Raw genomic sequence first — 72,089 nt, 5'->3', positions numbered from 1 at the left:
CCTCAGTTGGGAACTATCTAAGGGAGTGCAGTTAGATGCTTTACCGCTGAGATGTACCCCATTTGTTAGAAAACAATCTAATTGGGTGAAAAAATTTACAACAACAGACAATTTTTATAACGAGGTATATCTCCTAATCATGAGCACTCCCTCTCTCAGAACACACTTAAGAAGTACCTGATCTTAAGGGGGCACCAGGATTTGAACCTGGGACCTCTTGATATGCAGGTAGATGCTTTACCGCTGAGTTGTACCCCATTTGTTAGGAAACAATCTAATTGGGTGAAAAAATTTACAACAACAGAGAATTTTAATAACAAGGTACATCTCCTAATAATGAACACTCCCTCTCTCAGAACACACTTAAAAAGTACCTAATGTTAAGGGGGCACCAGGATTTGAACCTGGGACCTCTTGATCTGCAGTCAAATGCTCTACCACTGAGCTATACCCCCGCTGTCAGTTATATTCAAATAATGAGAAATACCGTCTCATAAGGGACATTTTAGATGAATAGTTATAGCACATAATACAGAAGATTCCCTCAAAACACACTTATAGAGTACTTGATTTCAAGAGGGCAGCAGGATTTGAACTGACCTCTTGATCTGCAGTCAAATGCCCTACCAATGAGCAATACCCCCTCAGTTGGGAACTATCTAAGGGAGAGAAAAAAAATCGAATAAGGGACTTTTTAGGTTAAGATGTATGTCGCCTAATAATGAACACTCCCTCTCTCAAAACACACTTATAAAGTATTTGATTTGAAGGGGGCAGCAGGATTTGAACATGGGACCTCTTGATATGCAGTTAGATGCTTTACCGCTGAGTTGTACCCCATTTATTGGGAAACAATCTAATTGGGTGAAAAAATGTACAACAAGAGACAATTTTAATAACGAGGTACGTCTCCTAATCATGAGCACTCCCTCTCTCAGAACACACTTAAGAAGTACCTGATCTTAAGGGGGCACCAGGATTTGAACCTGGGACCTCTTGATATGCAGTTAGATGCTTTACCGCTGAGTTGTACCCCATTTGTTAGGAAACAATCTAATTGGGTGAAAGAATTTACAACAACAGAGAATTTTAATAACAAGGTACATCTCCTAATAATGAACACTCCCTCTCTCAGAACACACTTAAAAAGTACCTAATGTTAAGGGGGCACCAGGATTTGAACCTGGGACCTCTTGATCTGCAGTCAAAAGCTCTACCACTGAGCTATACCCCCTCTGTCTGTTATATTCTAATAATGAGAAATACCCTCTCATAAGGGACATTTTAGATGAATAGTTACAGCACACAATACAGAAGATTCCCTCAAAACACACTTATAGAGTACTTGATTTCAAGAGGGCAGCAGGATTTGAACTGACCTCTTGATCTGCAGTCAAATGCCCTACCAATGAGCAATACCCCCTCAGTTGGGAACTATCTAAGGGAGAGAACAAAAATGGAATAAGGGACTTTTTAGGTTAAGATGTATGTCGCCTAATAATGAACACTCCCTCTCTCAAAACACACTTATAAAGTATTTGATTTGAAGGGGGCAGCAGGATTTGAACCAGGGACCTCTTGATATGCAGTTAGATGCTTTACCGCTGAGTTGTACCCCATTTGTTAGGAAACAATCTAATTGGGTGAAAAAATTTACAACAACAGAGAATTTTAATAACAAGGTACATCTCCTAATAATGAACACTCCCTCTCTCAGAACACACTTAAAAAGTACCTAATGTTAAGGGGGCACCAGGATTTGAACCTGGGATCCCTTGATCTGCAGTCAAATGCTCTACCACTGAACTATACCCCCTCTGTCAATTATATTCAAATAATGAGAAATACCGTCTCATAAGGGACATTTTAGATGAATAGTTACAGCACATAATACAGAAAACTCCCTCAAAACACACTTATAGAGTACTTGATTTCAAGTGGGCAGCAGGATTTGAACTAAGACCTTTTGATCTGCAGACAAATTACCTTCCACTGAGCAATACCCCCTCAGTTGGGAACTATCTAAGGGAGAGAAAAAAAATCTAATAAGAGACTTTTTAGGTTAAGATGTATGTCGCCTAATAATGAACACTCCCTCTCTCAAAACACACTTATAAAGTATTTGATTTGAAGGGGGCAGCAGGATTTGAACATGGGACCTCTTGATATGCAGTTAGATGCTTTACCGCTGAGTTGTACCCCATTTGTTAGGAAACAATCTAATTGGGTGAAAAATGTACAACAGACAATTTTAATAACGAGGTACATCTCCTAATAATGAACACTCCCTCTCTCAGAACACACTTAAAAAGTACCTAATGTTACGGGGGCACCAGGATTTGAACCTGGGACCTCTTGATCTGCAGTCAAATGCTCTACCACTGAGCTATACCCCCTCTGTCAGTTATATTCAAATAATGAGAAATACCGTCTCATAAGGGACATTTTAGATGAATAGTTACAGCACATAATACAGAAGATTCCCTCAAAACACACTTATAGAGTACTTGATTTCAAGAGGGCAGCAGGATTTGAACTGACCTCTTGATCTGCAGTCAAATGCCCTACCAATGAGCAATACCCCCTCAGTTGGGAACTATCTAAGGGAGTGCAGTTAGATGCTTTACCGCTGAGATGTACCCCATTTGTTAGAAAACAATCTAATTGGGTGAAAAAATGTACAACAACAGACAATTTTTATAACGAGGTATATCTCCTAATCATGAGCACTCCCTCTCTCAGAACACACTTAAGAAGTACCTGATCTTAAGGGGGCACCAGGATTTGAACCTGGGACCTCTTGATATGCAGTTAGATGCTTTACCGCTGAGTTGTACCCCATTTGTTAGGAAACAATCTAATTGGGTGAAAAAATTTACAACAACAGACAATTTTAATAACAAGGTACATCTCCTAATAATGAACACTCCCTCTCTCAGAACACACTTAAAAAGTACCTAATGTTAAGGGGGCACCAGGATTTGAACATGGGACCTCTTAATCTGCAGTCAAATGCTCTACCACTGAGCTATACCCCCTCTGTCAGTTATATTCAAATAATGAGAAATACCGTCTCATAAGGGACATTTTAGATGAATAGTTACAGCACATAATACAGAAGATTCCCTCAAAACACACTTATAGGGTACTTGATTTCAAGAGGGCAGCAGGATTTGAACTGACCTCTTGATCTGCAGTCAAATGCCCTACCAATGAGCAATACCCCCTCAGTTGGGAACTATCTAAGGGAGTGCAGTTAGATGCTTTACCGCTGAGATGTACCCCATTTGTTAGAAAACAATCTAATTGGGTGAAAAAATGTACAACAACAGACAATTTTTATAACGAGGTATATCTCCTAATCATGAGCACTCCCTCTCTCAGAACACACTTAAGAAGTACCTGATCTTAAGGGGGCACCAGGATTTGAACCTGGGACCTCTTGATATGCAGTTAGATGCTTTACCGCTGAGTTGTACCCCATTTGTTAGGAAACAATCTAATTGGGTGAAAAAATTTACAACAACAGAGAATTTTAATAACAAGGTACATCTCCTAATAATGAACACTCCCTCTCTCAGAACACACTTAAAAAGTACCTAATGGTAAGGGGGCACCAGGATTTGAACCTGGGACCTCTTGATCTGCAGTCAAATGCTCTACCACTGAGCTATACCCCCTCTGTCAGTTATATTCAAATAATGAGAAATACCGTCTCATAAGGGACATTTTAGATGAATAGTTACAGCACATAATACAGAAGATTCCCTCAAAACACACTTATAGAGTACTTGATTTCAAGAGGGCAGCAGGATTTGAACTGACCTCTTGATCTGCAGTCAAATGCCCTACCAATGAGCAATACCCCCTCAGTTGGGAACTATCTAAGGGAGAGAAAAAAAATCGAATAAGGGACTTTTTAGGTTAAGATGTATGTCGCCTAATAATGAACACTCCCTCTCTCAAAACACACTTATAAAGTATTTGATTTGAAGGGGGCAGCAGGATTTGAACATGGGACCTCTTGATATGCAGTTAGATGCTTTACCGCTGAGTTGTACCCCATTTATTGGGAAACAATCTAATTGGGTGAAAAAATGTACAACAAGAGACAATTTTAATAACGAGGTACGTCTCCTAATCATGAGCACTCCCTCTCTCAGAACACACTTAAGAAGTACCTGATCTTAAGGGGGCACCAGGATTTGAACCTGGGACCTCTTGATATGCAGTTAGATGCTTTACCGCTGAGTTGTACCCCATTTGTTAGGAAACAATCTAATTGGGTGAAAGAATTTACAACAACAGAGAATTTTAATAACAAGGTACATCTCCTAATAATGAACACTCCCTCTCTCAGAACACACTTAAAAAGTACCTAATGTTAAGGGGGCACCAGGATTTGAACCTGGGACCTCTTGATCTGCAGTCAAATGCTCTACCACTGCGCTATACACCCTCTGTCAGTTATATTCTAATAATGAGAAATACCCTCTCATATGGGACATTTTAGATGAATAGTTACAGCACATAATACAGAAGATTCCCTCAAAACACACTTATAGAGTACTTGATTTCAAGAGGGCAGCAGGATTTGAACTGACCTCTTGATCTGCAGTCAAATGCCCTACCAATGAGCAATACCCCTTCAGTTGGGAACTATCTAAGGGAGAGAACAAAAATGGAATAAGGGACTTTTTAGGTTAAGATGTATGTCGCCTAATAATGAACACTCCCTCTCTCAAAACACACTTATAAAGTATTTGATTTGAAGGGGGCAGCAGGATTTGAACATGGGACCTCTTGATATGCAGTTAGATGCTTTACCGCTGAGTTGTACCCCATTTGTTAGGAAACAATCTAATTGGGTGAAAAAATGTACAACAAGAGACAATTTTAATAACGAGGTACGTCTCCTAATCATGAGCACTCCCTCTCTCAGAACACACTTAAGAAGTACCTGATCTTAAGGGGGCACCAGGATTTGAACCTGGGACCTCTTGATATGCAGTTAGATGCTTTACCGCTGAGTTGTACCCCATTTGTTAGGAAACAATCTAATTGGGTGAAAAAATGTACAACAACAGACAATTTTAATAACGAGGTACATCTCCTAATAATGAACACTCCCTCTCTCAGAACACACTTAAAAAGTTCCTAATTTTAAGGGGGCACCCGGATTTGAACCTGGGACCTCTTGATCTGCAGTCAAATGCTCTACCACTGAGCTATACCACCTCTGTCAGTTATATTCTAATAATGAGAAATACCCTCTCATAAGGGACATTTTAGATGAATAGTTACAGCACATAATACAGAAGATTCCCTCAAAACACACTTATAGAGTACTTGATTTCAAGAGGGCAGCAGGATTTGAACTGACCTCTTGATCTGCAGTCAAATGCCCTACCAATGAGCAATACCCCCTCAGTTGGGAACTATCTAAGGGAGAGAACAAAAATGGAATAAGGGACTTTTTAGGTTAAGATGTATGTCGCCTAATAATGAACACTCCCTCTCTCAAAACACACTTAAAAGTATTTGATTTGAAGGGGGCAGCAGGATTTGAACATGGGACCTCTTGATATGCAGTTAGATGCTTTACCGCTGAGTTGTACCCCATTTGTTAGGAAACAATCTAATTGGGTGAAAAAATGTACAACAAGAGACAATTTTAATAACGAGGTACGTCTCCTAATCATGAGCACTCCCTCTCTCAGAACACACTTAAGAAGTACCTGATCTTAAGGGGGCACCAGGATTTGAACCTGGGACCTCTTGATATGCAGTTAGATGCTTTACCGCTGAGTTGTACCCCATTTGTTAGGAAACAATCTAATTGGGTGAAAAAATTTACAACAACAGACAATTTTAATAACGAGGTACATCTCCTAATAATGAACACTCCCTCTCTCAGAACACACTTAAAAAGTTCCTAATTTTAAGGGGGCACCCGGATTTGAACCTGGGACCTCTTGATCTGCAGTCAAATGCTCTACCACTGAGCTATACCACCTCTGTCAGTTATATTCTAATAATGAGAATTCCTCTCATAAGGGACATTTTAGATGAATAGTTACAGCACATAATACAGGAGATTCCCTCAAAACACACTTATAGAGTACTTGATTTCAAGAGGGCAGCAGGATTTGAACTGACCTCTTGATCTGCAGTCAAATGCCCTACCAATGAGCAATACCCCCTCAGTTGCGAACTATCTAAGGGAGAGAACAAAAATCGAATAAGGGACTTTTTAGGTTAAGATGTATGTCACCTAATAATGAACACTCCCTCTCTCAAAACACACTTATAAAGTATTTGATTTGAAGGGGGCAGCAGGATTTGAACATGGGACCTCTTGATATGCAGTTAGATGCTTTACCGCTGAGTTGTACCCCATTTGTTAGGAAACAATCTAATTGGGTGAAAAAATTTACAACAAGAGACAATTTTAATAACGAGGTACGTCTCCTAATCATGAGCACTCCCTCTCTCAGAACACACTTAAGAAGTACCTGATCTTAAGGGGGTACCAGGATTTGAACCTGGGACCTCTTGATATGCAGTTAGATGCTTTACCGCTGAGTTGTACCCCATTTGTTAGGAAACATTCTAATTGGGTGAAAAAATTTACAACAACAGACAATTTTAATAACGAGGTACATCTCCTAATAATGAACACTCCCTCTCTCAGAACACACTTAAAAAGTACCTAATGTTAAGGGGGCACCAGGATTTGAACCTGGGACCTCTTGATCTGCAGTCAAATGCTGTACCACTGAGCTATACCCCCTCTGTCTGCTATATTCTAATAATGAGAAATACCCTCTCATAAGGGACATTTTAGATGAATAGTTACAGCACACAATACAGAAGATTCCCTCAAAACACACTTATAGAGTACTTGATTTCAAGAGGGCAGCAGGATTTGAACTGACCTCTTGATCTGCAGTCAAATGCCCTACCAATGAGCAATACCCCCTCAGTTGGGAACTATCTAAGGAGAGAACAAAAATCGAATAAGGGACTTTTTAGGTTAAGATGTATGTCGCCTAATAATGAACACTCCCTCTCTCAAAACACACTTATAAAGTATTTGATTTGAAGGGGGCAGCAGGATTTGAACATGGGACCTCTTGATATGCAGTTAGATGCTTTACCGCTGAGTTGTACCCCATTTGTTAGGAAACAATCTAATTGGGTGAAAAAATTTACAACAAGAGACAATTTTAATAACGAGGTACGTCTCCTAATCATGAGCACTCCCTCTCTCAGAACACACTTAAGAAGTACCTGATCTTAAGGGGGCACCAGGATTTGAACCTGGGACCTCTTGATATGCAGTTAGATGCTTTACCGCTGAGTTGTACCCCATTTGTTAGGAAACAATCTAATTGGGTGAAAAAATGTACAACAACAGATAATTTTAATAACAAGGTACATCTCCTAATAATGAACACTCCCTCTCTCAGAACACACTTAAAAAGTACCTAATGTTAAGGGGGCACCAGGATTTGAACATGGGACCTCTTGATATGCAGTTAGATGCTTTACCGCTGAGTTGTACCCCATTTATTAGGAAACAATCTAATTGGGTGAAAAAATGTACAACAACAGACAATTTTAATAACGAGGTACGTCTACTAATCATGAGCACTCCCTCTCTCAGAACACACTTAAGAAGTACCTGATCTTAAGGGGGCACCAGGATTTGAACCTGGGACCTCTTGATATGCAGTCAAATGCTCTACCACTGAGCTATACCCCCTCCGTCAGTTATATTCTAATAATGAGAAATACCCTCTCATAAGGGACATTTTAGATGAATAGTTAGAGCACATAATACAGAAGATTCCCTCAAAACACACTTATAGAGTACTTGATTTCAAGAGGGCAGCAGGATTTGAACTGACCTCTTGATCTGCAGTCAAATGCCCTACCAATGAGCAATACCCCCTCAGTTGGGAACTATCTAAGGGAGAGAACAAAAATCGAATAAGGGACTTTTTAGGTTAAGATGTATGTCGCCTAATAATGAACACTCCCTCTCTCAAAACACACTTATAAAGTATTTGATTTGAAGGGGGCAGCAGGATTTGAACATGGGACCTCTTGATATGCAGTTAGATGCTTTACCGCTGAGTTGTACCCCATTTGTTAGGAAACAATCTAATTGGGTGAAAAAATTTACAACAAGAGACAATTTTAACAACGAGGTACGTCTCCTAATCATGAGCACTCCCTCTCTCAGAACACACTTAAGAAGTACCTGATCTTAAGGGGGCACCCGGATTTGAACCTGGGACCTCTTGATCTGCAGTCAAATGCTCTACCACTGAGCTATACCACCTCTGTCATTTGTTAGGAAACAATCTAATTGGGTGAAAAAATTTACAACAACAGAGAATTTTAATAACAAGGTACATCTCCTAATAATGAACACTCCCTCTCTCAGAACACACTTAAAAAGTACCTAATGTTAAGGGGGCACCAGGATTTGAACCTGGGACCTCTTGATCTGCAGTCAAATGCTCTACCACTGAACTATACCCCCTCTGTCAGTTATATTCAAATAATGAGAAATACCGTCTCATAAGGGACATTTTAGATGAATAGTTACAGCACATAATACAGAAAACTCCCTCAAAACACACTTATAGAGTACTTGATTTCAAGTGGGCAGCAGGATTTGAACTAAGACCTTTTGATCTGCAGACAAATTACCTTCCACTGAGCAATAGCCCTCAGTTGGGAACTATCTAAGGGAGAGAGAAAAAATCTAATAAGAGACTTTTTAGGTTAAGATGTATGTCGCCTAATAATGAACACTCCCTCTCTCAAAACACACTTATAAAGTATTTAATTTGAAGGGGGCAGCAGGATTTGAACATGGGACCTCTTGATATGCAGTTAGATGCTTTACCGCTGAGTTATATCCCATTTGTTAGGAAACAATCTAATTGGGTGAAAAAATTTACAACAAGAGACAATTTTAATAACGAGGTACGTCTCCTAATCATGAGCACTCCCTCTCTCAGAACACACTTAAGAAGTACCTGATCTTAAGGGGGCACCAGGATTTGAACCTGGGACCTCTTGATATGCAGTTAGATGCTTTACCGCTGAGTTGTACCCCATTTGTTAGGAAACAATCTAATTGGGTGAAAAAATTTACAACAACAGACAATTTTAATAACGAGGTACATCTCCTAATAATGAACACTCCCTCTCTCAGAACACACTTAAAAAGTTCCTAATTTTAAGGGGGCACCCGGATTTGAACCTGGGACCTCTTGATCTGCAGTCAAATGCTCTACCACTGAGCTATACCACCTCTGTCAGTTATATTCTAATAATGAGAATTCCTCTCATAAGGGACATTTTAGATGAATAGTTACAGCACATAATACAGAAGATTCCCTCAAAACACACTTATAGAGTACTTGATTTCAAGAGGGCAGCAGGATTTGAACTGACCTCTTGATCTGCAGTCAAATGCCCTACCAATGAGCAATACCCCCTCAGTTGCGAACTATCTAAGGGAGAGAACAAAAATCGAATAAGGGACTTTTTAGGTTAAGATGTATGTCACCTAATAATGAACACTCCCTCTCTCAAAACACACTTATAAAGTATTTGATTTGAAGGGGGCAGCAGGATTTGAACATGGGACCTCTTGATATGCAGTTAGATGCTTTACCGCTGAGTTGTACCCCATTTGTTAGGAAACAATCTAATTGGGTGAAAAAATTTACAACAAGAGACAATTTTAATAACGAGGTACGTCTCCTAATCATGAGCACTCCCTCTCTCAGAACACACTTAAGAAGTACCTGATCTTAAGGGGGCACCAGGAATTGAACCTGGGACCTCTTGATATGCAGTTAGATGCTTTACCGCTGAGTTGTACCCCATTTGTTAGGAAACAATCTAATTGGGTGAAAAAATTTACAACAACAGACAATTTTAATAACGAGGTACATCTCCTAATAATGAACACTCCCTCTCTCAGAACACACTTAAAAAGTACCTAATGTTAAGGGGGCACCAGGATTTGAACCTGGGACCTCTTGATCTGCAGTCAAATGCTCTACCACTGAGCTATACCCCCTCTGTCTGTTATATTCTAATAATGAGAAATACCCTCTCATAAGGGACATTTTAGATGAATAGTTACAGCACACAATACAGAAGATTCCCTCAAAACACACTTATAGAGTACTTGATTTCAAGAGGGCAGCAGGATTTGAACTGACCTCTTGATCTGCAGTCAAATGCCCTACCAATGAGCAATACCCCCTCAGTTGGGAACTATCTAAGGGAGAGAACAAAAATCGAATAAGGGACTTTTTAGGTTAAGATGTATGTCGCCTAATAATGAACACTCCCTCTCTCAAAACACACTTATAAAGTATTTGATTTGAAGGGGGCAGCAGGATTTGAACATGGGACCTCTTGATATGCAGTTAGATGCTTTACCGCTGAGTTGTACCCCATTTGTTAGGAAACAATCTAATTGGGTGAAAAAATTTACAACAAGAGACAATTTTAATAACGAGGTACGTCTCCTAATCATGAGCACTCCCTCTCTCAGAACACACTTAAGAAGTACCTGATCTTAAGGGGGCACCAGGATTTGAACCTGGGACCTCTTGATATGCAGTTAGATGCTTTACCGCTGAGTTGTACCCCATTTGTTAGGAAACAATCTAATTGGGTGAAAAAATGTACAACAACAGAGAATTTTAATAACAAGGTACATCTCCTAATAATGAACACTCCCTCTCTCAGAACACACTTAAAAAGTACCTAATGTTAAGGGGGCACCAGGATTTGAACATGGGACCTCTTGATATGCAGTTAGATGCTTTACCGCTGAGTTGTACCCCATTTATTAGGAAACAATCTAATTGGGTGAAAAAATGTACAACAACAGACAATTTTAATAACGAGGTACGTCTACTAATCATGAGCACTCCCTCTCTCAGAACACACTTAAGAAGTACCTGATCTTAAGGGGGCACCAGGATTTGAACCTGGGACCTCTTGATATGCAGTCAAATGCTCTACCACTGAGCTATACCCCCTCCGTCAGTTATATTCTAATAATGAGAAATACCCTCTCATAAGGGACATTTTAGATGAATAGTTACAGCACACAATACAGAAGATTCCCTCAAAACACACTTATAGAGTACTTGATTTCAAGAGGGCAGCAGGATTTGAACTGACCTCTTGATCTGCAGTCAAATGCCCTACCAATGAGCAATACCCCCTCAGTTGGGAACTATCTAAGGGAGAGAACAAAAATCGAATAAGGGACTTTTTAGGTTAAGATGTATGTCGCCTAATAATGAACACTCCCTCTCTCAAAACACACTTATAAAGTATTTGATTTGAAGGGGGCAGCAGGATTTGAACATGGGACCTCTTGATATGCAGTTAGATGCTTTACCGCTGAGTTGTACCCCATTTGTTAGGAAACAATCTAATTGGGTGAAAAAATTTACAACAAGAGACAATTTTAATAACGAGGTACGTCTCCTAATCATGAGCACTCCCTCTCTCAGAACACACTTAAGAAGTACCTGATCTTAAGGGGTCACCAGGATTTGAACCTGGGACCTCTTGATATGCAGTTAGATGCTTTACCGCTGAGTTGTACCCCATTTGTTAGGAAACAATCTAATTGGGTGAAAAAATGTACAACAACAGAGAATTTTAATAACAAGGTACATCTCCTAATAATGAACACTCCCTCTCTCAGAACACACTTAAAAAGTACCTAATGTTAAGGGGGCACCAGGATTTGAACATGGGACCTCTTGATATGCAGTTAGATGCTTTACCGCTGAGTTGTACCCCATTTATTAGGAAACAATCTAATTGGGTGAAAAAATGTACAACAACAGACAATTTTAATAACGAGGTACGTCTACTAATCATGAGCACTCCCTCAGAACACACTTAAGAAGTACCTGATCTTAAGGGGGCACCAGGATTTGAACCTGGGACCTCTTGATATGCAGTCAAATGCTCTACCACTGAGCTATACCCCCTCCGTCAGTTATATTCTAATAATGAGAAATACCCTCTCATAAGGGACATTTTAGATGAATAGTTAGAGCACATAATACAGAAGATTCCCTCAAAACACACTTATAGAGTACTTGATTTCAAGAGGGCAGCAGGATTTGAACTGACCTCTTGATCTGCAGTCAAATGCCCTACCAATGAGCAATACCCCCTCAGTTGGGAACTATCTAAGGGAGAGAACAAAAATCGAATAAGGGACTTTTTAGGTTAAGATGTATGTCGCCTAATAATGAACACTCCCTCTCTCAAAACACACTTATAAAGTATTTGATTTGAAGGGGGCAGCAGGATTTGAACATGGGACCTCTTGATATGCAGTTAGATGCTTTACCGCTGAGTTGTACCCCATTTGTTAGGAAACAATCTAATTGGGTGAAAAAATTTACAACAAGAGACAATTTTAACAACGAGGTACGTCTCCTAATCATGAGCACTCCCTCTCTCAGAACACACTTAAGAAGTACCTGATCTTAAGGGGGCACCAGGATTTGAACCTGGGACCTCTTGATATGCAGTTAGATGCTTTACCGCTGAGTTGTACCCCATTTGTTAGGAAACAATCTAATTGGGTGAAAAAATTTACAACAACAGAGAATTTTAATAACAAGGTACATCTCCTAATAATGAACACTCCCTCTCTCAGAACACACTTAAAAAGTACCTAATGTTAAGGGGGCACCAGGATTTGAACCTGGGACCTCTTGATCTGCAGTCAAATGCTCTACCACTGAACTATACCCCCTCTGTCAGTTATATTCAAATAATGAGAAATACCGTCTCATAAGGGACATTTTAGATGAATAGTTACAGCACATAATACAGAAAACTCCCTCAAAACACACTTATAGAGTACTTGATTTCAAGTGGGCAGCAGGATTTGAACTAAGACCTTTTGATCTGCAGACAAATTACCTTCCACTGAGCAATACCCCCTCAGTTGGGAACTATCTAAGGGAGAGAGAAAAAATCTAATAAGAGACTTTTTAGGTTAAGATGTATGTCGCCTAATAATGAACACTCCCTCTCTCAAAACACACTTATAAAGTATTTGATTTGAAGGGGGCAGCAGGATTTGAACATGGGACCTCTTGATATGCAGTTAGATGCTTTACCGCTGAGTTATATCCCATTTGTTAGGAAACAATCTAATAATGAGAAATACCCTCTCATAAGGGACATTTTAGATGAATAGTTAGAGCACATAATACAGAAGATTCCCTCAAAACACACTTATAGAGTACTTGATTTCAAGAGGGCAGCAGGATTTGAACTGACCTCTTGATCTGCAGTCAAATGCCCTACCAATGAGCAATACCCCCTCAGTTGGGAACTATCTAAGGGAGAGAACAAAAATCGAATAAGGGACTTTTTAGGTTAAGATGTATGTCGCCTAATAATGAACACTCCCTCTCTCAAAACACACTTATAAAGTATTTGATTTGAAGGGGGCAGCAGGATTTGAACATGGGACCTCTTGATATGCAGTTAGATGCTTTACCGCTGAGTTGTACCCCATTTGTTAGGAAACAATCTAATTGGGTGAAAAAATTTACAACAAGAGACAATTTTAACAACGAGGTACGTCTCCTAATCATGAGCACTCCCTCTCTCAGAACACACTTAAGAAGTACCTGATCTTAAGGGGGCACCAGGATTTGAACCTGGGACCTCTTGATATGCAGTTAGATGCTTTACCGCTGAGTTGTACCCCATTTGTTAGGAAACAATCTAATTGGGTGAAAAAATTTACAACAACAGACAATTTTAATAACGAGGTACATCTCCTAATAATGAACACTCCCTCTCTCAGAACACACTTAAAAAGTTCCTAATTTTAAGGGGGCACCCGGATTTGAACCTGGGACCTCTTGATCTGCAGTCAAATGCTCTACCACTGAGCTATACCACCTCTGTCAGTTATATTCTAATAATGAGAATTCCTCTCATAAGGGACATTTTAGATGAATAGTTACAGCACATAATACAGAAGATTCCCTCAAAACACACTTATAGAGTACTTGATTTCAAGAGGGCAGCAGGATTTGAACTGACCTCTTGATCTGCAGTCAAATGCCCTACCAATGAGCAATACCCCCTCAGTTGCGAACTATCTAAGGGAGAGAACAAAAATCGAATAAGGGACTTTTTAGGTTAAGATGTATGTCACCTAATAATGAACACTCCCTCTCTCAAAACACACTTATAAAGTATTTGATTTGAAGGGGGCAGCAGGATTTGAACATGGGACCTCTTGATATGCAGTTAGATGCTTTACCGCTGAGTTGTACCCCATTTGTTAGGAAACAATCTAATTGGGTGAAAAAATTTACAACAAGAGACAATTTTAATAACGAGGTACGTCTCCTAATCATGAGCACTCCCTCTCTCAGAACACACTTAAGAAGTACCTGATCTTAAGGGGGCACCAGGAATTGAACCTGGGACCTCTTGATATGCAGTTAGATGCTTTACCGCTGAGTTGTACCCCATTTGTTAGGAAACAATCTAATTGGGTGAAAAAATTTACAACAACAGACAATTTTAATAACGAGGTACATCTCCTAATAATGAACACTCCCTCTCTCAGAACACACTTAAAAAGTACCTAATGTTAAGGGGGCACCAGGATTTGAACCTGGGACCTCTTGATCTGCAGTCAAATGCTCTACCACTGAGCTATACCCCCTCTGTCTGTTATATTCTAATAATGAGAAATACCCTCTCATAAGGGACATTTTAGATGAATAGTTACAGCACACAATACAGAAGATTCCCTCAAAACACACTTATAGAGTACTTGATTTCAAGAGGGCAGCAGGATTTGAACTGACCTCTTGATCTGCAGTCAAATGCCCTACCAATGAGCAATACCCCCTCAGTTGGGAACTATCTAAGGGAGAGAACAAAAATCGAATAAGGGACTTTTTAGGTTAAGATGTATGTCGCCTAATAATGAACACTCCCTCTCTCAAAACACACTTATAAAGTATTTGATTTGAAGGGGGCAGCAGGATTTGAACATGGGACCTCTTGATATGCAGTTAGATGCTTTACCGCTGAGTTGTACCCCATTTGTTAGGAAACAATCTAATTGGGTGAAAAAATTTACAACAAGAGACAATTTTAATAACGAGGTACGTCTCCTAATCATGAGCACTCCCTCTCTCAGAACACACTTAAGAAGTACCTGATCTTAAGGGGGCACCAGGATTTGAACCTGGGACCTCTTGATATGCAGTTAGATGCTTTACCGCTGAGTTGTACCCCATTTGTTAGGAAACAATCTAATTGGGTGAAAAAATGTACAACAACAGAGAATTTTAATAACAAGGTACATCTCCTAATAATGAACACTCCCTCTCTCAGAACACACTTAAAAAGTACCTAATGTTAAGGGGGCACCAGGATTTGAACATGGGACCTCTTGATATGCAGTTAGATGCTTTACCGCTGAGTTGTACCCCATTTATTAGGAAACAATCTAATTGGGTGAAAAAATGTACAACAACAGACAATTTTAATAACGAGGTACGTCTACTAATCATGAGCACTCCCTCTCTCAGAACACACTTAAGAAGTACCTGATCTTAAGGGGGCACCAGGATTTGAACCTGGGACCTCTTGATATGCAGTCAAATGCTCTACCACTGAGCTATACCCCCTCCGTCAGTTATATTCTAATAATGAGAAATACCCTCTCATAAGGGACATTTTAGATGAATAGTTACAGCACACAATACAGAAGATTCCCTCAAAACACACTTATAGAGTACTTGATTTCAAGAGGGCAGCAGGATTTGAACTGACCTCTTGATCTGCAGTCAAATGCCCTACCAATGAGCAATACCCCCTCAGTTGGGAACTATCTAAGGGAGAGAACAAAAATCGAATAAGGGACTTTTTAGGTTAAGATGTATGTCGCCTAATAATGAACACTCCCTCTCTCAAAACACACTTATAAAGTATTTGATTTGAAGGGGGCAGCAGGATTTGAACATGGGACCTCTTGATATGCAGTTAGATGCTTTACCGCTGAGTTGTACCCCATTTGTTAGGAAACAATCTAATTGGGTGAAAAAATTTACAACAAGAGACAATTTTAATAACGAGGTACGTCTCCTAATCATGAGCACTCCCTCTCTCAGAACACACTTAAGAAGTACCTGATCTTAAGGGGTCACCAGGATTTGAACCTGGGACCTCTTGATATGCAGTTAGATGCTTTACCGCTGAGTTGTACCCCATTTGTTAGGAAACAATCTAATTGGGTGAAAAAATGTACAACAACAGAGAATTTTAATAACAAGGTACATCTCCTAATAATGAACACTCCCTCTCTCAGAACACACTTAAAAAGTACCTAATGTTAAGGGGGCACCAGGATTTGAACATGGGACCTCTTGATATGCAGTTAGATGCTTTACCGCTGAGTTGTACCCCATTTATTAGGAAACAATCTAATTGGGTGAAAAAATGTACAACAACAGACAATTTTAATAACGAGGTACGTCTACTAATCATGAGCACTCCCTCAGAACACACTTAAGAAGTACCTGATCTTAAGGGGGCACCAGGATTTGAACCTGGGACCTCTTGATATGCAGTCAAATGCTCTACCACTGAGCTATACCCCCTCCGTCAGTTATATTCTAATAATGAGAAATACCCTCTCATAAGGGACATTTTAGATGAATAGTTAGAGCACATAATACAGAAGATTCCCTCAAAACACACTTATAGAGTACTTGATTTCAAGAGGGCAGCAGGATTTGAACTGACCTCTTGATCTGCAGTCAAATGCCCTACCAATGAGCAATACCCCCTCAGTTGGGAACTATCTAAGGGAGAGAACAAAAATCGAATAAGGGACTTTTTAGGTTAAGATGTATGTCGCCTAATAATGAACACTCCCTCTCTCAAAACACACTTATAAAGTATTTGATTTGAAGGGGGCAGCAGGATTTGAACATGGGACCTCTTGATATGCAGTTAGATGCTTTACCGCTGAGTTGTACCCCATTTGTTAGGAAACAATCTAATTGGGTGAAAAAATTTACAACAAGAGACAATTTTAACAACGAGGTACGTCTCCTAATCATGAGCACTCCCTCTCTCAGAACACACTTAAGAAGTACCTGATCTTAAGGGGGCACCAGGATTTGAACCTGGGACCTCTTGATATGCAGTTAGATGCTTTACCGCTGAGTTGTACCCCATTTGTTAGGAAACAATCTAATTGGGTGAAAAAATTTACAACAACAGAGAATTTTAATAACAAGGTACATCTCCTAATAATGAACACTCCCTCTCTCAGAACACACTTAAAAAGTACCTAATGTTAAGGGGGCACCAGGATTTGAACCTGGGACCTCTTGATCTGCAGTCAAATGCTCTACCACTGAACTATACCCCCTCTGTCAGTTATATTCAAATAATGAGAAATACCGTCTCATAAGGGACATTTTAGATGAATAGTTACAGCACATAATACAGAAAACTCCCTCAAAACACACTTATAGAGTACTTGATTTCAAGTGGGCAGCAGGATTTGAACTAAGACCTTTTGATCTGCAGACAAATTACCTTCCACTGAGCAATACCCCCTCAGTTGGGAACTATCTAAGGGAGAGAGAAAAAATCTAATAAGAGACTTTTTAGGTTAAGATGTATGTCGCCTAATAATGAACACTCCCTCTCTCAAAACACACTTATAAAGTATTTGATTTGAAGGGGGCAGCAGGATTTGAACATGGGACCTCTTGATATGCAGTTAGATGCTTTACCGCTGAGTTATATCCCATTTGTTAGGAAACAATCTAATAATGAGAAATACCCTCTCATAAGGGACATTTTAGATGAATAGTTAGAGCACATAATACAGAAGATTCCCTCAAAACACACTTATAGAGTACTTGATTTCAAGAGGGCAGCAGGATTTGAACTGACCTCTTGATCTGCAGTCAAATGCCCTACCAATGAGCAATACCCCCTCAGTTGGGAACTATCTAAGGGAGAGAACAAAAATCGAATAAGGGACTTTTTAGGTTAAGATGTATGTCGCCTAATAATGAACACTCCCTCTCTCAAAACACACTTATAAAGTATTTGATTTGAAGGGGGCAGCAGGATTTGAACATGGGACCTCTTGATATGCAGTTAGATGCTTTACCGCTGAGTTGTACCCCATTTGTTAGGAAACAATCTAATTGGGTGAAAAAATTTACAACAAGAGACAATTTTAACAACGAGGTACGTCTCCTAATCATGAGCACTCCCTCTCTCAGAACACACTTAAGAAGTACCTGATCTTAAGGGGGCACCAGGATTTGAACCTGGGACCTCTTGATATGCAGTTAGATGCTTTACCGCTGAGTTGTACCCCATTTGTTAGGAAACAATCTAATTGGGTGAAAAAATTTACAACAACAGAGAATTTTAATAACAAGGTACATCTCCTAATAATGAACACTCCCTCTCTCAGAACACACTTAAAAAGTACCTAATGTTAAGGGGGCACCAGGATTTGAACCTGGGACCTCTTGATCTGCAGTCAAATGCTCTACCACTGAACTATACCCCCTCTGTCAGTTATATTCAAATAATGAGAAATACCGTCTCATAAGGGACATTTTAGATGAATAGTTACAGCACATAATACAGAAAACTCCCTCAAAACACACTTATAGAGTACTTGATTTCAAGTGGGCAGCAGGATTTGAACTAAGACCTTTTGATCTGCAGACAAATTACCTTCCACTGAGCAATACCCCCTCAGTTGGGAACTATCTAAGGGAGAGAGAAAAAATCTAATAAGAGACTTTTTAGGTTAAGATGTATGTCGCCTAATAATGAACACTCCCTCTCTCAAAACACACTTATAAAGTATTTGATTTGAAGGGGGCAGCAGGATTTGAACATGGGACCTCTTGATATGCAGTTAGATGCTTTACCGCTGAGTTATATCCCATTTGTTAGGAAACAATCTAATTGGGTGAAAAAATTTACAACAAGAGACAATTTTAATAACGAGGTACGTCTCCTAATCATGAGCACTCCCTCTCTCAGAACACACTTAAGAAGTACCTGATCTTAAGGGGGCACCAGGATTTGAACCTGGGACCTCTTGATATGCAGTTAGATGCTTTACCGCTGAGTTGTACCCCATTTGTTAGGAAACAATCTAATTGGGTGAAAAAATTTACAACAACAGACAATTTTAATAACGAGGTACATCTCCTAATAATGAACACTCCCTCTCTCAGAACACACTTAAAAAGTTCCTAATTTTAAGGGGGCACCCGGATTTGAACCTGGGACCTCTTGATCTGCAGTCAAATGCTCTACCACTGAGCTATACCACCTCTGTCAGTTATATTCTAATAATGAGAATTCCTCTCATAAGGGACATTTTAGATGAATAGTTACAGCACATAATACAGAAGATTCCCTCAAAACACACTTATAGAGTACTTGATTTCAAGAGGGCAGCAGGATTTGAACTGACCTCTTGATCTGCAGTCAAATGCCCTACCAATGAGCAATACCCCCTCAGTTGCGAACTATCTAAGGGAGAGAACAAAAATCGAATAAGGGACTTTTTAGGTTAAGATGTATGTCACCTAATAATGAACACTCCCTCTCTCAAAACACACTTATAAAGTATTTGATTTGAAGGGGGCAGCAGGATTTGAACATGGGACCTCTTGATATGCAGTTAGATGCTTTACCGCTGAGTTGTACCCCATTTGTTAGGAAACAATCTAATTGGGTGAAAAAATTTACAACAAGAGACAATTTTAATAACGAGGTACGTCTCCTAATCATGAGCACTCCCTCTCTCAGAACACACTTAAGAAGTACCTGATCTTAAGGGGGCACCAGGATTTGAACCTGGGACCTCTTGATATGCAGTTAGATGCTTTACCGCTGAGTTGTACCCCATTTGTTAGGAAACAATCTAATTGGGTGAAAAAATTTACAACAACAGACAATTTTAATAACGAGGTACATCTCCTAATAATGAACACTCCCTCTCTCAGAACACACTTAAAAAGTACCTAATGTTAAGGGGGCACCAGGATTTGAACCTGGGACCTCTTGATCTGCAGTCAAATGCTCTACCACTGAGCTATACCCCCTCCGTCAGTTATACTCTAATAATGAGAAATACCCTCTCATAAGGGACATTTTAGATGAATAGTTAGAGCACATAATACAGAAGATTCCCTCAAAACACACTTATAGAGTACTTGATTTCAAGAGGGCAGCAGGATTTGAACTGACCTCTTGATCTGCAGTCAAATGCCCTACCAATGAGCAATACCCCCTCAGTTGGGAACTATCTAAGGGAGAGAACAAAAATCGAATAAGGGACTTTTTAGGTTAAGATGTATGTCGCCTAATAATGAACACTCCCTCTCTCAAAACACACTTATAAAGTATTTGATTTGAAGGGGGCAGCAGGATTTGAACATGGGACCTCTTGATATGCAGTTAGATGCTTTACCGCTGAGTTGTACCCCATTTGTTAGGAAACAATCTAATTGGGTGAAAAAATTTACAACAAGAGACAATTTTAACAACGAGGTACGTCTCCTAATCATGAGCACTCCCTCTCTCAGAACACACTTAAGAAGTACCTGATCTTAAGGGGGCACCAGGATTTGAACCTGGGACCTCTTGATATGCAGTTAGATGCTTTACCGCTGAGTTGTACCCCATTTGTTAGGAAACAATCTAATTGGGTGAAAAAATTTACAACAACAGAGAATTTTAATAACAAGGTACATCTCCTAATAATGAACACTCCCTCTCTCAGAACACACTTAAAAAGTACCTAATGTTAAGGGGGCACCAGGATTTGAACCTGGGACCTCTTGATCTGCAGTCAAATGCTCTACCACTGAACTATACCCCCTCTGTCAGTTATATTCAAATAATGAGAAATACCGTCTCATAAGGGACATTTTAGATGAATAGTTACAGCACATAATACAGAAAACTCCCTCAAAACACACTTATAGAGTACTTGATTTCAAGTGGGCAGCAGGATTTGAACTAAGACCTTTTGATCTGCAGACAAATTACCTTCCACTGAGCAATACCCCCTCAGTTGGGAACTATCTAAGGGAGAGAGAAAAAATCTAATAAGAGACTTTTTAGGTTAAGATGTATGTCGCCTAATAATGAACACTCCCTCTCTCAAAACACACTTATAAAGTATTTGATTTGAAGGGGGCAGCAGGATTTGAACATGGGACCTCTTGATATGCAGTTAGATGCTTTACCGCTGAGTTATATCCCATTTGTTAGGAAACAATCTAATTGGGTGAAAAAATTTACAACAAGAGACAATTTTAATAACGAGGTACGTCTCCTAATCATGAGCACTCCCTCTCTCAGAACACACTTAAGAAGTACCTGATCTTAAGGGGGCACCAGGATTTGAACCTGGGACCTCTTGATATGCAGTTAGATGCTTTACCGCTGAGTTGTACCCCATTTGTTAGGAAACAATCTAATTGGGTGAAAAAATTTACAACAACAGACAATTTTAATAACGAGGTACATCTCCTAATAATGAACACTCCCTCTCTCAGAACACACTTAAAAAGTTCCTAATTTTAAGGGGGCACCCGGATTTGAACCTGGGACCTCTTGATCTGCAGTCAAATGCTCTACCACTGAGCTATACCACCTCTGTCAGTTATATTCTAATAATGAGAATTCCTCTCATAAGGGACATTTTAGATGAATAGTTACAGCACATAATACAGAAGATTCCCTCAAAACACACTTATAGAGTACTTGATTTCAAGAGGGCAGCAGGATTTGAACTGACCTCTTGATCTGCAGTCAAATGCCCTACCAATGAGCAATACCCCCTCAGTTGCGAACTATCTAAGGGAGAGAACAAAAATCGAATAAGGGACTTTTTAGGTTAAGATGTATGTCACCTAATAATGAACACTCCCTCTCTCAAAACACACTTATAAAGTATTTGATTTGAAGGGGGCAGCAGGATTTGAACATGGGACCTCTTGATATGCAGTTAGATGCTTTACCGCTGAGTTGTACCCCATTTGTTAGGAAACAATCTAATTGGGTGAAAAAATTTACAACAAGAGACAATTTTAATAACGAGGTACGTCTCCTAATCATGAGCACTCCCTCTCTCAGAACACACTTAAGAAGTACCTGATCTTAAGGGGGCACCAGGATTTGAACCTGGGACCTCTTGATATGCAGTTAGATGCTTTACCGCTGAGTTGTACCCCATTTGTTAGGAAACAATCTAATTGGGTGAAAAAATTTACAACAACAGACAATTTTAATAACGAGGTACATCTCCTAATAATGAACACTCCCTCTCTCAGAACACACTTAAAAAGTACCTAATCTTAAGGGGGCACCAGGATTTGAACCTGGGACCTCTTGATATGCAGTCAAATGCTCTACCACTGAGCTATACCCCCTCCGTCAGTTATATTCTAATAATGAGAAATACCCTCTCATAAGGGACATTTTAGATGAATAGTTACAGCACACAATACAGAAGATTCCCTCAAAACACACTTATAGAGTACTTGATTTCAAGAGGGCAGCAGGATTTGAACTGACCTCTTGATCTGCAGTCAAATGCCCTACCAATGAGCAATACCCCCTCAGTTGGGAACTATCTAAGGGAGAGAACAAAAATCGAATAAGGGACTTTTTAGGTTAAGATGTATGTCGCCTAATAATGAACACTCCCTCTCTCAAAACACACTTATAAAGTATTTGATTTGAAGGGGGCAGCAGGATTTGAACATGGGACCTCTTGATATGCAGTTAGATGCTTTACCGCTGAGTTGTACCCCATTTGTTAGGAAACAATCTAATTGGGTGAAAAAATTTACAACAAGAGACAATTTTAATAACGAGGTACGTCTCCTAATCATGAGCACTCCCTCTCTCAGAACACACTTAAGAAGTACCTGATCTTAAGGGGTCACCAGGATTTGAACCTGGGACCTCTTGATATGCAGTTAGATGCTTTACCGCTGAGTTGTACCCCATTTGTTAGGAAACAATCTAATTGGGTGAAAAAATGTACAACAACAGAGAATTTTAATAACAAGGTACATCTCCTAATAATGAACACTCCCTCTCTCAGAACACACTTAAAAAGTACCTAATGTTAAGGGGGCACCAGGATTTGAACATGGGACCTCTTGATATGCAGTTAGATGCTTTACCGCTGAGTTGTACCCCATTTATTAGGAAACAATCTAATTGGGTGAAAAAATGTACAACAACAGACAATTTTAATAACGAGGTACGTCTACTGATCATGAGCACTCCCTCAGAACACACTTAAGAAGTACCTGATCTTAAGGGGGCACCAGGATTTGAACCTGGGACCTCTTGATATGCAGTCAAATGCTCTACCACTGAGCTATACCCCCTCCGTCAGTTATATTCTAATAATGAGAAATACCCTCTCATAAGGGACATTTTAGATGAATAGTTAGAGCACATAATACAGAAGATTCCCTCAAAACACACTTATAGAGTACTTGATTTCAAGAGGGCAGCAGGATTTGAACTGACCTCTTGATCTGCAGTCAAATGCCCTACCAATGAGCAATACCCCCTCAGTTGGGAACTATCTAAGGGAGAGAACAAAAATCGAATAAGGGACTTTTTAGGTTAAGATGTATGTCGCCTAATAATGAACACTCCCTCTCTCAAAACACACTTATAAAGTATTTGATTTGAAGGGGGCAGCAGGATTTGAACATGGGACCTCTTGATATGCAGTTAGATGCTTTACCGCTGAGTTGTACCCCATTTGTTAGGAAACAATCTAATTGGGTGAAAAAATTTACAACAAGAGACAATTTTAACAACGAGGTACGTCTCCTAATCATGAGCACTCCCTCTCTCAGAACACACTTAAGAAGTACCTGATCTTAAGGGGGCACCAGGATTTGAACCTGGGACCTCTTGATATGCAGTTAGATGCTTTACCGCTGAGTTGTACCCCATTTGTTAGGAAACAATCTAATTGGGTGAAAAAATTTACAACAACAGACAATTTTAATAACGAGGTACATCTCCTAATAATGAACACTCCCTCTCTCAGAACACACTTAAAAAGTACCTAATCTTAAGGGGGCACCAGGATTTGAACCTGGGACCTCTTGATATGCAGTCAAATGCTCTACCACTGAGCTATACCCCCTCCGTCAGTTATATTCTAATAATGAGAAATACCCTCTCATAAGGGACATTTTAGATGAATAGTTACAGCACACAATACAGAAGATTCCCTCAAAACACACTTATAGAGTACTTGATTTCAAGAGGGCAGCAGGATTTGAACTGACCTCTTGATCTGCAGTCAAATGCCCTACCAATGAGCAATACCCCCTCAGTTGGGAACTATCTAAGGGAGAGAACAAAAATCGAATAAGGGACTTTTTAGGTTAAGATGTATGTCGCCTAATAATGAACACTCCCTCTCTCAAAACACACTTATAAAGTATTTGATTTGAAGGGGGCAGCAGGATTTGAACATGGGACCTCTTGATATGCAGTTAGATGCTTTACCGCTGAGTTGTACCCCATTTGTTAGGAAACAATCTAATTGGGTGAAAAAATTTACAACAAGAGACAATTTTAATAACGAGGTACGTCTCCTAATCATGAGCACTCCCTCTCTCAGAACACACTTAAGAAGTACCTGATCTTAAGGGGTCACCAGGATTTGAACCTGGGACCTCTTGATATGCAGTTAGATGCTTTACCGCTGAGTTGTACCCCATTTGTTAGGAAACAATCTAATTGGGTGAAAAAATGTACAACAACAGAGAATTTTAATAACAAGGTACATCTCCTAATAATGAACACTCCCTCTCTCAGAACACACTTAAAAAGTACCTAATGTTAAGGGGGCACCAGGATTTGAACATGGGACCTCTTGATATGCAGTTAGATGCTTTACCGCTGAGTTGTACCCCATTTATTAGGAAACAATCTAATTGGGTGAAAAAATGTACAACAACAGACAATTTTAATAACGAGGTACGTCTACTGATCATGAGCACTCCCTCAGAACACACTTAAGAAGTACCTGATCTTAAGGGGGCACCAGGATTTGAACCTGGGACCTCTTGATATGCAGTCAAATGCTCTACCACTGAGCTATACCCCCTCCGTCAGTTATATTCTAATAATGAGAAATACCCTCTCATAAGGGACATTTTAGATGAATAGTTAGAGCACATAATACAGAAGATTCCCTCAAAACACACTTATAGAGTACTTGATTTCAAGAGGGCAGCAGGATTTGAACTGACCTCTTGATCTGCAGTCAAATGCCCTACCAATGAGCAATACCCCCTCAGTTGGGAACTATCTAAGGGAGAGAACAAAAATCGAATAAGGGACTTTTTAGGTTAAGATGTATGTCGCCTAATAATGAACACTCCCTCTCTCAAAACACACTTATAAAGTATTTGATTTGAAGGGGGCAGCAGGATTTGAACATGGGACCTCTTGATATGCAGTTAGATGCTTTACCGCTGAGTTGTACCCCATTTGTTAGGAAACAATCTAATTGGGTGAAAAAATTTACAACAAGAGACAATTTTAACAACGAGGTACGTCTCCTAATCATGAGCACTCCCTCTCTCAGAACACACTTAAGAAGTACCTGATCTTAAGGGGGCACCAGGATTTGAACCTGGGACCTCTTGATATGCAGTTAGATGCTTTACCGCTGAGTTGTACCCCATTTGTTAGGAAACAATCTAATTGGGTGAAAAAATTTACAACAACAGAGAATTTTAATAACAAGGTACATCTCCTAATAATGAACACTCCCTCTCTCAGAACACACTTAAAAAGTACCTAATGTTAAGGGGGCACCAGGATTTGAACCTGGGACCTCTTGATCTGCAGTCAAATGCTCTACCACTGAACTATACCCCCTCTGTCAGTTATATTCAAATAATGAGAAATACCGTCTCATAAGGGACATTTTAGATGAATAGTTACAGCACATAATACAGAAAACTCCCTCAAAACACACTTATAGAGTACTTGATTTCAAGTGGGCAGCAGGATTTGAACTAAGACCTTTTGATCTGCAGACAAATTACCTTCCACTGAGCAATACCCCCTCAGTTGGGAACTATCTAAGGGAGAGAGAAAAAATCTAATAAGAGACTTTTTAGGTTAAGATGTATGTCGCCTAATAATGAACACTCCCTCTCTCAAAACACACTTATAAAGTATTTGATTTGAAGGGGGCAGCAGGATTTGAACATGGGACCTCTTGATATGCAGTTAGATGCTTTACCGCTGAGTTATATCCCATTTGTTAGGAAACAATCTAATAATGAGAAATACCCTCTCATAAGGGACATTTTAGATGAATAGTTAGAGCACATAATACAGAAGATTCCCTCAAAACACACTTATAGAGTACTTGATTTCAAGAGGGCAGCAGGATTTGAACTGACCTCTTGATCTGCAGTCAAATGCCCTACCAATGAGCAATACCCCCTCAGTTGGGAACTATCTAAGGGAGAGAACAAAAATCGAATAAGGGACTTTTTAGGTTAAGATGTATGTCGCCTAATAATGAACACTCCCTCTCTCAAAACACACTTATAAAGTATTTGATTTGAAGGGGGCAGCAGGATTTGAACATGGGACCTCTTGATATGCAGTTAGATGCTTTACCGCTGAGTTGTACCCCATTTGTTAGGAAACAATCTAATTGGGTGAAAAAATTTACAACAAGAGACAATTTTAACAACGAGGTACGTCTCCTAATCATGAGCACTCCCTCTCTCAGAACACACTTAAGAAGTACCTGATCTTAAGGGGGCACCAGGATTTGAACCTGGGACCTCTTGATATGCAGTTAGATGCTTTACCGCTGAGTTGTACCCCATTTGTTAGGAAACAATCTAATTGGGTGAAAAAATTTACAACAACAGAGAATTTTAATAACAAGGTACATCTCCTAATAATGAACACTCCCTCTCTCAGAACACACTTAAAAAGTACCTAATGTTAAGGGGGCACCAGGATTTGAACCTGGGACCTCTTGATCTGCAGTCAAATGCTCTACCACTGAACTATACCCCCTCTGTCAGTTATATTCAAATAATGAGAAATACCGTCTCATAAGGGACATTTTAGATGAATAGTTACAGCACATAATACAGAAAACTCCCTCAAAACACACTTATAGAGTACTTGATTTCAAGTGGGCAGCAGGATTTGAACTAAGACCTTTTGATCTGCAGACAAATTACCTTCCACTGAGCAATACCCCCTCAGTTGGGAACTATCTAAGGGAGAGAGAAAAAATCTAATAAGAGACTTTTTAGGTTAAGATGTATGTCGCCTAATAATGAACACTCCCTCTCTCAAAACACACTTATAAAGTATTTGATTTGAAGGGGGCAGCAGGATTTGAACATGGGACCTCTTGATATGCAGTTAGATGCTTTACCGCTGAGTTATATCCCATTTGTTAGGAAACAATCTAATTGGGTGAAAAAATTTACAACAAGAGACAATTTTAATAACGAGGTACGTCTCCTAATCATGAGCACTCCCTCTCTCAGAACACACTTAAGAAGTACCTGATCTTAAGGGGGCACCAGGATTTGAACCTGGGACCTCTTGATATGCAGTTAGATGCTTTACCGCTGAGTTGTACCCCATTTGTTAGGAAACAATCTAATTGGGTGAAAAAATTTACAACAACAGACAATTTTAATAACGAGGTACATCTCCTAATAATGAACACTCCCTCTCTCAGAACACACTTAAAAAGTTCCTAATTTTAAGGGGGCACCCGGATTTGAACCTGGGACCTCTTCATCTGCAGTCAAATGCTCTACCACTGAGCTATACCACCTCTGTCAGTTATATTCTAATAATGAGAATTCCTCTCATAAGGGACATTTTAGATGAATAGTTACAGCACATAATACAGAAGATTCCCTCAAAACACACTTATAGAGTACTTGATTTCAAGAGGGCAGCAGGATTTGAACTGACCTCTTGATCTGCAGTCAAATGCCCTACCAATGAGCAATACCCCCTCAGTTGCGAACTATCTAAGGGAGAGAACAAAAATCGAATAAGGGACTTTTTAGGTTAAGATGTATGTCACCTAATAATGAACACTCCCTCTCTCAAAACACACTTATAAAGTATTTGATTTGAAGGGGGCAGCAGGATTTGAACATGGGACCTCTTGATATGCAGTTAGATGCTTTACCGCTGAGTTGTACCCCATTTGTTAGGAAACAATCTAATTGGGTGAAAAAATTTACAACAAGAGACAATTTTAATAACGAGGTACGTCTCCTAATCATGAGCACTCCCTCTCTCAGAACACACTTAAGAAGTACCTGATCTTAAGGGGGCACCAGGATTTGAACCTGGGACCTCTTGATATGCAGTTAGATGCTTTACCGCTGAGTTGTACCCCATTTGTTAGGAAACAATCTAATTGGGTGAAAAAATTTACAACAACAGACAATTTTAATAACGAGGTACATCTCCTAATAATGAACACTCCCTCTCTCAGAACACACTTAAAAAGTACCTAATGTTAAGGGGGCACCAGGATTTGAACCTGGGACCTCTTGATCTGCAGTCAAATGCTCTACCACTGAGCTATACCCCCTCCGTCAGTTATACTCTAATAATGAGAAATACCCTCTCATAAGGGACATTTTAGATGAATAGTTAGAGCACATAATACAGAAGATTCCCTCAAAACACACTTATAGAGTACTTGATTTCAAGAGGGCAGCAGGATTTGAACTGACCTCTTGATCTGCAGTCAAATGCCCTACCAATGAGCAATACCCCCTCAGTTGGGAACTATCTAAGGGAGAGAACAAAAATCGAATAAGGGACTTTTTAGGTTAAGATGTATGTCGCCTAATAATGAACACTCCCTCTCTCAAAACACACTTATAAAGTATTTGATTTGAAGGGGGCAGCAGGATTTGAACATGGGACCTCTTGATATGCAGTTAGATGCTTTACCGCTGAGTTGTACCCCATTTGTTAGGAAACAATCTAATTGGGTGAAAAAATTTACAACAAGAGACAATTTTAACAACGAGGTACGTCTCCTAATCATGAGCACTCCCTCTCTCAGAACACACTTAAGAAGTACCTGATCTTAAGGGGGCACCAGGATTTGAACCTGGGACCTCTTGATATGCAGTTAGATGCTTTACCGCTGAGTTGTACCCCATTTGTTAGGAAACAATCTAATTGGGTGAAAAAATTTACAACAACAGAGAATTTTAATAACAAGGTACATCTCCTAATAATGAACACTCCCTCTCTCAGAACACACTTAAAAAGTACCTAATGTTAAGGGGGCACCAGGATTTGAACCTGGGACCTCTTGATCTACAGTCAAATGCTCTACCACTGAACTATACCCCCTCTGTCAGTTATATTCAAATAATGAGAAATACCGTCTCATAAGGGACATTTTAGATGAATAGTTACAGCACATAATACAGAAAACTCCCTCAAAACACACTTATAGAGTACTTGATTTCAAGTGGGCAGCAGGATTTGAACTAAGACCTTTTGATCTGCAGACAAATTACCTTCCACTGAGCAATACCCCCTCAGTTGGGAACTATCTAAGGGAGAGAGAAAAAATCTAATAAGAGACTTTTTAGGTTAAGATGTATGTCGCCTAATAATGAACACTCCCTCTCTCAAAACACACTTATAAAGTATTTGATTTGAAGGGGGCAGCAGGATTTGAACATGGGACCTCTTGATATGCAGTTAGATGCTTTACCGCTGAGTTATATCCCATTTGTTAGGAAACAATCTAATTGGGTGAAAAAATTTACAACAAGAGACAATTTTAATAACGAGGTACGTCTCCTAATCATGAGCACTCCCTCTCTCAGAACACACTTAAGAAGTACCTGATCTTAAGGGGGCACCAGGATTTGAACCTGGGACCTCTTGATATGCAGTTAGATGCTTTACCGCTGAGTTGTACCCCATTTGTTAGGAAACAATCTAATTGGGTGAAAAAATTTACAACAACAGACAATTTTAATAACGAGGTACATCTCCTAATAATGAACACTCCCTCTCTCAGAACACACTTAAAAAGTTCCTAATTTTAAGGGGGCACCCGGATTTGAACCTGGGACCTCTTGATCTGCAGTCAAATGCTCTACCACTGAGCTATACCACCTCTGTCAGTTATATTCTAATAATGAGAATTCCTCTCATAAGGGACATTTTAGATGAATAGTTACAGCACATAATACAGAAGATTCCCTCAAAACACACTTATAGAGTACTTGATTTCAAGAGGGCAGCAGGATTTGAACTGACCTCTTGATCTGCAGTCAAATGCCCTACCAATGAGCAATACCCCCTCAGTTGCGAACTATCTAAGGGAGAGAACAAAAATCGAATAAGGGACTTTTTAGGTTAAGATGTATGTCACCTAATAATGAACACTCCCTCTCTCAAAACACACTTATAAAGTATTTGATTTGAAGGGGGCAGCAGGATTTGAACATGGGACCTCTTGATATGCAGTTAGATGCTTTACCGCTGAGTTGTACCCCATTTGTTAGGAAACAATCTAATTGGGTGAAAAAATTTACAACAAGAGACAATTTTAATAACGAGGTACGTCTCCTAATCATGAGCACTCCCTCTCTCAGAACACACTTAAGAAGTACCTGATCTTAAGGGGGCACCAGGATTTGAACCTGGGACCTCTTGATATGCAGTTAGATGCTTTACCGCTGAGTTGTACCCCATTTGTTAGGAAACAATCTAATTGGGTGAAAAAATTTACAACAACAGACAATTTTAATAACGAGGTACATCTCCTAATAATGAACACTCCCTCTCTCAGAACACACTTAAAAAGTACCTAATGTTAAGGGGGCACCAGGATTTGAACCTGGGACCTCTTGATCTGCAGTCAAATGCTCTACCACTGAGCTATACCCCCTCTGTCTGTTATATTCTAATAATGAGAAATACCCTCTCATAAGGGACATTTTAGATGAATAGTTACAGCACACAATACAGAAGATTCCCTCAAAACACACTTATAGAGTACTTGATTTCAAGAGGGCAGCAGGATTTGAACTGACCTCTTGATCTGCAGTCAAATGCCCTACCAATGAGCAATACCCCCTCAGTTGGGAACTATCTAAGGGAGAGAACAAAAATCGAATAAGGGACTTTTTAGGTTAAGATGTATGTCGCCTAACAATGAACACTCCCTCTCTCAAAACACACTTATAAAGTATTTGATTTGAAGGGGGCAGCAGGATTTGAACATGGGACCTCTTGATATGCAGTTAGATGCTTTACCGCTGAGTTGTACCCCATTTGTTAGGAAACAATCTAATTGGGTGAAAAAATTTACAACAAGAGACAATTTTAATAACGAGGTACGTCTCCTAATCATGAGCACTCCCTCTCTCAGAACACACTTAAGAAGTACCTGATCTTAAGGGGGCACCAGGATTTGAACCTGGGACCTCTTGATATGCAGTTAGATGCTTTACCGCTGAGTTGTACCCCATTTGTTAGGAAACAATCTAATTGGGTGAAAAAATGTACAACAACAGAGAATTTTAATAACAAGGTACATCTCCTAATAATGAACACTCCCTCTCTCAGAACACACTTAAAAAGTACCTAATGTTAAGGGGGCACCAGGATTTGAACATGGGACCTCTTGATATGCAGTTAGATGCTTTACCGCTGAGTTGTACCCCATTTATTAGGAAACAATCTAATTGGGTGAAAAAATGTACAACAACAGACAATTTTAATAACGAGGTACGTCTACTAATCATGAGCACTCCCTCTCTCAGAACACACTTAAGAAGTACCTGATCTTAAGGGGGCACCAGGATTTGAACCTGGGACCTCTTGATATGCAGTCAAATGCTCTACCACTGAGCTATACCCCCTCCGTCAGTTATATTCTAATAATGAGAAATACCCTCTCATAAGGGACATTTTAGATGAATAGTTAGAGCACATAATACAGAAGATTCCCTCAAAACACACTTATAGAGTACTTGATTTCAAGAGGGCAGCAGGATTTGAACTGACCTCTTGATCTGCAGTCAAATGCCCTACCAATGAGCAATACCCCCTCAGTTGGGAACTATCTAAGGGAGAGAACAAAAATCGAATAAGGGACTTTTTAGGTTAAGATGTATGTCGCCTAATAATGAACACTCCCTCTCTCAAAACACACTTATAAAGTATTTGATTTGAAGGGGGCAGCAGGATTTGAACATGGGACCTCTTGATATGCAGTTAGATGCTTTACCGCTGAGTTGTACCCCATTTGTTAGGAAACAATCTAATTGGGTGAAAAAATTTACAACAAGAGACAATTTTAACAACGAGGTACGTCTCCTAATCATGAGCACTCCCTCTCTCAGAACACACTTAAGAAGTACCTGATCTTAAGGGGGCACCAGGATTTGAACCTGGGACCTCTTGATATGCAGTTAGATGCTTTACCGCTGAGTTGTACCCCATTTGTTAGGAAACAATCTAATTGGGTGAAAAAATTTACAACAACAGAGAATTTTAATAACAAGGTACATCTCCTAATAATGAACACTCCCTCTCTCAGAACACACTTAAAAAGTACCTAATGTTAAGGGGGCACCAGGATTTGAACCTGGGACCTCTTGATCTGCAGTCAAATGCTCTACCACTGAACTATACCCCCTCTGTCAGTTATATTCAAATAATGAGAAATACCGTCTCATAAGGGACATTTTAGATGAATAGTTACAGCACATAATACAGAAAACTCCCTCAAAACACACTTATAGAGTACTTGATTTCAAGTGGGCAGCAGGATTTGAACTAAGACCTTTTGATCTGCAGACAAATTACCTTCCACTGAGCAATACCCCCTCAGTTGGGAACTATCTAAGGGAGAGAGAAAAAATCTAATAAGAGACTTTTTAGGTTAAGATGTATGTCGCCTAATAATGAACACTCCCTCTCTCAAAACACACTTATAAAGTATTTGATTTGAAGGGGGCAGCAGGATTTGAACATGGGACCTCTTGATATGCAGTTAGATGCTTTACCGCTGAGTTATATCCCATTTGTTAGGAAACAATCTAATTGGGTGAAAAAATTTACAACAAGAGACAATTTTAATAACGAGGTACGTCTCCTAATCATGAGCACTCCCTCTCTCAGAACACACTTAAGAAGTACCTGATCTTAAGGGGGCACCAGGATTTGAACCTGGGACCTCTTGATATGCAGTTAGATGCTTTACCGCTGAGTTGTACCCCATTTGTTAGGAAACAATCTAATTGGGTGAAAAAATGTACAACAACAGATAATTTTAATAACAAGGTACATCTCCTAATAATGAACACTCCCTCTCTCAGAACACACTTAAAAAGTACCTAATGTTAAGGGGGCACCAGGATTTGAACATGGGACCTCTTGATCTGCAGTCAAATGCTCTACCACTGAACTATACCCCCTCTGTCAGTTATATTCAAATAATGAGAAATACCGTCTCATAAGGGACATTTTAGATGAATAGTTACAGCACATAATACAGAAAACTCCCTCAAAACACACTTATAGAGTACTTGATTTCAAGTGGGCAGCAGGATTTGAACTAAGACCTTTTGATCTGCAGACAAATTACCTTCCACTGAGCAATACCCCCTCAGTTGGGAACTATCTAAGGGAGAGAGAAAAAATCTAATAAGAGACTTTTTAGGTTAAGATGTATGTCGCCTAATAATGAACACTCCCTCTCTCAAAACACACTTATAAAGTATTTGATTTGAAGGGGGCAGCAGAATTTGAACCTGGGACCTCTTGATATGCAGTTAGATGCTTTACCGCTGAGTTGTACACCATTTGTTAGGAAACAATCTAATTGGGTGAAAAAATGTACAACTACAGAGAATTTTAATAACAAGGTACATCTCCTAATAATGAACCCTCCCTCTCTCAGAACACACTTAAAAAGTACCTAATGTTAAGGGGGCACCAGGATTTGAACCTGGGATCTCTTGATCTGCAGTCAAATGCTCTACCACTGAACTATACCCCCTCTGTCAGTTATATTCAAATAATGAGAAATACCGTCTCATAAGGGACATTTTAGATGAATAGTTACAGCATATAATACAGAAAACTCCCTCAAAACACACTTATAGAGTACTTGATTTCAAGTGGGCAGCAGGATTTGAACTAAGACCTTTTGATCTGCAGACAAATTACCTTCCACTGAGCAATACCCCCTCAGTTGGGAACTATCTAAGGGAGAGAAAAAAAATCGAATAAGGGACTTTTTAGGTTAAGATGTATGTCGCCTAATAATGAACACTCCCTCTCTCAAAACACACTTATAAAGTATTTGATTTGAAGGGGGCAGCAGGATTTGAACATGGGACCTCTTGATATGCAGTTAGATGCTTTACCGCTGAGTTGTACCCCATTTGTTAGGAAACAATCTAATTGGGTGAAAAAATTTACAACAAGAGACAATTTTAACAACGAGGTACGTCTCCTAATCATGAGCACTCCCTCTCTCAGAACACACTTAAGAAGTACCTGATCTTAAGGGGGCACCAGGATTTGAACCTGGGACCTCTTGATATGCAGTTAGATGCTTTACCGCTGAGTTGTACCCCATTTGTTAGGAAACAATCTAATTGGGTGAAAAAATTTACAACAACAGAGAATTTTAATAACAAGGTACATCTCCTAATAATGAACACTCCCTCTCTCAGAACACACTTAAAAAGTACCTAATGTTAAGGGGGCACCAGGATTTGAACCTGGGACCTCTTGATCTGCAGTCAAATGCTCTACCACTGAACTATACCCCCTCTGTCAGTTATATTCAAATAATGAGAAATACCGTCTCATAAGGGACATTTTAGATGAATAGTTACAGCACATAATACAGAAAACTCCCTCAAAACACACTTATAGAGTACTTGATTTCAAGTGGGCAGCAGGATTTGAACTAAGACCTTTTGATCTGCAGACAAATTACCTTCCACTGAGCAATACCCCCTCAGTTGGGAACTATCTAAGGGAGAGAGAAAAAATCTAATAAGAGACTTTTTAGGTTAAGATGTATGTCGCCTAATAATGAACACTCCCTCTCTCAAAACACACTTATAAAGTATTTGATTTGAAGGGGGCAGCAGGATTTGAACATGGGACCTCTTGATATGCAGTTAGATGCTTTACCGCTGAGTTATATCCCATTTGTTAGGAAACAATCTAATTGGGTGAAAAAATTTACAACAAGAGACAATTTTAATAACGAGGTACGTCTCCTAATCATGAGCACTCCCTCTCTCAGAACACACTTAAGAAGTACCTGATCTTAAGGGGGCACCAGGATTTGAACCTGGGACCTCTTGATATGCAGTTAGATGCTTTACCGCTGAGTTGTACCCCATTTGTTAGGAAACAATCTAATTGGGTGAAAAAATGTACAACAACAGATAATTTTAATAACAAGGTACATCTCCTAATAATGAACACTCCCTCTCTCAGAACACACTTAAAAAGTACCTAATGTTAAGGGGGCACCAGGATTTGAACATGGGACCTCTTGATCTGCAGTCAAATGCTCTACCACTGAACTATACCCCCTCTGTCAGTTATATTCAAATAATGAGAAATACCGTCTCATAAGGGACATTTTAGATGAATAGTTACAGCACATAATACAGAAAACTCCCTCAAAACACACTTATAGAGTACTTGATTTCAAGTGGGCAGCAGGATTTGAACTAAGACCTTTTGATCTGCAGACAAATTACCTTCCACTGAGCAATACCCCCTCAGTTGGGAACTATCTAAGGGAGAGAGAAAAAATCTAATAAGAGACTTTTTAGGTTAAGATGTATGTCGCCTAATAATGAACACTCCCTCTCTCAAAACACACTTATAAAGTATTTGATTTGAAGGGGGCAGCAGAATTTGAACCTGGGACCTCTTGATATGCAGTTAGATGCTTTACCGCTGAGTTGTACACCATTTGTTAGGAAACAATCTAATTGGGTGAAAAAATGTACAACTACAGAGAATTTTAATAACAAGGTACATCTCCTAATAATGAACCCTCCCTCTCTCAGAACACACTTAAAAAGTACCTAATGTTAAGGGGGCACCAGGATTTGAACCTGGGATCTCTTGATCTGCAGTCAAATGCTCTACCACTGAACTATACCCCCTCTGTCAGTTATATTCAAATAATGAGAAATACCGTCTCATAAGGGACATTTTAGATGAATAGTTACAGCATATAATACAGAAAACTCCCTCAAAACACACTTATAGAGTACTTGATTTCAAGTGGGCAGCAGGATTTGAACTAAGACCTTTTGATCTGCAGACAAATTACCTTCCACTGAGCAATACCCCCTCAGTTGGGAACTATCTAAGGGAGAGAAAAAAAATCTAATAAGATACTTTTTAGGTTAAGATGTATGTCGCCTAATAATGAACACTCCCTCTCTCAAAACACACTTATAAAGTATTTGATTTGAAGGGGGCAGCAGGATTTGAACATGGGACCTCTTGATATGCAGTTAGATGCTTTACCGCTGAGTTATATCCCATTTGTTAGGAAACAATCTAATTGGGTGAAAAAATGTACAACAGACAATTTTAATAACAAGGTACATCTCCTAATAATGAACACTCCCTCTCTCAGAACACACTTAAAAAGTACCTAATGTTAAGGGGGCACCAGGATTTGAACCTGGGACCTCTTGATCTGCAGTCAAATGCTCTACCACTGAGCTATACCCCCTCTGTCAGTTATATTCAAATAATGAGAAATACCGTCTCATAAGGGACATTTTAGATGAATAGTTACAGCACATAATACAGAAGATTCCCTCAAAACACACTTATAGAGTACTTGATTTCAAGAGGGCAGCAGGATTTGAACTGACCTCTTGATCTGCAGTCAAATGCCCTACCAATGAGCAATACCCCCTCGGTTGGGAACTATCTAAGGGAGTGCAGTTAGATGCTTTACCGCTGAGATGTACCCCATTTGTTAGAAAACAATCTAATTGGGTGAAAAAATGTACAACAAGAGACAATTTTAATAACGAGGTATGTCTCCTAATCATGAGCACTCCCTCTCTCAGAACACACTTAAGAAGTACCTGATCTTAAGAGGGCACCAGGATTTGAACCTGGGACCTCTTGACATGCAGTTAGATGCTTTACCGCTGAGTTGTACCCCATTTGTTAGGAAACAATCTAATTGGGTGAAAAAATGTACAACAACAGAGAATTTTAATAACAAGATACATCTCCTAATAAGGAACACTCCGTCTCTCAGAACACACTTAAAAAGTACCTAATGTTAAGGGGGCACCAGGATTTGAACCTGGGACCTCTTGATCTGCAGTCAAATGCTCTACCACTGAACTATACCCCCTCTGTCAGTTATATTCCAATAATGAGAAATACCGTCTCATAAGGGACATTTTAGATGAATAGTTACAGCACATAATACAGAAAACTCCCTCAAAACACACTTATAGAGTACTTGATTTCAAGTGGGCAGCAGGATTTGAACTAAGACCTTTTGATCTGCAGTCAAATGCCCTACCAATGAGCAATACCCCCTCAGTTGCGAACTATCTAAGGGAGAGAACAAAAATCGAATAAGGGACTTTTTAGGTTAAGATGTATGTCGCCTAATAATGAACACTCCCTCTCTCAAAACACACTTATAAAGTATTTGATTTGAAGGGGGCAGCAGAATTTGAACCTGGGACCTCTTGATATGCAGTTAGATGCTTTACCGCTGAGTTGTACCCCATTTGTTAGGAAACAATCTAATTGGGTGAAAAAATGTACAACAACAGAGAATTTTAATAACAAGGTACATCTCCTAAAATGAACACTCCCTCTCTAACAAGGTACATCTCCTAAAATGAACACTCCCTCTCTCAGAACACACTTAAAAAGTACCTAAATGCACTGTTGGTTAAGGGCTGTAAGTAAGCATTTCACTGTAATGTCTGCACCTGTTGTATTCGGCGCATGTGACCAATAAAATTTGATTCGATTGATTCGATTCGATAATGTTAAGGGGGCACCAGGATTTGAACCTGGGATCTCTTGATCTGCAGTCAAATGCTCTACCACTGAACTATACCCCCTCTGTCAGTTATATTCAAATAATGAGAAATACCGTCTCATAAGGGACATTTTAGATGAATAGTTACAGCACATAATACAGAAAACTCCCTCAAAACACACTTATAGAGTACTTGATTTCAAGTGGGCAGCAGGATTTGAACTAAGACCTTTTGATCTGCAGACAAATTACCTTCCACTGAGCAATACCCCCTCAGTTGGGAACTATCGAAGGGAGAGAAAAAAAATCTAATAAGAGACTTTTTAGGTTAAGATGTATGTCGCCTAATAATGAACACTCCCTCTCTCAAAACACACTTATAAAGTATTTGATTTGAAGGGGGCAGCAGGATTTGAACATGGGACCTCTTGATATGCAGTTAGATGCTTTACCGCTGAGTTGTACCCCATTTGTTAGGAAACAATCTAATTGGGTGAAAAAATGTACAACAGACAATTTTAATAACGAGGTACATCTCCTAATAATGAATACTCCCTCTCTCAGAACACACTTAAAAAGTACCTAATGTTAAGGGGGCACCAGGATTTGAACCTGGGACCTCTTGATCTGCAGTCAAATGCTCTACCACTGAGCTATACCCCCTCTGTCAGTTATATTCAAATAATGAGAAATACCGTCTCATAAGGGACATTTTAGATGAATAGTTACAGCACATAATACAGAAGATTCCCTCAAAACACACTTATAGAGTACTTGATTTCAAGAGGGCAGCAGGATTTGAACTGACCTCTTGATCTGCAGTCAAATGCCCTACCAATGAGCAATACCCCCTCAGTTGGGAACTATCTAAGGGACTGCAGTTAGATGCTTTACCACTGAGATGTACCCCATTTGTTAGAAAACAATCTAATTGGGTGAAAAAATGTACAACAACAGACAATTTTTATAACGAGGTATATCTCCTAATCATGAGCACTCCCTCTCTCAGAACACACTTAAGAAGTACCTGATCTTAAGGTGGCACCAGGATTTGCACCTGGGACCTCTTGATCTGCAGTCAAATGCTCTACCACTGAGCTTTACCCCCTCTGTCAGTTGTATTCAAATAATGAGAAATACCCTCTCATAAGGGACATTTTAGATGAATAGTTACAGCACATAATACAGAAGATTCCCTCAAAACACACTTATAGAGTACTTGATTTCAAGAGGGCAGCAGGATTTGAACTGACCTCTTGATCTGCAGTCAAATGCCCTACCAATGAGCAATACCCCCTCAGTTGGGAACTATCTAAGGGAGAGAAAAAAAATCGAATAAGGGACTTTTTAGGTTAAGATGTATGTCGCCTAATAATGAACACTCCCTCTCTCAAAACACACTTATAAAGTATTTGATTTGAAGGGGGCAGCAGGATTTGAACATGGGACCTCTTGATATGCAGTTAGATGCTTTACCGCTGAGTTGTAAACCATTTATTGGGAAACAATCTAATTGGGTGAAAAAATGTACAACAAGAGACAATTTTAATAACGAGGTACGTCTCCTAATCATGAGCACTCCCTCTCTCAGAACACACTTAAGAAGTACCTGATCTTAAGGGGGCACCAGGATTTGAACCTGGGACCTCTTGATATGCAGTTAGATGCTTTACCGCTGAGTTGTACCCCATTTGTTAGGAAACAATCTAATTGGGTGAAAAAATGTACAACAACAGAGAATTTTAATAACAAGGTACATCTCCTAATAATGAACACTCCCTCTCTCAGAACACACTTAAAAAGTACCTAATGTTAAGGGGGCACCAGGATTTGAACCTGGGACCTCTTGATCTGCAGTCAAATGCTCTACCACTGAGCTATACCCCCTCTGTCAGTTATATTTAAATAATGAGAAATACCCTCTCATAAGGGACATTTTAGATGAATAGTTACAGCACATAATACAGAAGATTCCCTCAAAACACACTTATAGAGTACTTGATTTCAAGAGGGCAGCAGGATTTGAACTGACCTCTTGATCTGCAGTCAAATGCCCTACCAATGAGCAATACCCCCTCAGTTGGGAACTATCTAAGGGAGAGAACAAAAATGGAATAAGGGACTTTTTAGGTTAAGATGTATGTCGCCTAATAATGAACACTCCCTCTCTCAAAACACACTTATAAAGTATTTGATTTGAAGGGGGCAGCAGGATTTGAACATGGGACCTCTTGATATACAGTTAGATGCTTTACCGCTGAGTTGTACCCCATTTGTTAGGAAACAATCTAATTGGGTGAAAAAATGTACAACAGACAATTTTAATAACGAGGTACATCTCCTAATAATGAACACTCCCTCTCTCAGAACACACTTAAAAAGTACCTAATGTTAAGGGGGCACGAGGATTTGAACCTGGGACCTCTTGATCTGCAGTCAAATGCTCTACCACTGAGCTATACCCCCTCTGTCAGTTATATTCAAATAATGAGAAATACCTTCTCATAAGGGACATTTTACATGAATAGTTACAGCACATAATACAGAAGATTCCCTCAAAACACACTTATAGAGTACTTGATTTCAAGAGGGCAGCAGGATTTGAACTGACCTCTTGATCTGCAGTCAAATGCCCTACCAATGAGCAATACCCCCTCAGTTGGGAACTATCTAAGGGAGTGCAGTTAGATGCTTTACCGCTGAGATGTACCCCATTTGTTAGAAAACAATCTAATTGGGTGAAAAAATGTACAACAAGAGACAATTTTAATAACGAGGTACGTCTCCTAATCATGAGCACTCCCTCTCTCAGAACACACTTAAGAAGTACCTGATCTTAAGGTGGCACCAGGATTTGCACCTGGGACCTCTTGATCTGCAGTCAAATGCTCTACCACTGAGCTTTACCCCCTCTGTCAGTTATATTCAAATAATGAGAAATACCCTCTCATAAGGGACATTTTAGATGAATAGTTACAGCACATAATACAGAAGATTCCCTCAAAACACACTTATAGAGTACTTGATTTCAAGAGGGCAGCAGGATTTGAACTGACCTCTTGATCTGCAGTCAAATGCCCTACCAATGAGCAATACCCCCTCAGTTGGGAACTATCTAAGGGAGAGAAAAAAAATCGAATAAGGGACTTTTTAGGTTAAGATGTATGTCGCCTAATAATGAACACTCCCTCTCTCAAAACACACTTATAAAGTATTTGATTTGAAGGGGGCAGCAGGATTTGAACATGGGACCTCTTGATATGCAGTTAGATGCTTTACTGCTGAGTTGTACCCCATTTATTGGGAAACAATCTAATTGGGTGAAAAAATTTACAACAAGAGACAATTTTAATAACGAGGTACGTCTCCTAATCATGAGCACTCCCTCTCTCAGAACACACTTAAGAAGTACCTGATCTTAAGGGGGCACCAGGATTTGAACCTGGGACCTCTTGATATGCAGTTAGATGCTTTACCGCTGAGTTGTACCCCATTTGTTAGGAAACAATCTAATTGGGTGAAAAAATTTACAACAACAGAGAATTTTAATAACAAGGTACATCTCCTAATAATGAACACTCCCTCTCCCAGAACACACTTAAAAAGTACCTAATGTTAAGGGGGCACCAGGATTTGAAGCTGGGACCTCTTGATCTGCAGTCAAATGCTCTACCACTGAGCTATACCCCCTCTGTCAGTTATATTCAAATAATGAGAAATACCCTCTCATAAGGGACATTTTAGATGAATAGTTACAGCACATAATACAGAAGATTCCCTCAAAACACACTTATAGAGTACTTGATTTCAAGAGGGCAGCAGGATTTGAACTGACCTCTTGATCTGCAGTCAAATGCCCTACCAATGAGCAATACCCCCTCAGTTGGGAACTATCTAAGGGAGAGAACAAAAATGGAATAAGGGACTTTTTAGGTTAAGATGTATGTCGCCTAATAATGAACACCCCCTCTCTCAAAACACACTTATAAAGTATTTGATTTGAAGCGGGCAGCAGGATTTGAACATGGGACCTCTTGATATACAGTTAGATGCTTTACCGCTGAGTTGTACCCCATTTGTTAGGAAACAATCTAATTGGGTGAAAAAATGTACAACAGACAATTTTAATAACGAGGTACATCTCCTAATAATGAACACTCCCTCTCTCAGAACACACTTAAAAAGTACCTAATGTTAAGGGGGCACCAGGATTTGAACCTGGGACCTCTTGATCTGCAGTCAAATGCTCTACCACTGAGCTATACCCCCTCTGTCAGTTATATTCAAATAATGAGAAATACCGTCTCATAAGGGACATTTTACATGAATAGTTACAGCACATAATACAGAAGATTCCCTCAAAACACACTTATAGAGTACTTGATTTCAAGAGGGCAGCAGGATTTGAACTGACCTCTTGATCTGCAGTCAAATGCCCTACCAATGAGCAATACCCCCTCAGTTGGGAACTATCTAAGGGAGTGCAGTTAGATGCTTTACCGCTGAGATGTACCCCATTGTTAGAAAACAATCTAATTGGGTGAAAAAATGTACAACAAGAGACAATTTTAATAACGAGGTACGTCTCCTAATCATGAGCACTCCCTCTCTCAGAACACACTTAAGAAGTACCTGATCTTAAGGGGGCACCAGGATTTGAACCTGGGACCTCTTGATATGCAGTTAGATGCTTTACCGCTGAGTTGTACCCCATTTGTTAGGAAACAATCTAATTGGGTGAAAAAATGTACAACAGAGAATTTTAAAACAAGGTACATCTCCTAATAAGGAACACTCCCTCTCTCAGAACACACTTAAAAAGTACCTAATGTTAAGGGGGCACCAGGATTTGAACCTGGGACCTCTTGATCTGCAGTCAAATGCTCTACCACTGAACTATACCCCCTCTGTCAGTTATATTCAAATAATGAGAAATACCGTCTCATAAGGGACATTTTAGATGAATAGTTACAGCACATAATACAGAAAACTCCCTCAAAACACACTTATAGAGTACTTGATTTCAAGTGGGCAGCAGGATTTGAACTAAGACCTTTTGATCTGCAGACAAATTACCTTACACTGAGCAATACCCCCTCAGTTGGGAATTATCTAAGGGAGAGAGAAAAAATCTAATAAGAGACTTTTTAGGTTAAGATGTATGTCGCCTAATAATGAACACTCCCTCTCTCAAAACACACTTATAAAGTATTTGATTTGAAGGGGGCAGCAGGATTTGAACATGGGACCTCTTGATATGCAGTTAGATGCTTTACCGCTGAGTTGTACCCCATTTGTTAGGAAACAATCTAATTGGGTGAAAAAATGTACAACAGACAATTTTAATAACGAGGTACATCTCCTAATAATGAACACTCCCTCTCTCAGAACACACTTAAAAAGTACCTAATGTTAAGGGGGCACGAGGATTTGAACCTGGGACCTCTTGATCTGCAGTCAAATGCTCTACCACTGAGCTATACCCCCTCTGTCAGTTATATTCAAATAATGAGAAATACCTTCTCATAAGGGACATTTTACATGAATAGTTACAGCACATAATACAGAAGATTCCCTCAAAACACACTTATAGAGTACTTGATTTCAAGAGGGCAGCAGGATTTGAACTGACCTCTTGATCTGCAGTCAAATGCCCTACCAATGAGCAATACCCCCTCAGTTGGGAACTATCTAAGGGAGTGCAGTTAGATGCTTTACCGCTGAGATGTACCCCATTTGTTAGAAAACAATCTAATTGGGTGAAAAAATGTACAACAAGAGACAATTTTAATAACGAGGTACGTCTCCTAATCATGAGCACTCCCTCTCTCAGAACACACTTAAGAAGTACCTGATCTTAAGGTGGCACCAGGATTTGCACCTGGGACCTCTTGATCTGCAGTCAAATGCTCTACCACTGAGCTTTACCCCCTCTGTCAGTTATATTCAAATAATGAGAAATACCCTCTCATAAGGGACATTTTAGATGAATAGTTACAGTACATAATACAGAAGATTCCCTCAAAACACACTTATAGAGTACTTGATTTCAAGAGGGCAGCAGGATTTGAACTGACCTCTTGATCTGCAGTCAAATGCCCTACCAATGAGCAATACCCCCTCAGTTGGGAACTATCTAAGGGAGAGAAAAAAAATCGAATAAGGGACTTTTTAGGTTAAGATGTATGTCGCCTAATAATGAACACTCCCTCTCTCAAAACACACTTATAAAGTATTTGATTTGAAGGGGGCAGCAGGATTTGAACATGGGACCTCTTGATATGCAGTTAGATGCTTTACTGCTGAGTTGTACCCCATTTATTGGGAAACAATCTAATTGGGTGAAAAAATTTACAACAAGAGACAATTTTAATAACGAGGTACGTCTCCTAATCATGAGCACTCCCTCTCTCAGAACACACTTAAGAAGTACCTGATCTTAAGGGGGCACCAGGATTTGAACCTGGGACCTCTTGATATGCAGTTAGATGCTTTACCGCTGAGTTGTACCCCATTTGTTAGGAAACAATCTAATTGGGTGAAAAAATTTACAACAACAGAGAATTTTAATAACAAGGTACATCTCCTAATAATGAACACTCCCTCTCCCAGAACACACTTAAAAAGTACCTAATGTTAAGGGGGCACCAGGATTTGAAGCTGGGACCTCTTGATCTGCAGTCAAATGCTCTACCACTGAGCTATACCCCCTCTGTCAGTTATATTCAAATAATGAGAAATACCCTCTCATAAGGGACATTTTAGATGAATAGTTACAGCACATAATACAGAAGATTCCCTCAAAACACACTTATAGAGTACTTGATTTCAAGAGGGCAGCAGGATTTGAACTGACCTCTTGATCTGCAGTCAAATGCCCTACCAATGAGCAATACCCCCTCAGTTGGGAACTATCTAAGGGAGAGAACAAAAATGGAATAAGGGACTTTTTAGGTTAAGATGTATGTCGCCTAATAATGAACACCCCCTCTCTCAAAACACACTTATAAAGTATTTGATTTGAAGCGGGCAGCAGGATTTGAACATGGGACCTCTTGATATACAGTTAGATGCTTTACCGCTGAGTTGTACCCCATTTGTTAGGAAACAATCTAATTGGGTGAAAAAATGTACAACAGACAATTTTAATAACGAGGTACATCTCCTAATAATGAACACTCCCTCTCTCAGAACACACTTAAAAAGTACCTAATGTTAAGGGGGCACCAGGATTTGAACCTGGGACCTCTTGATCTGCAGTCAAATGCTCTACCACTGAGCTATACCCCCTCTGTCAGTTATATTCAAATAATGAGAAATACCGTCTCATAAGGGACATTTTACATGAATAGTTACAGCACATAATACAGAAGATTCCCTCAAAACACACTTATAGAGTACTTGATTTCAAGAGGGCAGCAGGATTTGAACTGACCTCTTGATCTGCAGTCAAATGCCCTACCAATGAGCAATACCCCCTCAGTTGGGAACTATCTAAGGGAGTGCAGTTAGATGCTTTACCGCTGAGATGTACCCCATTTGTTAGAAAACAATCTAATTGGGTGAAAAAATGTACAACAAGAGACAATTTTAATAACGAGGTACGTCTCCTAATCATGAGCACTCCCTCTCTCAGAACACACTTAAGAAGTACCTGATCTTAAGGGGGCACCAGGATTTGAATGCAGTTAGATGCTTTACCGCTGAGTTGTACCCCATTTGTTAGGAAACAATCTAATTGGGTGAAAAATGTACAACAGACAATTTTAATAACGAGGTACATCTCCTAATAATGAACACTCCCTCTCTCAGAACACACTTAAAAAGTACCTAATGTTACGGGGGCACCAGGATTTGAACCTGGGACCTCTTGATCTGCAGTCAAATGCTCTACCACTGAGCTATACCCCCTCTGTCAGTTATGTTCAAATAATGAGAAATACCCTCTCATAAGGGACATTTTAGATGAATAGTTACAGCACATAATACAGAAGATTCCCTCAAAACACACTTATAGAGTACTTGATTTCAAGAGGGCAGCAGGATTTGAACTGACCTCTTGATCTGCAGTCAAATGCCCTACCAATGAGCAATACCCCCTCAGTTGGGAACTATCTAAGGGAGAGAACAAAAATGGAATAAGGGACTTTTTAGGTTAAGATGTATGTCGCCTAATAATGAACACTCCCTCTCTCAAAACACACTTATAAAGTATTTGATTTGAAGGGGGCAGCAGGATTTGAACATGGGACCTCTTGATATACAGTTAGATGCTTTACCGCTGAGTTGTACCCCATTTGTTAGGAAACAATCAAATTGGGTGAAAAAATGTACAACAAGAGACAATTTTAATAACGAGGTACGTCTCCTAATCATGAGCACTCCCTCTCTCAGAACACACTTAAGAAGTACCTGATCTTAAGGGGGCACCAGGATTTGAACCTGGGACCTCTTGATATGCAGTTAGATGCTTTACCGCTGAGTTGTACCCCATTTGTTAGGAAACAATCTAATTGGGTGAAAAAATGTACAACAACAGACAATTTTAATAACGAGGTACATCTCCTAATAATGAACACTCCCTCTCTCAGAACACACTTAAAAAGTACCTAATTTTAAGGGGGCACCCGGATTTGAACCTGGGACCTCTTGATCTGCAGTCAAATGCTCTACCACTGAGCTATACCACCTCTGTCAGTTATTTTCTAATAATGAGAAATACCCTCTCATAAGGGACATTTTAGATGAATAGTTACAGCACATAATACAGAAGATTCCCTCAAAACACACTTATAGAGTACTTGATTTCAAGAGGGCAGCAGGATTTGGACTGACCTCTTGATCTGCAGTCAAATGCCCTACCAATGAGCAATACCCCCTCAGTTGCGAACTATCTAAGGGAGAGAACAAAAATCAATAAGGGACTTTTTAGGTTAAGATGTATGTCACCTAATAATGAACACTCCCTCTCTCAAAACACACTTATAAAGTATTTGATTTGAAGGGGGCAGCAGGATTTGAACATGGGACCTCTTGATATGCAGTTAGATGCTTTACCGCTGAGTTGTACCCCATTTGTTAGGAAACAATCTAATTGGGTGAAAAAATGTACAACAAGAGACAATTTTAATAACGAGGTACGTCTCCTAATCATGAGCACTCCCTCTCTCAGAACACACTTAAGAAGTACCTGATCTTAAGGGGGCACCAGGATTTGAACCTGGGACCTCTTGATATGCAGTTAGATGCTTTACCGCTGAGTTGTACCCCATTTGTTAGGAAAAAATCTAATTGGGTGAAAAAATGTACAACAACAGACAATTTTAATAACAAGGTACATCTCCTAATAATGAACACTCCCTCTCTCAGAACACACTTAAAAAGTACCTAATGTTAAGGGGGCACCAGGATTTGAACCTGGGACCTCTTGATCTGCAGTCAAATGCTCTACCACTGAGCTATACCCCCTCTGTCTGTTATATTCTAATAATGAGAAATACCGTCTCATAAGGGACATTTTAGATGAATAGTTACAGCACACAATACAGAAGATTCCCTCAAAACACACTTATAGAGTACTTGATTTCAAGAGGGCAGCAGGATTTGAACTGACCTCTTGATCTGCAGTCAAATGCCCTACCAATGAGCAATACCCCCTCAGTTGGGAACTATCTAAGGGAGAGAACAAAAACGGAATAAGGGACTTTTTAGGTTAAGATGTATGTCGCCTAATAATGAACACTCCCTCTCTCAAAACACACTTATAAAGTATTTGATTTGAAGGGGGCAGCAGGATTTGAACATGGGACCTCTTGATATACAGTTAGATGCTTTACCGCTGAGTTGTACCCCATTTGTTAGGAAACAATCTAATTGGGTGAAAAAATGTACAACAAGAGACAATTTTAATAACGAGGTATGTCTCCTAATCATGAGCACTCCCTCTCTCAGAACACACTTAAGAAGTACCTGATCTTAAGGGGGCACCAGGATTTGAACCTGGGACCTCTTGATATGCAGTTAGATGCTTTACCGCTGAGTTGTACCCCATTTGTTAGGAAACAATCTAATTGGGTGAAAAAATGTACAACAACAGACAATTTTAATAACGAGGTACATCTCCTAATAATGAACACTCCCTCTCTCAGAACACACTTAAAAAGTACCTAATTTTAAGGGGGCACCCGGATTTGAACCTGGGACCTCTTGATCTGCAGTCAAATGCTCTACCACTGAGCTATACCACCTCTGTCAGTTATATTCTAATAATGAGAAATACCCTCTCATAAGGGACATTTTAGATGAATAGTTACAGCACATAATACAGAAGATTCCCTCAAAACACACTTATAGAGTACTTGATTTCAAGAGGGCAGCAGGATTTGAACTGACCTCTTGATCTGCAGTCAAATGCCCTACCAATGAGCAATACCCCCTCAGTTGCGAACTATCTAAGGGAGAGAACAAAAATCGAATAAGGGACTTTTTAGGTTAAGATGTATGTTGCCTAATAATGAACACTCCCTCTCTCAAAACACACTTATAAAGTATTTGATTTGAAGGGGGCAGCAGGATTTGAACCTTGGACCTCTTGATATGCAGTTAGATGCTTTACCGCTGAGTTGTACCCCATTTGTTAGGAAACAATCTAATTGGGTGAAAAAATTTACAACAACAGAGAATTTTAATAACAAGGTACATCTCCTAATAATGAACACTCCCTCTCTCAGAACACACTTAAAAAGTACCTAATGTTAAGGGGGCACCAGGATTTGAACCTGGGATCTCTTGATCTGCAGTCAAATGCTCTACCACTGAACTATACCCCCTCTGTCAGTTATATTCAAATAATGAGAAATACCGTCTCATAAGGGACATTTTAGATGAATAGTTACAGCACATAATACAGAAAACTCCCTCAAAACACACTTATAGAGTACATGATTTCAAGTGGGCAGCAGGATTTGAACTAAGACCTTTTGATCTGCAGACCAATTACCTTCCACTGAGCAATACCCCCTCAGTTGGGAACTATCTAAGGGAGAGAAAAAAAATCGAATAAGATACTTTTTTAGGTTAAGATGTATGTCGCCTAATAATGAACACTCCCACTCTCAAAACACACTTATAAAGTATTTGATTTGAAGGGGGCAGCAGGATTTGAACATGGGACCTCTTGATATGCAGTTAGATGCTTTACCGCTGAGTTGTACCCCATTTGTTAGGAAACAATCTAATTGGGTGAAAAATGTACAACAGACAATTTTAATAACGAGGTACATCTCCTAATAATGAACACTCCCTCTCTCAGAACACACTTAAAAAGTACCTAATGTTACAGGGGCACCAGGATTTGAACCTGGGACCTCTTGATCTGCAGTCAAATGCTCTACCACTGAGCTATACCCCCTCTGTCAGTTATGTTCAAATAATGAGAAATACCCTCTCATAAGGGACATTTTAGATGAATAGTTACAGCACATAATACAGAAGATTCCCTCAAAACACACTTATAGAGTACTTGATTTCAAGAGGGCAGCAGGATTTGAACTGACCTCTTGATCTGCAGTCAAATGCCCTACCAATGAGCAATACCCCCTCAGTTGGGAACTATCTAAGGGAGAGAACAAAAATGGAATAAGGGACTTTTTAGGTTAAGATGTATGTCGCCTAATAATGAACACTCCCTCTCTCAAAACACACTTATAAAGTATTTGATTTGAAGGGGGCAGCAGGATTTGAACATGGGACCTCTTGATATACAGTTAGATGCTTTACCGCTGAGTTGTACCCCATTTGTTAGGAAACAATCAAATTGGGTGAAAAAATGTACAACAAGAGACAATTTTAATAACGAGGTACGTCTCCTAATCATGAGCACTCCCTCTCTCAGAACACACTTAAGAAGTACCTGATCTTAAGGGGGCACCAGGATTTGAACCTGGGACCTCTTGATATGCAGTTAGATGCTTTACCGCTGAGTTGTACCCCATTTGTTAGGAAACAATCTAATTGGGTGAAAAAATGTACAACAACAGACAATTTTAATAACGAGGTACATCTCCTAATAATGAACACTCCCTCTCTCAGAACACACTTAAAAAGTACCTAATTTTAAGGGGGCACCCGGATTTGAACCTGGGACCTCTTGATCTGCAGTCAAATGCTCTACCACTGAGCTATACCACCTCTGTCAGTTATTTTCTAATAATGAGAAATACCCTCTCATAAGGGACATTTTAGATGAATAGTTACAGCACATAATACAGAAGATTCCCTCAAAACACACTTATAGAGTACTTGATTTCAAGAGGGCAGCAGGATTTGGACTGACCTCTTGATCTGCAGTCAAATGCCCTACCAATGAGCAATACCCCCTCAGTTGCGAACTATCTAAGGGAGAGAACAAAAATCGAATAAGGGACTTTTTAGGTTAAGATGTATGTCACCTAATAATGAACACTCCCTCTCTCAAAACACACTTATAAAGTATTTGATTTGAAGGGGGCAGCAGGATTTGAACATGGGACCTCTTGATATGCAGTTAGATGCTTTACCGCTGAGTTGTACCCCATTTGTTAGGAAACAATCTAATTGGGTGAAAAAATGTACAACAAGAGACAATTTTAATAACGAGGTACGTCTCCTAATCATGAGCACTCCCTCTCTCAGAACACACTTAAGAAGTACCTGATCTTAAGGGGGCACCAGGATTTGAACCTGGGACCTCTTGATATGCAGTTAGATGCTTTACCGCTGAGTTGTACCCCATTTGTTAGGAAAAAATCTAATTGGGTGAAAAAATGTACAACAACAGACAATTTTAATAACAAGGTACATCTCCTAATAATGAACACTCCCTCTCTCAGAACACACTTAAAAAGTACCTAATGTTAAGGGGGCACCAGGATTTGAACCTGGGACCTCTTGATCTGCAGTCAAATGCTCTACCACTGAGCTATACCCCCTCTGTCTGTTATATTCTAATAATGAGAAATACCGTCTCATAAGGGACATTTTAGATGAATAGTTACAGCACACAATACAGAAGATTCCCTCAAAACACACTTATAGAGTACTTGATTTCAAGAGGGCAGCAGGATTTGAACTGACCTCTTGATCTGCAGTCAAATGCCCTACCAATGAGCAATACCCCCTCAGTTGGGAACTATCTAAGGGAGAGAACCAGGGGCGGTGTGTTCAATAGGGCGATATGGGCGACGCACTGCCAAACGGGAAAAGGAAGGGATTTTTTTTCTAATCAATTATATCACGGCAACAGTAGTTATCAGTGTTGTAATCTAGACGTCTGATCTGCCACAGTGCCACTAAATGTCCAATCAGGCTAAAGTCGTGCTTCAAATGGCCCCCCCCCCCTTTTGGGGCGATTTCAGTCAGGTTGAAAATCGCCCAGAAGTCTCTCATAGCCTCTAATGTAAAATCAATTTTTTTCAAATATCAGAGCTTTCAATACAATCTCTATGGGTTTCTGAGGGCTTGCACTTACGCGCTTTCGTCATACGTAACGTAACCATGAACGTAACTAAAAAAAGAGCGGGTAGCCTCATCAATCAATTCACTACTACTGTGAAAATGGCTATAGCGTTCAGTGCAACTCGATTGTCTCTTTGAAATAAGTTACTTTTTGTCGGCGAACAAATGAAGATAAATTGGCAACGAAACAATTAGGACCTCCCAGACCAAATTTAATAATTCAACAGGTTTCTACTAAAGGGGGGAAGTCCTACACCCGAGGATTTTCCAAAAATTGGTACGAACGAAAAACCTGGCTAGCAGGCTGCGATGTAGCTAATGCAGTCTTCTGCTACCCCCTGCTTACTCTTTCACCCTGAAGGCGGCACGGCAGACAGCACCGCTTGGACAGCGACTGGTGTGTAACGGACATGCACCATCTTTCAGGAAAGATTAAGAAACATGAGCTGTCAAAGACCCACATGGATAGCTGTTTGAGATTGTCTGCTTTGGGGAGAGTGAACATTCCCACTCAACTGGATGAGGGATACAGGCTAGCTGTCCGCCGCCACAACGATGAGGTTAGTGTTGATAATCACAAGTTTACTGGAGAACTGAAACTGACAAGGCTGACAAGATAGGACCCTTTTGTCCATTGTTATTGGATAGGAACAGAACTTATAACCAGCTCCTGACCTAAATAGATCTTAGCACAACATTTTACTCAACATATCATATTCCATATTCACTATAACAAATATATTTACTACGACATTAGCAAGAACCGCCACATCCTCAGCCGGCTAATCCAGTGTGTGAAGTTTTGCGGAGTGTTTGAGTTAGCTTTGCGAGGCAAAGATGAAACTGAGGGCTCCACCAACCCTGGTAAGCCAACACTTTTGAGATCAGTCAATAAATGCTTCTGGTATTGACTGATATGCTGCCCCTGTCTTCATGTTGTTGCTGGACATATCTTTTTTAAAATGTGTGTAGGTCACCTAAATCATCAGAAAAATTGCCCCCCCTGAGAATTTTTTCAGGAGCCGCCACTGGAGAGAACAAAAATCGAATAAGGGACTTTTTAGGTTAAGATGTATGTCGCCTAATAATGAACACTCCCTCTCTCAAAACACACTTATAAAGTATTTGATTTGAAGGGGGCAGCAGGATTTGAACATGGGACCTCTTGATATGCAGTTAGATGCTTTACCGCTGAGTTGTACCCCATTTGTTAGGAAACAATCTAATTGGGTGAAAAATGTACAACAGACAATTTTAATAACGAGGTACATCTCCTAATAATGAACACTCCCTCTCTCAGAACACACTTAAAAAGTACCTAATGTTAAGGGGGCACCAGGATTTGAACCTGGGACCTCTTGATCTGCAGTCAAATGCTCTACCACTGAGCTATACCCCCTCTGTCAGGTATATTCAAATAATGAGAAATACCGTCTCATAAGGGACATTTTAGATGAATGGTTACAGCACATAATACAGAAGATTCCCTCAAAACACACTTATAGAGTACTTGATTTCAAGAGGGCAGCAGGATTTGAACTGACCTCTTGATCTGCAGTCAAATGCCCTACCAATGAGCAATACCCCCTCAGTTGGGAACTATCTAAGGGAGTGCAGTTAGATGCTTTACCGCTGAGATGTACCCCATTTGTTAGAAAACAATCTAATTGGGTGAAAAAATGTACAACAACAAACAATTTTTATAACGAGGTAGATCTCCTAATCATGAGCACTCCCTCTCTCAGAACACACTTAAGAAGTACCTGATCTTAAGGGGGCACCAGGATTTGCACCTGGGACCTCTTGATCTGCAGTCAAATGTTCTACCACTGAGCTTTACCCCCTCTGTCAGTTATATTCAAATAATGAGAAATACCCTCTCATAAGGGACATTTTAGATGACTAGTTACAGCACATAATACAGAAGATTCCCTCAAAACACACTTATAGAGTACTTGATTTCAAGAGGGCAGCAGGATTTGAACTGACCTCTTGATCTGCAGTCAAATGCCCTACCAATTAGCAATACCCCCTCAGTTGGGAACTATCTAAGGGAGAGAAAAAAAATCGAATAAGGGACTTTTTAGGTTAAGATGTATGTCGCCTAATAATGAACACTCCCTCTCTCAAAACACACTTATATAGTATTTGATTTGAAGGGGGCAGCAGGATTTGAACATGGGACCTCTTGATATGCAGTTAGATGCTTTACCGCTGAGTTGTACCCCCTCTGTTAGTTATATTATAATAAGGAGAAATACCGTCTCATAAGGGACATTTTAGATGAATAGTTACAGCACATAATACAGAAGATTCCCTCAAAACACACTTATAGAGTACTTGATTTCAAGAGGGCAGCAGGATTTGAACTGACCTCTTGATCTGCAGTCAAATGCCCTACCAATGAGCAATACCCCCTCAGTTGCGAACTATCTAAGGGAGAGAACAAAAATCGAATAAGGGACTTTTTAGGTTAAGATGTATGCCACCTAATAATGAACACTCCCTCTCTCAAAACACACTTATAAAGTATTTGATTTGAAGGGGGCAGCAGGATTTGAACATGGGACCTCTTGATATGCAGTTAGATGCTTTACCGCTGAGTTGTACCCCATTTGTTAGGAAACAATCTAATTGGGTGAAAAAATGTACAACAAGAGACAATTTTAATAACGAGGTACGTCTCCTAATCATGAGCACTCCCTCTCTCAGAACACACTTAAGAAGTACCTGATCTTAAGGGGGCACCAGGATTTGAACCTGGGACCTCTTGATATGCAGTTAGATGCTTTACCGCTGAGTTGTACCCCATTTGTTAGGAAAAAATCTAATTGGGTGAAAAAGTGTACAACAACAGACAATTTTAATAACAAGGTACATCTCCTAATAATGAACCCTCCCTCTCTCAGAACACACTTAAAAAGTACCTAATGTTAAGGGGGCACCAGGATTTGAACCTGGGACCTCTTGATCTGCAGTCAAATGCTCTACAACTGAGCTATACCCCCTATGTCTGTTATATTCTAATAATGAGAAATACCCTCTCATAAGGGACATTTTAGATGAATAGTTACAGCACATAATACAGAAAACTCCCTCAAAACACACTTATAGAGTACTTGATTTCAAGTGGGCAGCAGGATTTGAACTAAGACCTTTTGATCTGCAGACAAATTACCTTCCACTGAGCAATACCCCCTCAGTTGGGAACTATCTAAGGGAGAGAAAAAAAATCTAATAAGAGACTTTTTTAGGTTAAGATGTATGTCGCCTAATAATGAACACTCCCTCTCTCAAAACACACTTATAAAGTATTTGATTTGAAGGGGGCAGCAGGATTTGAACATGGGACCTCTTGATATGCAGTTAGATGCTTTACCGCTGAGTTGTACCCCATTTGTTAGGAAACAATCTAATTGGGTGAAAAATGTACAACAGACAATTTTAATAACGAGGTACATCTCCTAATAATGAACTTTCCCTCTCTCAGAACACACTTAAAAAGTACCTAATGTTAAGGGGGCACCAGGATTTGAACCTGGGACCTCTTGATCTGCAGTCAAATGCTCTACCACTGAGCTATACCCCCTCTGTCAGTTATATTCAAATAATGAGAAATACCGTCTCATAAGGGACATTTTAGATGAATAGTTACAGCACATAATACAGAAGATTCCCTCAAAACACACTTATAGAGTACTTGATTTCAAGAGGGCAGCAGGATTTGAACTGACCTCTTGATCTGCAGTCAAATGCCCTACCAATGAGCAATACCCCCTCAGTTGGGAACTATCTAAGGGAGTGCAGTTAGATGCTTTACCGCTGAGTTGTACCCCATTTGTTAGGAAACAATCTAATTGGGTGAAAGAATTTACAACAACAGAGAATTTTAATAACAAGGTACATCTCCTAATAATGAACACTCCCTCTCTCAGAATTTCAATTTTATTTTATATAGCCCTTCTTACATCAGCTAATATCTCGAAGTGCTGTACAGAAACCCAGCCTAAAACCCCAAACAGCTAGTAATGCAGGTGTAGAAGCACGGTGGCTAGGAAAAACTCCCTAGAAAGGCGAAAACCTAGGAAGAAACCTAGAGAGGAACCAGGCTATGAGGGGTGGCCAGTCCTCTTCTGGCTGTGCCGGGTGGAGATTATAACAGAACCATGCCAAGATGTTCAAAAATGTTCATAAGTGACAAGCATGGTCAAATAATAATCAGGAATAAATCTCAGTTGGCTTTTCATAGCCGATCATTAAGAGTTGAAAACAGCAGGTCTGGGACAGGTAGGGGTTCCATAACCGCAGGCAGAACAGTTGAAACTGGAATAGCAGCAAGGCCAGGCGGACTGGGGACAGCAAGGAGTCACCACGGCCGGTAGTCCCGACGTATGGTCCTAGGGCTCAGGTCTCTCAGTTGGCTTTTCATAGCCGATCATTAAGAGTTGAAAACAGCAGGTCTGGGACAGGTAGGGGTTTCGTAACCGCAGGCAGAACAGTTGAAACTGGAATAGCAGCAAGGCCAGGCGGACTGGGGACAGCAAGGTGTCATCATGCCCGGTAGTCCTGACGTATGGTCCTAGGGCTCAGGTTCTCAGAGAGAAAGAGAGAACGAGAGAATTAGAGAGAGCATACTTAAATTCACACAGGACACTGGATAAGACAGGAGAAGTACTCCAGGTATAACCAACTAACCCCAGCCCCCCGACACATAAACTACTGCAGCATAAATACTGGAGGCTGAGACAGGAGCGGTCCGGAGACACTGTGGCCCCATCCGAAGAAACCCCCGGACAGGGCCAAACAGGAAGGATATTACCCCACCCACTCTGCCAAAGCACAGCCCCCGCACCACTAGAGGGATATCCCCAACCACCAACTTACAATCCTGAGACAAGGCCGAGTATAGCCCACAGAGGTCTCCACCACAGCACAAACCAAGGGGGGGCGCCAACCCAGACAGGAAGATCACGTCAGTAACTCAACCCACTCAAGTGACGCACCCCTCCCAGGGACAGCATGAAAGAGCACCAGCAAGCCAGTGACTCAGCCCCTGCAACAGGGTTAGAGGCAGAGAACCCCAGTTCTCTGCCTCTCAATGTTAAGGGGGCACCAGGATTTGAACCTGGGACCTCTTGATCTGCAGTCAAATGCTCTACCACTGAGCTATACCCCCTCTGTCAGTTATATTCAAATAATGAGAAATACCCTCTCATAAGGGACATTTTAGATGAATAGTTACAGCACATAATACAGAAGATTCCCTCAAAACACACTTATAGAGTACTTGATTTCAAGAGGGCAGCAGGATTTGAACTGACCTCGTGATCTGCAGTCAAATGCCCTACCAATGAGCCATACCCCCTCAGTTGGGAACTATCTAAGGGAGAGAACAAAAATGGAATTAGGGACTTTTTAGGTTAAGATGTATGTCACCTAATAATGAACACTCCCTCTCTCAAAACACACTTATAAAGTATTTGATTTGAAGGGGGCACCAGGATTTGAACCTGGGACCTCTTGATATGCAGTTAGATGCTTTACCGCTGAGTTGTACCCCATTTGTTAGGAAACAATCTAATTGGGTGAAAAAATGTACAACAACAGACAATTTTAATAACGAGGTACATCTCCTAATAATGAACACTCCCTCTCTCAGAACACACTTAAAAAGTACCTAATTTTAAGGGGGCACCCGGATTTGAACCTGGGACCTCTTGATCTGCAGTCAAATGCTCTACCACTGAGCTATACCACCTCTGTCAGTTATATTCTAATAATGAGAAATACCCTCTCATAAGGGACATTTTAGATGAATAGTTACAGCACATAATACAGAAGATTCCCTCAAAACACACTTATAGAGTACTTGATTTCAAGAGGGCAGCAGGATTTGAACTGACCTCTTGATCTGCAGTCAAATGCCCTACCAATGAGCAATACCCCCTCAGTTGGGAACTATCTAAGGGAGTGCAGTTAGATGCTTTACCGCTGAGATGTACCCCATTTGTTAGAAAACAATCTAATTGGGTGAAAAAATTTACAACAACAAACAATTTTTATAACGAGGTATATCTCCTAATCATGAGCACTCCCTCTCTCAGAACACACTTAAGAAGTACCTGATCTTAAGGGGGCACCAGGATTTGCACCTGGGACCTCTTGATCTGCAGTCAAATGCTCAACCACTGAGCTTTACCCCCTCTGTCAGTTATATTCAAATAATGAGAAATACCCTCTCATAAGGGACATTTTAGATGAATAGTTACAGCACATAATACAGAAGATTCCCTCAAAACACACTTATAGAGTACTTGATTTCAAGAGGGCAGCAGGATTTGAACTGACCTCTTGATCTGCAGTCAAATGCCCTACCAATGAGCAATACCCCCTCAGTTGGGAACTATCTAAGGGAGAGAAAAAAAATCGAATAAGGGACTTTTTAGGTTAAGATGTATGTCGCCTAATAATGAACACTCCCTCTCTCAAAACACACTTATAAAGTATTTGATTTGAAGGGGGCAGCAGGATTTGAACATGGGCCTCTTGATATGCAGTTCGATGCTTTACCGCTGAGTTGTACCCCATTTATTGGGAAACAATCTAATTGGGTGAAAAAATGTACAACAAGAGACAATTTTAATAACGAGGTACGTCTCCTAATCATGAGCACTCCCTCTCTCAGAACACACTTAAGAAGTACCTGATCTTAAGGGGGCACCAGGGTTTGAACCTGGGACCTCTTGATATGCAGTTAGATGCTTTACCGCTGAGTTGTACCCCATTTGTTAGGAAACAATCTAATTGGGTGAAAGAATTTACAACAACAGAGAATTTTAATAACAAGGTACATCTCCTAATAATGAACACTCCCTCTCTCAGAACACACTTAAAAAGTACCTAATGTTAAGGGGGCACCAGGATTTGAACCTGGGACCTCTTGATCTGCAGTCAAATGCTCTACCACTGAGCTATACCCCCTCTGTCAGTTATATTCAAATAATGAGAAATACCCTCTCATAAGGGACATTTTAGATGAATAGTTACAGCACATAATACAGAAGATTCCCTCAAAACACACTTATAGAGTACTTGATTTCAAGAGGGCAGCAGGATTTGAACTGACCTCGTGATCTGCAGTCAAATGCCCTACCAATGAGCCATACCCCCTCAGTTGGGAACTATCTAAGGGAGAGAACAAAAATGGAATAAGGGACTTTTTAGGTTAAGATGTATGTCGCCTAATAATGAACACTCCCTCTCTCAAAACACACTTATAAAGTATTTGATTTTGAAGGGGGCAGCAGGATTTGAACATGGGACCTCTTGATATGCAGTTAGATGCTTTACCGCTGAGTTGTACCCCATTTGTTAGGAAACAATCTAATTGGGTGAAAAAATGTACAACAAGAGACAATTTTAATAACGAGGTACGTCTCCTAATCATGAGCACTCCCTCTCTCAGAACACACTTAAGAAGTACCTGATCTTAAGGGGGCACCAGGATTTGAACCTGGGACCTCTTGATATGCAGTTAGATGCTTTACCGCTGAGTTGTACCCCATTTGTTAGGAAACAATCTAATTGGGTGAAAAAATGTACAACAACAGACAATTTTAATAACGAGGTACATCTCCTAATAATGAACACTCCCTCTCTCAGAACACACTTAAAAAGTACCTAATTTTAAGGGGGCACCCGGATTTGAACATGGGACCTCTTGATCTGCAGTCAAATGCTCTACCACTGAGCTATACCACCTCTGTCAGTTATATTCTAATAATGAGAAATACCCTCTCATAAGGGACATTTTAGATGAATAGTTACAGCACATAATACAGAAGATTCCCTCAAAACACACTTATAGAGTACTTGATTTCAAGAGGGCAGCAGGATTTGAACTGACCTCTTGATCTGCAGTCAAATGCCCTACCAATGAGCAATACCCCCTCAGTTGCGAACTATCTAAGGGACAGAACAAAAATGGAATAAGGGACTTTTTAGGTTAAGATGTATGTCACCTAATAATGAACACTCCCTCTCTCAAAACACACTTATAAAGTATTTGATTTGAAGGGGGCAGCAGGATTTGAACATGGGACCTCTTGATATGCAGTTAGATGCTTTACCGCTGAGTTGTACCCCATTTGTTAGGAAACAATCTAATTGGGTGAAAAAATGTACAACAAGAGACAATTTTAATAACGAGGTAGGTCTCCTAATCATGAGCACTCCCTCTCTCAGAACACACTTAAGAAGTACCTGATCTTAAGGGGGCACCAGGATTTGAACCTGGGACCTCTTGATATGCAGTTAGATGCTTTACCGCTGAGTTGTACCCCATTTGTTAGGAAACAATCTAATTGGGTGAAAAAATGTACAACAACAGACAATTTTAATAACGAGGTATATCTCCTAATAATGAACACTCCCTCTCTCAGAACACACTTAAAAAGTACCTAATTTTAAGGGGGCACCCGGATTTGAACCTGGGACCTCTTGATCTGCAGTCAAATGCTCTACCACTGAGCTATACCACCTCTGTCAGTTATATTCTAATAATGAGAAATACCCTCTCATAAGGGACATTTTAGATGAATAGTTACAGCACATAATACAGAAGATTCCCTCAAAACACACTTATAGAGTACTTGATTTCAAGAGGGCAGCAGGATTTGAACTGACCTCTTGATCTGCAGTCAAATGCCCTACCAATGAGCAATACCCCCTCAGTTGCGAACTATCTAAGGGAGAGAACAAAAATCGAATAAGGGACTTTTTAGGTTAAGATGTATGTCACCTAATAATGAACACTCCCTCTCTCAAAACACACTTATAAAGTATTTGATTTGAAGGGGGCAGCAGGATTTGAACATGGGACCTCTTGATATGCAGTTAGATGCTTTACCGCTGAGTTGTACCCCATTTGTTAGGAAACAATCTAATTGGGTGAAAAAATGTACAACAAGAGACAATTTTAATAACGAGGTACGTCTCCTAATCATGAGCGCTCCCTCTCTCAGAACACACTTAAGAAGTACCTGATCTTAAGGGGGCACCAGGATTTGAACCTGGGACCTCTTGATATGCAGTTAGATGCTTTACCGCTGAGTTGTACCCCATTTGTTAGGAAAAAATCTAATTGGGTGAAAAAATGTACAACAACAGACAATTTTAATAACAAGGTACATCTCCTAATAATGAACACTCCCTCTCTCAGAACACACTTAAAAAGTACCTAATGTTAAGGGGGCACCAGGATTTGAACCTGGGACCTCTTGATCTGCAGTCAAATGCTCTACCACTGAGCTATACCCCCTCTGTCTGTTATATTCTAATAATGAGAAATACCCTCTCATAAGGGACATTTTAGATGAATAGTTACAGCACACAATACAGAAGATTCCCTCAAAACACACTTATAGAGTACTTGATTTCAAGAGGGCAGCAGGATTTGAACTGACCTCTTGATCTGCAGTCAAATGCCCTACCAATGAGCAATACCCCCTCAGTTGGGAACTATCTAAGGGAGAGAACAAAAATCGAATAAGGGACTTTTTAGGTTAAGATGTATGTCGCCTAATAATGAACACTCCCTCTCTCAAAACACACTTATAAAGTATTTGATTTGAAGGGGGCAGCAGGATTTGAACATGGGACCTCTTGATATGCAGTTAGATGCTTTACCGCTGAGTTGTACCCCATTTGTTAGGAAACAATCTAATTGGGTGAAAAAATTTACAACAAGAGACAATTTTAATAACGAGGTACGTCTCCTAATCATGAGCACTCCCTCTCTCAGAACACACTTAAGAAGTACCTGATCTTAAGGGGGCACCAGGATTTGAACCTGGGACCTCTTGATATGCAGTTAGATGCTTTACCGCTGAGTTGTACCCCATTTGTTAGGAAAAAATCTAATTGGGTGAAAAAATGTACAACAACAGACAATTTTAATAACAAGGTACATCTCCTAATAATGAACACTCCCTCTCTCAGAACACACTTAAAAAGTACCTAATGTTAAGGGGGCACCAGGATTTGAACCTGGGACCTCTTGATCTGCAGTCAAATGCTCTACCACTGAGCTATACCCCATCTGTCTGTTATATTCTAATAATGAGAAATACCCTCTCATAAGGGACATTTTAGATGAATAGTTACAGCACACAATACAGAAGATTCCCTCAAAACACACTTATAGAGTACTTGATTTCAAGAGGGCAGCAGGATTTGAACTGACCTCTTGATCTGCAGTCAAATGCCCTACCAATGAGCAATACCCCCTCAGTTGGGAACTATCTAAGGGAGAGAACAAAAATCGAATAAGGGACTTTTTAGGTTAAGATGTATGTCGCCTAATAATGAACACTCCCTCTCTCAAAACACACTTATAAAGTATTTGATTTGAAGGGGGCAGCAGGATTCGAACATGGGACCTCTTGATATGCAGTTAGATGCTTTACCGCTGAGTTGTACCCCATTTGTTAGGAAACAATCTAATTGGGTGAAAAAATTTACAACAAGAGACAATTTTAATAACGAGGTACGTCTCCTAATCATGAGCACTCCCTCTCTCAGAACACACTTAAGAAGTACCTGATCTTAAGGGGGCACCAGGATTTGAACCTGGGACCTCTTGATATGCAGTTAGATGCTTTACCGCTGAGTTGTACCCCATTTGTTAGGAAACAATCTAATTGGGTAAAAAAATGTACAACAACAGAGAATTTTAATAACAAGGTACATCTCCTAATAATGAACACTCCCTCTCTCAGAACACACTTAAAAAGTACCTAACGTTAAGGGAGCACCAGGATTTGAACCTGGGACCTCTTGATCTGCAGTCAAATGCTCTACCACTGAGCTATACCCCCTCTGTCAGTTATATTCAAATAATGAGAAATACCCTCTCAAAAGGGACATTTTAGATGAATAGTTACAGCACATAATACAGAAGATTCCATCAAAACACACTTATAGAGTACTTGATTTCAAGAGGGCAGCAGGATTTGAACTGACCTCTTGATCTGCAGTCAAATGCCCTACCAATGAGCAATACCCCCTCAGTTGGGAACTATCTAAGGGAGAGAACAAAAATCGAATAAGGGACTTTTTAGGTAAAGATGTATGTCGCCTAATAATGAACACTCCCGCTCTCAAAACACACTTATAAAGTATTTGATTTGAAGGGGGCAGCAGGATTTGAACATGGGACCTCTTGATATGCAGTTAGATGCTTTACCGCTGAGTTGTAGCCCATTTGTTAGGAAACAATCTAATTGGGTGAAAAAATTTACAACAAGAGACAATTTTAATAACGAGGTACGTCTCCTAATCATGAGCACTCCCTCTCTCAGAACACACTTAAGAAGTACCTGATCTTAAGGGGGCACCAGGATTTGAACCTGGGACCTCTTGATATGCAGTTAGACGCTTTAACGCTGAGTTGTACCCCATTTGTTAGGAAACAATCTAATTGGGTGAAAAAAAGTACAACAACAGAGAATTTTAATAACAAGGTACATCTCCTAATAATGAACACTCCCGCTCTCAGAACACAATTAAAAAGTACCTAATGTTAAGGGGGCACCAGGATTTGAACCTGGGACCTCTTGATCAGCAGTCAAATGCACTACCACTGAGCTATACCCCCTCTGTCAGTTATATTCAAATAATGAGAAATACCCTCTCATAAGGGACATTTTAGATGAATAGTTACAGCACATAATACAGAAGATTCCATCAAAACACACTCATAGAGTACTTGATTTCAAGAGGGCAGCAGGATTTGAACTGACCTCTTGATCTGCAGTCAAATGCCCTACCAATGAGCAATACCCCCTCAGTTGGGAACTATCTAAGGGAGAGAACAAAAATCGAATAAGGGACTTCTTAGGTTAAGATGTATGTCGCCTAATAATGAACACTCCCTCTCTCAAAACACACTTATAAAGTATTTGATTTGAAGGGGGCAGCAGGATTTGAACATGGGACCTCTTGATATGCAGTTAGATGCTTTACCGCTGAGTTGTACCCCATTTGTTAGGAAACAATCTAATTGGGTGAAAAAATGTACAACAAGAGACAATTTTAATAACAAGGTACGTCTCCTAATCATGAGCACTCCCTCTCTCAGAACACACTTAAGAAGTACCTGATCTTAAGGGGGCACCAGGATTTGAACCTGGGACCTCTTGATATGCAGTTAGATGCTTTACCGCTGAGTTGTACCCCATTTGTTAGGAATCAATCTAATTGGGTGAAAAAATTTACAACAACAGACAATTTTAATAACAAGGTACATCTCCTAATAATGAACACTCCCTCTCTCAGAACACACTTAAAACGTACCTAATGTTAAGGGGGCACCAGGATTTGAACCTGGGGCCTCTTGATCTGCAGTCAAATGCTCTACCACTGAGCTATACCCCCTCTGTCAGTTATATTCAAATAATGAGAAATACCCTCTCATAAGGGTCATTTTAGATGAATAGTTACAGCACATAATACAGAAGATTCCCTCAAAACACACTTATAGAGTACTTGATTTCAAGAGGGCAGCAGTATTTGAACTGACCTCTTGATCTGCAGTCAAATGCCCTACCAATGAGCAATACCCCTTCAGTTGGGAACTATCTAAGGGAGAGAACAAAAATCGAATAAGGGACTTTTTAGGTTAAGATGTATGTCGCCTAATAATGAACACTCCCTCTCTCAAAACACACTTATAAAGTATTTGATTTGAAGGGGGCAGCAGGATTTGAACATGGGACCTCTTGATATGCAGTTAGATGCTTTACCGCTGAGTTGTACCCCATTTGTTAGGAAACAATCTAATTGGGTGAAAAAATGTACAACAAGAGACAATTTTAATAACGAGGTACATCTCCTAATAATGAACACTCCCTCTCTCAGAATACACTTAAAAAGTACCTAATGTTAAGGGGGCACAAGGATTTGAACCTTTGACCTCTTGATCTGCAGTCAAATGCTCTACCACTGAGCTATACCCCCTCAGTTGGGAACTATCTAAGGGAGAGAACAAAAATCGAATAAGGGACTTTTTAGGTTAAGATGTATGTCGCCTAATAATGAACACTCCCTCTCTCAAAACACACTTATAAAGTATTTGATTTGAAGGGGGCAGCAGGATTTGAAAATGGGACCTCTTGATATGCAGTTAGATGCTTTACCGCTGAGTTGTACCCCATTTGTTAGGAAACAATCTAATTGGGTGAAAAAATTTACAACAAGAGACAATTTTAATAACGAGGTACGTCTCCTAATCATGAGCACTCCCTCTCTCAGAACACACTTAAGAAGTACCTGATCTTAAGGGGGCACCAGGATTTGAACCTGGGACCTCTTGATATGCAGTTAGATGCTTTACCGCTGAGTTGTACCCCATTTGTTAGGAAACAATCTAATTGGGTGAAAAAATGTACAACAACAGAGAATTTTAATAACAAGGTACATCTCCTAATAATGAACACTCCCTCTCTCAGAACACACTTAAAAAGTACCTAATGTTAAGGGGGCACCAGGATTTGAACCTTTGACCTCTTGATCTGCAGTCAAATGCTCTACCACTGAGCTATACCCCCTCTGTCAGTTATATTCAAATAATGAGAAATACCCTCTCATAAGGGACATTTTAGATGAATAGTTACAGCACATAATACAGAAGATTCCATCAAAACACACTTATAGAGTACTTGATTTCAAGAGGGCAGCAGGATTTGAACTGACCTCTTGATCTGCAGTCAAATGCCCTACCAATGAGCAATACCGCCTCAGTTGGGAACTATCTAAGGGAGAGAACAAAAATCGAATAAGGGACTTTTTAGGTTAAGATGTATGTCGCCTAATAATGAACACTCCCTCTCTCAAAACACACTTATAAAGTATTTGATTTGAAGGGGGCAGCAGGATTTGAACATGGGACCTCTTGATATGCAGTTAGATGCTTTACCGCTGAGTTGTACCCCATTTGTTAGGAAACAATCTAATTGGGTGAAAAAATGTACAACAAGAGACAATTTTAATAATGAGGTACGTCTCCTAATCATGACCACTCCCTCTCTCAGAACACACTTAAGAAGTACCTGATCTTAAGGGGGCACCAGGATTTGAACCTGGGACCTCTTGATATGCAGTTAGATGATTTACCGCTGAGTTGTACCCCATTTGTTAGGAAACAGTCTAATTGGGTGAAAAAATGTACAACAAGAGACAATTTTAATAACGAGGTACGTCTCCTAATCATGAGCACTCCCTCTCTCAGAACACACTTAAGAAGTACCTGATCTTAAGGGGGCACCAGGATTTGAACCTGGGACCTCTTGATATGCAGTTAGATGCTTTACCGCTGAGTTGTACCCCATTTGTTAGGAAACAATCTAATTGGGTGAAAAAATTTACTACAACAGAGAATTTTAATAACAAGGTACATCTCCTAATAATGAACACTCCCTCTCTCAGAACACACTTAAAAAGTACCTAATGTTAAGGGGGCACCAGGATTTGAACCTGGGACCTCTTGATCTGCAGTCAAATGCTCTACCACTGAGCTATACCCCCTCTGTCAGTTATATTCAAATAATGAGAAATACCCTCTCATAAGGGACATTTTAGATGAATAGTTACAGCACATAATACAGAAGATTCCATCAAAACACACTTATAGAGTACTTGATTTCAAGAGGGCAGCAGGATTTGAACTGACCTCTTGATCTGCAGTCAAATGCCCTACCAATGAGCAATACCCCCTCAGTTGGGAACTATCTAAGGGAGAGAACAAAAATCGAATAAGGGACTTTTTAGGTTAAGATGTATGTCGCCTAATAATGAACACTCCCTCTCTCAAAACACACTTATAAAGTATTTGATTTGAAGGGGGCAGCAGGATTTGAACATGGGACCTCTTGATATGCAGTTAGATGCTTTACCGCTGAGTTGTACCCCATTTGTTAGGAAACAATCTAATTGGGTGAAAAAATGTACAACAAGAGACAATTTTAATAACGAGGTACGTCTCCTAATCATGACCACTCCCTCTCTCAGAACACACTTAAGAAGTACCTGATCTTAAGGGGGCACCAGGATTTGAACCTGGGACCTCTTGATATGCAGTTAGATGATTTACCGCTGAGTTGTACCCCATTTGTTAGGAAACAGTCTAATTGGGTGAAAAAATGTACAACAACAGACAATTTTAATAACAAGGTACATCTCCTAATAATGAACACTCCCTCTCTCAGAACACACTTAAAAAGTACCTAATTTTAAGGGGGCACCAGGATTTGAACCTGGGACCTCTTGATCTGCAGTCAAATGCTCTACCACTGAGCTATACCCCCTCTGTCTGTTATATTCTAATAATGAGATATACCCTCTCATAAGGGACATTTTAGATGAATAGTTACAGCACATAATACAGAAGATTCCCTCAAAACACACTTATAGAGTACTTGATTTCAAGAGGGCAGCAGGATTTGAACTGACCTCTTGATCTGCAGTCAAATGCCCTACCAATGAGCAATACCCCCTCAGTTGGGAACTATCTAAGGGAGAGAACAAAAATCGAATAAGGGACTTTTTAGGTTAAGATGTATGTCGCCTAATAATGAACACTCCCTCTCTCAAAACACACTTATAAAGTATTTGATTTGAAGGGGGCAGCAGGATTTGAACATGGGACCTCTTGATATGCAGTTAGATGCTTTACCGCTGAGTTGTACCCCATTTGTTAGGAAACAATCTAATTGGGTGAAAAATTTTACAACAAGAGACAATTTTAATAACGAGGTACGTCTCCTAATCATGAGCACTCCCTCTCTCAGAACACACTTAAGAAGTACCTGATCTTAAGGGGGCACCAGGATTTGAACCTGGGACCTCTTGATATGCAGTTAGATGCTTTACCGCTGAGTTGTACCCCATTTGTTAGGAAACAATCTAATTGGGTGAAAAAATGTACAACAACAGATAATTTTAATAACAAGGTACATCTCCTAATAATGAACACTCCCTCTCTCAGAACACACTTAAAAAGTACCTAATGTTAAGGGGGCACCAGGATTTGAACCTGGGACCTCTTGATCTGCAGTCAAATGCTCTACCACTGAGCTATACCCCCTCTGTCAGTTATATTCAAATAATGAGAAATACCCTCTCATAAGGGTCATTTTAGATGAATAGTTACAGCACATAATACAGAAGATTCCCTCAAAACACACTTATAGAGTACTTGATTTCAAGAGGGCAGCAGGATTTGAACTGACCTCTTGATCTGCAGTCAAATGCCCTACCAATGAGCAATACCCCTTCAGTTGGGAACTATCTAAGGGAGAGAACAAAAATCGAATAAGGGACTTTTTAGGTTAAGATGTATGTCGCCTAATAATGAACACTCCCTCTCTCAAAACACACTTATAAAGTATTTGATTTGAAGGGGGCAGCAGGATTTGAACATGGGACCTCTTGATATGCAGTTAGATGCTTTACCGCTGAGTTGTACCCCATTTGTTAGGAAACAATCTAATTGGGTGAAAAAATGTACAACAAGAGACAATTTTAATAACGAGGTACATCTCCTAATAATGAACACTCCCTCTCTCAGAATACACTTAAAAAGTACCTAATGTTAAGGGGGCACAAGGATTTGAACCTTTGACCTCTTGATCTGCAGTCAAATGCTCTACCACTGAGCTATACCCCCTCAGTTGGGAACTATCTAAGGGAGAGAACAAAAATCGAATAAGGGACTTTTTAGGTTAAGATGTATGTCGCCTAATAATGAACACTCCCTCTCTCAAAACACACTTATAAAGTATTTGATTTGAAGGGGGCAGCAGGATTTGAACATGGGACCTCTTGATATGCAGTTAGATGCTTTACCGCTGAGTTGTACCCCATTTGTTAGGAAACAATCTAATTGGGTGAAAAAATGTACAACAAGAGACAATTTTAATAACGAGGTACGTCTCCTAATCATGACCACTCCCTCTCTCAGAACACACTTAAGAAGTACCTGATCTTAAGGGGGCACCAGGATTTGAACCTGGGACCTCTTGATATGCAGTTAGATGATTTACCGCTGAGTTGTACCCCATTTGTTAGGAAACAGTCTAATTGGGTGAAAAAATGTACAACAAGAGACAATTTTAATAACGAGGTACGTCTCCTAATCATGAGCACTCCCTCTCTCAGAACACACTTAAGAAGTACCTGATCTTAAGGGGGCACCAGGATTTGAACCTGGGACCTCTTGATATGCAGTTAGATGCTTTACCGCTGAGTTGTACCCCATTTGTTAGGAAACAATCTAATTGGGTGAAAAAATTTACTACAACAGAGAATTTAAATAACAAGGTACATCTCCTAATAATGAACACTCCCTCTCTCAGAACACACTTAAAAAGTACCTAATGTTAAGGGGGCACCAGGATTTGAACCTGGGACCTCTTGATCTGCAGTCAAATGCTCTACCACTGAGCTATACCCCCTCTGTCAGTTATATTCAAATAATGAGAAATACCCTCTCATAAGGGACATTTTAGATGAATAGTTACAGCACATAATACAGAAGATTCCATCAAAACACACTTATAGAGTACTTGATTTCAAGAGGGCAGCAGGATTTGAACTGACCTCTTGATCTGCAGTCAAATGCCCTACCAATGAGCAATACCCCCTCAGTTGGGAACTATCTAAGGGAGAGAACAAAAATCGAATAAGGGACTTTTTAGGTTAAGATGTATGTCGCCTAATAATGAACACTCCCTCTCTCAAAACACACTTATAAAGTATTTGATTTGAAGGGGGCAGCAGGATTTGAACATGGGACCTCTTGATATGCAGTTAGATGCTTTACCGCTGAGTTGTACCCCATTTGTTAGGAAACAATCTAATTGGGTGAAAAAATGTACAACAAGAGACAATTTTAATAACGAGGTACGTCTCCTAATCATGACCACTCCCTCTCTCAGAACACACTTAAGAAGTACCTGATCTTAAGGGGGCACCAGGATTTGAACCTGGGACCTCTTGATATGCAGTTAGATGATTTACCGCTGAGTTGTACCCCATTTGTTAGGAAACAATCTAATTGGGTGAAAAAATGTACAACAACAGACAATTTTAATAACAAGGTACATCTCCTAATAATGAACACTCCCTCTCTCAGAACACACTTAAAAAGTACCTAATTTTAAGGGGGCACCAGGATTTTAACCTGGGACCTCTTGATCTGCAGTCAAATGCTCTACCACTGAGCTATACCCCCTCTGTCTGTTAAATTCTAATAATGAGATATACCCTCTCATAAGGGACATTTTAGATGAATAGTTACAGCACATAATACAGAAGATTCCCTCAAAACACACTTATAGAGTACTTGATTTCAAGAGGGCAGCAGGATTTGAACTGACCTCTTGATCTGCAGTCAAATGCCCTACCAATGAGCAATACCCCCTCAGTTGGGAACTATCTAAGGGAGAGAACAAAAATCGAATAAGGGACTTTTTAGGTTAAGATGTATGTCGCCTAATAATGAACACTCCCTCTCTCAAAACACACTTATAAAGTATTTGATTTGAAGGGGGCAGCAGGATTTGAACATGGGACCTCTTGATATGCAGTTAGATGCTTTACCGCTGAGTTGTACCCCATTTGTTAGGAAACAATCTAATTGGGTGAAAAATTTTACAACAAGAGACAATTTTAATAACGAGGTACGTCTCCTAATCATGAGCACTCCCTCTCTCAGAACACACTTAAGAAGTACCTGATCTTAAGGGGGCACCAGGATTTGAACCTGGGACCTCTTGATATGCAGTTAGATGCTTTACCGCTGAGTTGTACCCCATTTGTTAGGAAACAATCTAATTGGGTGAAAAAATGTACAACAACAGATAATTTTAATAACAAGGTACATCTCCTAATAATGAACACTCCCTCTCTCAGAACACACTTAAAAAGTACCTAATGTTAAGGGGGCACCAGGATTTGAACCTGGGACCTCTTGATCTGCAGTCAAATGCTCTACCACTGAGCTATACCCCCTCTGTCAGTTATATTCAAATAATGAGAAATTCCCTCTCATAAGGGACATTTTAGATGAATAGTTACAGCACATAATACAGAAGATTCCATCAAAACACACTTATAGAGTACTTGATTTCAAGAGGGCAGCAGGATTTGAACTGACCTCTTGATCTGCAGTCAAATGCCCTACCAATGAGCAATACCCCCTCAGTTGGGAACTATCTAAGGGAGAGAACAAAAATCGAATAAGGGACTTTTTAGGTTAAGATGTATGTCGCCTAATAATGAACACTCCCTCTCTCAAAACACACTTATAAAGTATTTGATTTGAAGGGGGCAGCAGGATTTGAACATGGGACCTCTTGATATGCAGTTAGATGCTTTACCGCTGAGTTGTACCCCATTTTATAGGAAACAATCTAATTGGGTGAAAAAATGTACAACAAGAGACAATTTTAATAACGAGGTACGTCTCCTAATCATGACCACTCCCTCTCTCAGAACACACTTAAGAAGTACCTGTTCTTAAGGGGGCACCAGGATTTGAACCTGGGACCTCTTGATATGCAGTTAGATGATTTACCGCTGAGTTGTACCCCATTTGTTAGGAAACAGTCTAATTGGGTGAAAAAATGTACAACAACAGACAATTTTAATAACAAGGTACATCTCCTAATAATGAACACTCCCTCTCTCAGAACACACTTAAAAAGTACCTAATTTTAAGGGGGCACCAGGATTTGAACCTGGGACCTCTTGATCTGCAGTCAAATGCTCTACCACTTAGCTATACCCCTTCTGTCTAATAATATATTCTAATAATGAGATATACCCTCTCATAAGGGACATTTTAGATGAATAGTTACAGCACATAATACAGAAGATTCCCTCAAAACACACTTATAGAGTACTTGATTTCATGAGGGCAGCAGGATTTGAACTGACCTCTTGATCTGCAGTCAAATGCCCTACCAATGAGCAATACCCCCTCAGTTGGGAACTATCTAAGGGAGAGAACAAAAATCGAATAAGGGACTTTTTAGGTTAAGATGTATGTCGCCTAATAATGAACACTCCCTCTCTCAAAACACACTTATAAAGTATTTGATTTGAAGGGGGCAGCAGGATTTGAACATGGGACCTCTTGATATGCAGTTAGATGCTTTACCGCTGAGTTGTACCCCATTTGTTAGGAAACAATCTAATTGGGTGAAAAATTTTACAACAAGAGACAATTTTAATAACGAGGTACGTCTCCTAATCATGAGCACTC

This window comes from Coregonus lavaretus (genome assembly GCF_964263955.1).
Source record: "Coregonus lavaretus genome assembly, chromosome: 29".
In the NCBI taxonomy this organism is placed as follows: domain Eukaryota; kingdom Metazoa; phylum Chordata; class Actinopteri; order Salmoniformes; family Salmonidae; genus Coregonus; species Coregonus lavaretus.
This window is presented reverse-complemented; position numbering follows the sequence as displayed.